Source organism: Prosopis cineraria, unplaced genomic scaffold (assembly GCF_029017545.1).
Source record: "Prosopis cineraria cultivar Desert tree isolate PC_DT_omini unplaced genomic scaffold, ASM2901754v1 PC4, whole genome shotgun sequence".
In the NCBI taxonomy this organism is placed as follows: domain Eukaryota; kingdom Viridiplantae; phylum Streptophyta; class Magnoliopsida; order Fabales; family Fabaceae; genus Prosopis; species Prosopis cineraria.
In genome coordinates this window covers 10,908,820-10,964,204 of record NW_026555335.1, presented here as the reverse complement: position 1 = coordinate 10,964,204, position 55,385 = coordinate 10,908,820, and the positions used below count along the sequence as shown (strand labels likewise).

General features: G+C 30.8%; 4 protein-coding genes and 1 long non-coding RNA gene across 8 annotated transcripts; 2 read left to right on the top strand and 3 right to left on the bottom strand.

The window, feature by feature from the left end:
- Positions 1–17,944: 17,944 nt before the first annotated feature.
- Positions 17,945–19,105, bottom strand: LOC129307992 (uncharacterized). The gene is made up of 2 exons (XM_054948946.1): positions 18,672–19,105; positions 17,945–18,289 (listed from the first exon to the last, which is right to left on the bottom strand). Exons 1-2 carry the CDS (start codon positions 18,859–18,861, stop codon positions 18,168–18,170), a joined length of 312 nt encoding a protein of 103 aa, XP_054804921.1. The 5' UTR covers positions 18,862–19,105; the 3' UTR covers positions 17,945–18,167.
- Positions 19,106–25,345: 6,240 nt separating this feature from the next.
- On the top strand, positions 25,346–28,856 carry LOC129308416 (probable serine/threonine-protein kinase PIX13). 3 transcript variants are annotated; one of them, XM_054949524.1, is made up of 7 exons: positions 25,355–25,748; positions 26,264–26,709; positions 26,792–26,927; positions 26,997–27,139; positions 27,318–27,441; positions 27,588–27,980; positions 28,455–28,856. In XM_054949524.1, the coding sequence occupies exons 1-6, from the start codon at positions 25,667–25,669 to the stop codon at positions 27,974–27,976; spliced, it is 1,320 nt and encodes a 439-aa protein (XP_054805499.1). In that variant the 5' UTR covers positions 25,355–25,666; the 3' UTR covers positions 27,977–27,980; positions 28,455–28,856. The 3 variants fall into 3 exon arrangements, with proteins under 3 accessions (XP_054805500.1, XP_054805499.1, XP_054805498.1); XM_054949523.1 differs by having other exon boundaries at positions 26,792–27,139; XM_054949525.1 differs by lacking the exon at positions 28,455–28,856 and having other exon boundaries at positions 25,346–25,748; positions 26,792–27,139; positions 27,318–27,427; positions 27,588–27,804.
- Positions 28,857–36,982: 8,126 nt separating this feature from the next.
- Positions 36,983–44,693, bottom strand: LOC129308419 (uncharacterized). 2 transcript variants are annotated; one of them, XR_008592613.1, is made up of 3 exons: positions 44,519–44,693; positions 43,904–44,007; positions 36,983–37,153 (listed from the first exon to the last, which is right to left on the bottom strand). It is a non-coding gene; the product is annotated as an uncharacterized LOC129308419 (long non-coding RNA). The 2 variants fall into 2 exon arrangements; XR_008592612.1 differs by lacking the exon at positions 36,983–37,153 and adding an exon at positions 42,597–43,206.
- Positions 38,038–42,291, top strand: LOC129308415 (putative disease resistance protein At1g50180). Its single transcript, XM_054949522.1, has 2 exons — positions 38,038–39,355; positions 40,238–42,291. Exons 1-2 carry the CDS (start codon positions 38,314–38,316, stop codon positions 41,971–41,973), a joined length of 2,778 nt encoding a protein of 925 aa, XP_054805497.1. The 5' UTR covers positions 38,038–38,313; the 3' UTR covers positions 41,974–42,291.
- A 1,675-nt stretch (positions 44,694–46,368) lies between the features above and the next one.
- On the bottom strand, positions 46,369–47,458 carry LOC129308418 (cyclin-dependent protein kinase inhibitor SMR10-like). Its single transcript, XM_054949526.1, has one exon. It carries the CDS (start codon positions 47,249–47,251, stop codon positions 46,928–46,930), a length of 324 nt encoding a protein of 107 aa, XP_054805501.1. The 5' UTR covers positions 47,252–47,458; the 3' UTR covers positions 46,369–46,927.
- Between the last annotated feature and the right edge of the window lie 7,927 nt (positions 47,459–55,385).

Below are 55,385 nucleotides of genomic sequence, written 5' to 3'. Positions count from 1 at the left end.
CTACATATCCATTTCCAATCTTTCAAGCTAATTAATTAATTAGTAATCACCTAATTTGCAGTTTAATTTCTTTTTCATTTTCTCTGTGGATATCATTCTCTTAGTTAACCAGCTCTCCATAGTCCTGCGCAAGCAAGTTGGATTTGATCTGAAGTGCCTCTGCAACTTCATAAAAAAGCATATCGATATATGTTTTACAAATTAAAGTTAGGTTGATTAATCCTTCAAATTCATGCAAAATTCCTTCAAAGCTATTAATTACTTCATACAATGATCCTTTGGCTGCGATTGTCTCATTTACGTACCCAAGCTTATTGGATAATTTGTTCAACTCAACATACTTCAATGACAAGGCTATCCTTGCACCAACTCTCGAGTGTGTTAACCAGATAAATAATTTCATATGTGGTATCGTACCTGGGGAAGTTAGTAGAATATCTCAATAGTGACTCTGTTTACAAATCATTACAAGACAGTGACTCATTTGAGCATCTTTACACAACTGAGTTTCTATACGTGATAAATAGTTCTTGTTTACCTCTTCATAAATTCACTACAACAGAATAAGCTAAATATGACGGCTTATATTTGACGGTTATAAGTGAAAAATGATAAATAAAAAAAGTGCTAAATACTTGACGGTTGTTTCAAAACAACTGTCAAGTATTTAGTATATATTTGACGGTTATATTGGCATAACCGTCAAATATATATGCATCCCATATTTAATTTTTTTGTAAATATATTTGATGCTTGTTTTACAATAACCGTCAAGTATATTTCGGAGGACTTGACGGTTATTTGTAAAAAAGCGTCAAATATATGGTTCAAAAGGAAAAATAAAAAAAGTTAATTACTTGACGCTTGTTTACTAATAACCGTCAAGTATGTCTGTATTTTATTTGACGGTTGTTTAATAACAAGCGTCAAGTAATATATACTTGACGGTTATTATGAAATAACCGTCAAGTATTGTCTTTTTGACGGTTATTTGTAAAAAAATATCAAATATATAGTTTAAAAGGAAAAATAAAAAAAATTAATTACTTGATGCTTGTTTATTGATAACCACCAAGTATGTTTGAGTTTTATTTGACGGTTATTTAATAACAAGCGTAAAAAATGAATACTTGATGGTTATTATGAAATAACTGTCAAGTATTGCCTTTTAAATTTACGCTCCAAAACCTTTCATTTTCACATTTCTACAACTCAAACGTTTTTAAAAGTACACCTAAAGTGCTCAAAAATCATTTTCCGTCACTAAAACTGCCCAAAAACACAGATTTAGACTCGATTCTTCTTGGATTTTGCTCGTGGGTTCCATTTTTTAGGGTTTGTGGGTTGTTTGTTCATCCAAGTCTTCATTTTGGGCATTTTGGGTTCGTTCTCCGTCTTCCATATGTAAGTTTAATTTCTTCTTCATCTGTTTAATTCATTTTTGGGTTTAGTGTTTCGGGTTAATCTGACTTCAAATTCCCCTACTTGCTTCTCAACAGTGCAAAACGCGAGTTGTCTTTTTTTCCCCTTCCCCTGCTCTTCTTCATCGTCCTCGTGCTCTGCCTCTCTTAAGTAAGTTGGCCTATCCTTCTTCCTTGTGATATTATTGTCAATTGATTGTAATTAGGGAGTTGATTGGAATTAGCAATTGGAATATGAATTTTTTGTTCATTAAAACTACGATTTGTGATTGAATGTATATAGGCTTTTGTTTTCAGTTCTTTGTTAGTTCTGAAATTAAATTTAAGATTATATGAAAATTAATTTACTGTTGGGTATTTTATGAATTTGTTGAAAATTTGCTTCCCTTATTGTGATGATGGTGATTAATTTTATTGTTGGATAACTTGATTAGATATGATTGAGTTATATTGAATTTATAGGACAAAATAGATTGTTGGGATAAAATTTTTATATCGATTATTGTTGGGTAACTTGATTGAGTATAATTAAGTTATATGAGAACTTAAATGATAAAACTTTTTGTTTAAGTTGATTAATTGTGTTCTTTTTATTTAAGTTAATTAATATTTGAATTAATTGTGTGCATTTTGTTTAAGTTAATTAATTGTGTTCTTTTTATTTAAGTTGATTAATGTTTGAATTAATTATGTGAATTTTGTTTAAGTTATTTAATGTTTGATTTAATTGTCTTCCTTTACAGATAAATAGCTTCTAATAGTGAGTCTGTTGATACCCCTCTATCAATTCTAGCTACAAATTCGACTAAGGTTCCGAGTACACAAAAAAAGCTAGAGCAGGAGTACAATAACATTCAACGAGGCCTAACAATAATGGAAGAGGTGACAAAAACAAGAGCTACAGGAAAAAAATTGATGTGCAATGGAACAAGAAAGGGCAAGCAATTAAATCCTCAAAATTCATAAGTTATATTGAGGTGGTGGCAAAGACTACTGTGCCTATCACAGTAAAATCATGGCACAAAGTAGATGAGGCCATGAAGGCTCTTATTTGGGATACTGTAGCAGTAAGTTACATTTTACTAAGTATATTTTGGTATAAACTATTTTTAAAATTAATACATCTGATATGTTGTTTATTTTATTTTGCAGTCAAGATTTGACATTGATGAGAGTAGGCAAGATTTTGTCCTACAAAAGGCTGGGAGGGCACTACGGTCTTTCAGATATTTTATCACACATAAATATTTGAAAGATCCTGATGCTGAATTTGTAGCTCGAGTTCCTCCTTTATTACAGCCTTTGGTAAAACAAGAGGATTAGGATGCTTTTGTTGCCTCACAGCGTGAGAAGGAATTCAAGTTATTAATGTTTCTTAAATTTCAAGTTTGGTGTTATTTATTGATTATATGTGTATGTACTAACAAAAATTTTTGTTATTAACTCGTCAATGAATTAAGTACACAGAATTAGCTACTCGAGATTAAGAGAAAATTAGCTACACATGGCTTTAATGACAACAAAATCAGCAATATATATAGCAAAGTAAAGAGAAAAAAGAGAAGAAAAGCTTGGTTGGATCAATCTTGAACAAAACCTTTACTTTTCTACCAAACCCAAGTTTCTCCAACCCTTCTTTGGCTTCTTTTGCTCCTCCTAGATGTTCTACAACTGCTGGAGGTGAAAAATGCATGAAAATGAGGTGTCTAAGTCCTAAAAATTCATTGACAATCAAAACTGTATGTTTTACTAAAATTGTGCTTTGCTACCGTGAAACACATTTTTGCTGCAACGAACATGACGTGTTTAGATTTTCTCTTCAGATTTAATTCTTTTAATTTGAGCTTCAAAATTTTCTTTTTTGAACCCCTAAATTGGGCCTTACATGCATAAAAGTCAAAATTAATGCTAAAATTGATCCACTAACTTTTAAACACATTTTCAAGCCCATTTTCACTCACATTCATCCACTTAATTATATTTTTACTAAAAAATTCAAATAAATAACTTTTAGTTACATTAAAAACACCAATAAATTTAATAAAATATTAAAATTTATCATAAATATATGTATATATACACACACACATATATATGTGCGCGCTATAGAGATAGCAGTTACAATAAAAGTGACAGTTAAATGCGCTAATGTTCTTGTAATTTAACAGCAAATTAGTATATAAGTTTCTTGTTAGTGTCAAGTTGTAGATTTAATTCTGCCTATAATTTTTAGTCGTCAGTACTTGTTCCTTTAAATCAAAAAATAAAGCTAAATGCAAATAGCAATTTCATTTCGTGTGGCCTGCAGGTGGGTTTTTATTCTGCTCATTCTTTTAGTTTTTTTTTTCTTTTCATAACAATTCCACTGACGAGAGTTGGGTAAAAGGACAATCAGGCATTAAATACTTCTTCTTCTTCTTCTTCTTATTTTTGCTTTACGCATTTTTTTCTAACTAAAGACAAACTTATTTGAGGGATGATCGATCATTAAATATATGAGTATTTCTCCCAAGAATTCAAATTTTAGTTTATCATGTAATAAGAGATTAGCTCCTTCTATTAAACCTAATCCCATTGGTGGACTTTGTCGTTCTTGTTAAACTTGATAGGTCTCGAATTTGATGCAGCAATATTAAATTCAGTTAAATGTATAAAAAAATCATGTAACCCACGCCATCTAATAAGATAAAAATTTTTGTTGTTGTATAAAAAATTCCTACTAATAGAAAAATTCTTAGGGCGCGCTTAGTTGGAAGTTTTTGAAGGTGAGGGAAGTTACTCCCCTTCTCTTGTTTGGTTGTTATGTATACAATAAAAAGAGGGCAACCCTTTATTTGGTTAAAAAATTTAAGGGGAAAAGATTGGAGCAACTTCCCTCCCCTCCTCTCCTAGCCTTCCCTTTCATGGGAGAAAATAATTATATGCTAATTTATACATTTGTTATTTCAAAAATTCTAAACTATCCTTCATATTAGGAAGAATTATGCATTATCTTCCCCTGTCTTTTATAATAAAATAAATTTTATCATCTTACAAAATTAATAAATAATTTTTTAATGTCTAAAAGTTTAGGGCAAAAATGACCTAAAATTTTTCTTCCAGAATTATCTAGTATCCTAAATTTTTTTAAAGCAATTTCTTTTTAGAACTTCTAAAAAAATGCAATGATACCAACCATTAACCCAAACAAATATTTGGTAGTTAAATAAGATAACTTGACCAATAAATTACAAGTGTCAAGTCTAATTTGATGATCTCCTTCCTCGTTCGTCCTCCTCCTCTTGAGTCAAAGTTGAATTTAATGCTGCTACTATAAAAATCTAAATAAAAGATGGCAAAAAAAATGATGGCTAAAGAAAAATACGTCATATAAAGGTGAGATAGGTGATGGTTAAATAATAAATGACGGGTGTTTGCAACACCCATCATATATCATCAGCAAATAAATGATGGGTGTTTGTAACACGAATCATTTAACCTTTTAGTTCTTAAAATTTAAGAAGAAAAAAAATGTAACTTCCTCAAACACCTATCATTTATGTTTAGGCTTTTAAATGATGGGTATTTGAAACACTCATCATTTAACCTTTCAGATTCTAACTATTTTAAAATAACAAAAATTCAAACATTAAATTATTGGTGTTTGAAAAACCTTTTATTTAAAGGCCAAAACATAAATGATAGGTGTTCGAGACACCTATCATTTATATGGGAAAAAATAACAAGCATTTAAGAACCTGTCATTTATTCTATTGCAAAGCTTTGTTCCAAATCCATTTTGTATGTGCCCGTTCATCTTTCTCTTTTCTTCTCTTCTTTACTTGAACATGAGATTGAAAAAAATTTCACAAAACTTCCTCCATTGCTATTGTTGATTGCCGAGCATACGTAGTCCAATGTGAAGTTGCTGCCTCTTATACCATCATTCTCCTTCTTGGGTTCATTCTCTTTGGGTTTCAATCCTTTTCACTTCAAGACGTGTTTTCTTCCTTTTCTTTCAACACCATTGATTTCTTGGTTGTGGGAATGATTTATTCAATGTTGTGGATAGTTTTATTGGTTGGTTTATCTTGTTTAACTCTTTGCTCATTTTTTTGCTTATTGTGGAATTGTGAAATGTCGAAAATTGATAATGTTTGATGTGTTATTGATTTAAGAATTCTAATAGATGATATGGGTAGCCTTAGGATGATTATTAGGATGAAAATGAGTAATCAAGATGGATATACATGATGATTGTAATTTTTTTATGAATTTTGAATGAATTTTTTTGAATAATTTTTAATTTAAATTCTATGCCTTGATTGATTAGAGTAATTTCACCATTAAAAACTACATATTGAAATGTACTAGTGTGCCAAATTTCATTACAATTGAAGTTGATTTGGGTGATCAAAACTGACATGCGATTTCTCTGAATATCATAGCTGTTTTATTGAAATTTTGACATTTGTTAATGAGTAATGTTTTCTTCGCTTGAGATTGCTAATATAAGATTTGTGTAACCTTAGAATGATCAATGAGCTAAAAAACAATGAATGAAAATGATGTTTATGATGTTTTTCTTTTTTATGTGATTTTTTGATATAATTTTATAATTTGAATTTGGGTTAAGGTGAAAAAATACCTACTAAGCAGTTAGGAGTATCCAGTAGTCTAAAATGAGAAAAGAGGCAAAAATACTCAAAATGTTTCCAAAGTTAGTTCAAAAGTTACCAATCGATTAACTTTACTCTGACGCCATTAGTTTCTAGTGTTAAATGCTGACTGTGCTTGCCATGTGTCTGTTGACATAGACTAAAAAAAGGTAAAAGTACCCATAAAATCACCAGCCAAGAGCATCCAGTAGCTTAAAATGAGAGAAAGGTAAAAATACCTATAACATTATCAAAGTTGGTGCAAAAGTGACTAATCCATTAAATCCTTTAAATGTTAAATGTTTAGTTGACACCAAAGCAGAAGTTAATCATTTTTTTACTGATATAGACAAAAAATATTCTTAAATGAAATGTTATGGAGGTTGATTGGTTATCGTATGAATATTATGTAGGAAAATATTTTTTTTGACCAAACATTAAGTTAAATCACTCGTTTCTTTACAACAGTGGCAAAAACCATTTGAGAACTTTGAATCTATCATGAATGAAATTACTTAAAATTATTACTATATTCTTAAGATAGGTAGCGTAAAAGGTGTGCTTAGTCTCGATGTTTAATTATGTACAACTTATCTCACTGTACTGAGTCTTAAGTTTTGTAGATGAGAAAAATGAGTAGAAAGGAAGGGAGGAAGGGGGTGAGATACGTCATCAAAAAAAATAAAATTGATAGGATATGTCATTAATCAACCTCCATAGAAATTAACTTACGAATATTTTTTTGTCTACATCAACTAAAAAATAGTCAATTTATGCTTAAATGTCAGTTAAATGGTCAACATTTAAAAGATTTGATGGATTGATCACTTTTACACCAATTTCAGTAGTTATGAGTATTTTTTTATTTTTCTCATTTTAAACTCCTAGATGATCCAGGCCGATGACTTCGTCAATATTTTTGCCCCCATTTTAGTCTATATTAGCAAAAACTGATACGTTGCAAGCACAGTCAGCATTTAACATTAGAAACTAACATTGTTATGGCAAAGTTAATGAATTGGTTACTTTTGCACGAACTCTAGTAACGTTATGGGTATTTTTACCCTTTGCTCTTGACCTACCACTTGGTGGGTATTTTTACACTTGACTTTTTAAGTTTTATGTCTTATTTGACTTGGGTAATTGCATAGTTATTAAAATTTACTAGTGAGCTAAATTACATAATAATTAGAATTGATTTAAGTAACCGTAATTTACTCCCAATTACTGTAAAAATACTATTTTGTAAGGATTTTATTGCTGTTTGGATTGTATATGGTTGAAATTGATTTGTTGAGATAAGATGCTATGTTTAAAAAGAATGTTTGAGTTTAGAAAATACTTTTTCTATGCCATTATGCTGCCAATTTTTTTTATGGTTGAAAAAATATGTGAATGCTCATGCATGTGACTCATGATTCATTGATTACTCTATATTATATGTAGAGTAATCAATTTCTTTTTTCATCATTGTATCATTCCTTTCCTCTCCATATTCATGAGTCACTGATCACATTTTCTTGTATGAAATTTTTTCTGGATTAAAGTTATAGATAAGGAATGGATATTTGTCAATCAATTAACTAAAGAATATTTGAATGGTGTGAAAGAGTTTATAAGATTTTCTCTTGAATATGTAAAAGACCCTAGAAGAATAGTGTGCTTTTGTGTAAAATGTGATCTTTTAAAGCATATTAGTGCATTTGAGTTGGAAGACCATTTAATGTGTCATGGAATTGATAAAAATTACAAGTGTCGGCCTAAGCATGGGGAGACTAGAGATGATAAGTGTACTAGTAGTTAGGATTATAAAGGAAGCTTTGAATTAAATGATTATGACACAAATACTTCTAATGCTAATTATCTTGAAGAGATGGCCAATGCTATTGAAAGAGAGCTCGAGCGTTGTCCTAAAATGTTAAAGAGATATTGAAAAGTGACACATAGAAGCCCTTGTATGCTGGTTGCACCAAATTCACAAAATTATCGATGGTGTTGAAATTATACAACTTGAAAATAAACAATGGATGAAGTGATAAGAGCTTTACAAAAACTCTTACACTTATAAAATAATTTCTACCTATGAATAATGAGCTTTTAAGGACTATGTATGAGGTAAAATAAATGTTATGCTCAATTGGCATGAGTTATGAGAAAATACATATTTTTCTTAATGATTGTATATTATTTAAAAATGAATATACATAATTAATAGAGTGTTCTAAATGTAATGCCTCACGCTACAAAGAGAATGGGAAGAGTTTAGAGAAGGTGTTATGGTACTTTCTTATTGTACCTAGATTTAGATGTCTATACAGTAGTGCAGAAGATGTAAAAAATTTGACATGGCATGCATATGAACGAATTAAAGATTGGAAGCTTTGACATCCAGCTTACTCTTCCTAACGTAAAAATATTTATCTCAATTACCTTGACTTTAGAGCAGAAGATAGAAACTTTTACCTCATATTATCTACTAATAGAATGAATCCACATGGGCTTGAAAGTAGTACTCACAATACATAGCTAGTTACAACTTATCTCCATGGTTATGCATGAAGTGAGAATATATTGTTATCCATGTTAATTTCGGGGCTAAAATAGCTGAGAAATGATATAGACATATATTTACCTCTATTAATTGAGGATTTGAAATTGTTATGAGAGAATGATGTTGAATATGATAGATATAGAGAAAAAATATTCAATTTGAGAGCATTGTTGTTTGGTACAATCAATGATTTTCCAGCATATGATAATTTGTTAGGGTACAATATCAAAGAAAAACTCGGATGTCCTATTTATGAAGAGGATACATATTCAATGAGATTAAAACATGACATGAAGAATGTCTACCTCAAACATTGCATATTTGCATCCTGATCTTTATTATCAGAGCTTAAAAAATGATTTCAATGGGAATTCAGAAGAAAGTAAAGCACATTTGCCACTGACAGGTGTGAGCAACATTTTGATCAGGTAAAGAATTTCAATATTGAGTCTGACAAGCCTTTTGCAAAGTATCTTAAGACATATGGGTGGAAAAAATGTCTATTTTCTTTTACCTACCATATAGATAATCTTTATATGTGATACATTTTCTTGATGTCATGTATATTAAGAAAAATGTGTATGATAGTTTAATTAATACATTACTCCATATTCTAGGAAAGACCAAAGATGACATCAAGGTAAGGCTTGATATGATTTCCATAGGGATAAGGGAAGACTTATTATCACAAGAGAAGGGAAGTTGCATATTTCTTCATGTAACGGCTCATATACTGTCTAAAAAAGAAAAGAAGATTTTTTATGAGTCACTTGCTATTATTAAAATTTTAGAGGAGTACTTTTCAAACATTAGGAACCTTGTGTCATTGAAGGATGAGTTGAAGGGTATAAAATTGCATGATTGCCATGTGTTGATGAAAAATTTTATTCTAGTGGCTATACATTCTATTTTACTTGATATGGTTTGGTCACAAAATTCTATTTCTTCTTCAAGTCTATATGTAATAAAGTAATTAACCTAAAAAAATTGTTAAGATTGTAAAGCCAAATTGTGTGAAGTTGAGATGTATTTTTCACCTGCATTCTTTGACATAATGGTGCACTTAACTATTCACTTGATTGGAGAGATACAAATGTGTGATTCATTTTTCTTGATATGATTTAGTTATGTATCCATTTTCTCATTTGAGCGATACATGAAGATACTAAAAGGGTATGTGAAAAATCAGAGTCAATCTAAAGGTTTCATTGTTAAATGATACATTTGTGAGGAGGTAGCTAAATTCTGGATTGATTACTTATCAAATGTCAATCGTATTAGGCTTCTGACTTCTTAGCATGATTGTAGAATTGATGGGGAAGGAATGATAGGTAATAAAGTAGTTACAATCTTTAACTTATAATGGGAACAAACACATCTATATGTATAATACAATTCTGTGAACTGTAAAGGTTAAGGAGTATGTAAAGATACATATGGCCAAGCTTAACAGGAATAACCCTAGATTAGATATTTGGTATGTAAACAAGCACAATAAGGGTTTTATAGTTTGGCTAAAGCAGTACATTCTTGAAAAGTTGACTACCGATCCTAATTTAATTTCTAAAAATTAAAATGGTTGACAAGAAATTCAAATAAACAAGTTCTTTCATTCACTGGTTATCTAATCAATGGGTACACATTCTATACCAAAGAGTAAAATGATTGGAGTACAATGTAAAATAATAGTGTAACTCTTACAGCCCAAGCAATGCATATATCTAGTATTAAAGACAAAAATCATTTATATGGAAAAATGTTATACTTTAGTGTAATTGAACATATGTAAGAGTTAGATTACATAAAGTTTCAAGTTAGAATTTTTAGTTGTAAGTGGGTTGAATGTAAAATGGCTTTAAATTTGATGACTTAGGATTTTTAATGGTCGATCTTAATAGAAAAAGTTATAAAGGAGAGCCTTTTGTTTTGGCTTTACAAGTTTAACAAATGTTCTTTGTTCTTAATTTGGCTAAAGTAAATCAATCCATTATTTTATTGAGCAGTAAAATAAATAAAGATATGAATGATTTTATAGTTGAAGATGATCCATTTATGGGGACATCCTTTGAAACTTACTTCATTGAAGATGGAGCCTTTTATATTAGAAATGATCACAATAAAGATATTTGAATTATAAAGAAAAAAGGTAAAGGAATTTGAGCAAAGAAGGAGAGAAAAGATAAATAATGTACAATGAAAAGAAAAGGAACAACTTAAACCCGTAGGTTACTTATTTTGTGTGATTTAATTTTTTAGATTACCATTACTTATTACGTGCTTTAGTTTTCTAGATTATTGTTACTTATTACTTAAAAAGAACAAATTAAATCTATAGGTTACTTATTTTTTGTGATTTAATTTTTTAGATTGAGGTTACTTATTATAAGCTTTACTTTTCTATATTGTTACTTATTATTTATTTTATTTTTCTATTTTTGTAGGTAAATAGCTTCTCAAAAGAATGCCGGTCCTAGTGAACTTAGAGTATTAATACTAGTATTGACATGAATGACCAACAAATTTAACAAAAAGTAAGTCAAATAATGAGAGAATTGACATTGATGGCTGGAGCGCATAAAAGAAGGGTTGCTAGATAAAAATATGAAGTCAAATAGAATTACAAAGATCAACCTATTAAAATCAACAAAAACAAATTCACCGGATACATAGGGGTTATGGCAAAAGCAGATGTGCCCATTACAATTAGGCAGTGGAACGATATTTGTCCACAACAAAAAATTATATTTGGGAACAAGTAGAGGTAAAATACTTTACTCACAATCATTGTAATTAATTGCAATTACTTGACCAAAAATCTAATTAATTGCCTTGGTTTATAGCCAGCGTTTGCAATTGATGCTAATCAAATGAAATTTGTCATCTAACAAGCCGAGAAGACAATGCAGATATTTCGATATTTCATAGAACGAAATACATTGAGAAATTGGGCAGAAATATTATTGCTATGGTCTTGAATTAATAAAAGGCATTAGTTTCACAAGAATAATTGGATGAATTTATTGCTCAATGTCTCAAAAGACAATTTCAAGTAAGAATAATGGAATGAATTAATTTTTTGTTATCAATATATTTATATTTATTGATATGATTTTATATTTTTGCACAATAATTGAGCAATAAAAAGAAAGAGTTGCATGAGAAAGATCCATGCCTTTATAAGAAAGGGCAAATAGGATATGCAGGAATTGAGAAACAAATGGTATGCTAACATTTATGCTATATAATTTTTGTTTATTTCATGAATATGCATAATACTAATGTTTAGCTTTATTTATACGCGTAGATCAAGCAAGAAGGTTTAGGATCAAGTTTCGTTTCACGTCACAAAATCTTTATATAAGGCTAAACCAATAAAGAAGGAAACATTATTGATGAATATGTTTAGAAACTTGCTGACAAATCTGTAAGCACAATACTTTTGATATTGTGATTTTTTTTTGAACTTGAATCAATTAACTTAACTTTCTTGATATATATTGCACCAGCTAAGATCAAGAAAAGTGGGACATCTGATGATGATGTCTTAGGCAAGGCATCAGGTAATCCTGAAAACCTTAGTCGGGTTAGGGGTTCCAGCTTTAATATTATGAAAAAACAAATATTTGGAACACAAAAGAAGACAAAGTCAATAGAGGATGTAAGTGTAAGGGCTGAGATTGCCATACTTAAAGAAGAGTTATCTAAGCAATGAGACATGATTGAAGCATTGCTAAAGAATAAAGAGAGGCAAGAGGGAGAGTTTCATATTAGCCCCAGTAGGAAAGATAGTTACAGTGTAATGTAGCCTATTAAAAATCTCCTCGAGATAAAATATTATTAATTTATTTTACTTATGTTTCACTACTTCTATTTTCCATGACTTTAATATAGTATATTATTTATTAATATAGGGTGAAAATATATGTGAGCTATTGGCAAATAGACCAAATTGTCATATGGTTGCTATCAACTGAGTGTTCAATTTGCTAAAAGACATGCTGCATAATATGCCACTTCCTGTGTCCTATGTACAGGTTATTATTGATATGTCAAAAGATCTCAATTATCCGCTACCCATTCCCACTGAGGACGTAGCAATTGTAGGAGAGGTGATGAATAATTTTGTTAGATGGCAAATTAGTTAAGTTAAGATTCCAAATCTAAAAAGAAAACTGGTAAAGATGCACATTCCAAGAAAAAGATAATACTCTGATCTAGGCTCTTCTCAAAAAATTTATAGCTAGGATTAATGTTTATAGTTTTACTAGCTATTTTACTTTAGAAATTAGTTTACTTTTAAAAATTATATTTCTTTACTTCATATATTAGAATAAGAGATGTTTGATTTATTTTGCAATTTTCAACAAGTGAATATTCTCCACACACACACTCACTGACATTGAATGAGAAAGCAGAGGAAGAACGGTGGGAAGGAGGATGAATGAAGATGAGAGGGTTGAGGGAAGAGGAGAGAGAAGGAGAAGGAGAAGACAACTTCCATTTGAAGGCATTTGGCTTCGATGCTCAACATTTGATGAAGATCTGCACAGTCTAAATTTTAAAATTTTAGTTTTATATTATTATTTTATATTTATTATAAAAAATTATAAAATTTTTATAAATCTATGTTATCATTAATTTGGATGATCCAATTTAATACCAAAATATTTTTATAATTTTCATAAATTGATTATTCAAATGTAATTCAATATTAAAATTTTTTAAAATTTTTATAGATGTTTATTTTAGTAAATATAATACTAAAAAATAAAAATAAGGATAATCTTCAAATTGGCATTTTACAAAAATAAAAAAGGTTGCAACTTAAAAATTTTAAATTTAAAATATTCAAAATACATCTAGATAGTCAATTTATAAAAATTATAAAAATATTTAATATTAAATTAAATTATTTAAATTAAATTTGTATAGTCTAAATTGATGATAGAGTATATTTATTATTATTTATAATTTTTATTTTAATAAATATAAAATAAAATATAAAAATAAAACTTGTAAACTAAATTTGGACTATCCAAGTTTTTTATTGCTCATCACATAGTGAGGACGGAAACCAAACGTGCATGTGGAGAGATGTTGAGTTTGAGAGAGTAGAAAAAGTGGAGTGCCACATGTCTAATAAAGTTAAAAGTTACGGTCAACAAATGATGACACTAATGACAAGGCAAAATTGTTTTCCTTTTAAGACATTACAAAGGAAAAAAAAAAATTAATACACCAATCATTCTTAAAAAAAAAGTTTTAAAATAATTTTACCTTTTTGTTCAAAATTTTAATTTTTTTCATTAGATACGCTGATAAAATATAATATTAATGTATTTAATTCTTAAAAATATTAATATAATTTCATATTCTTAAAATAAAAAATTAAAAAATTATAACATAAACATATTTTTTAATAATACGTCAAAGTGACAAATAAAAATTAACTTAAATTTAATAGAATAAAATTGTTTACTTATTAGTAGTTTCCCTCTTCTCCCTTTCATTAAATTTCTTCCCCTCCTCCTCCCATCCAAGCAATTCAAACAAGAATCATTAAACCCTTCGCCTCCCCTCCCTTTTATAGGTTTATCCCATCTACCCCTCGCCTTCATTATAATGGTTCACTTACTTTCTTTCCCCTTCAACTAAATACACCTAAGATTTGAATCCCTTGAAATAAAAAGTTAAAATAATATACACACACCTGCGTTCTAATTTTATATTGATAAATGCTGTTTCCCACCTTTGTTTTTAGGCTTTTCAATTTATCCCCTCTCCCTTCATGGGATCTACTCATAGAAACTTCAATTCTAAACACCCCATAATTTTGACAAGCACGAGATGTCACAAGAGAGAGGATCCTCTAAAAATATTTTATAATAAAATTTAAAAAAATAAAGACGCGAAGGACTTTAAATTGATATCCCTCCCTCTCTTATTTTTCTAAAGCACTTAAGAATATTTGTCTTTTCAAGTCAATAACGGTTTCTATATTGACGCCGAGGCTGCTCACATTTATCATTAATCATAGCAGTGGGGGTTTCTTTTTTATTTAATGTGAAGTAAAAAGAATATTACTTTCAACAGTATATCAAACTCGTAAAAGCGGCTCTTCAACCAACAACACTAGACGCTTTTGTTCTTTCCGACCACTAACTTTCTTCCCATGTCTGTCAAACTATGTGCTTATAGTAGCTGATACTTTGATATCCCCACTCCATTCGCTTTTATATTTCTTTATATAAAAATGCTCACTAGTGGGAAAAGAACAAGAAACAAAAATATACTCGGATCATGACCATGACATTACTGTTCTCCAACGAACAAGTTACTTGGCAGCTTGAGAGGGTTTCAAGAAATTGCAGAATTTTTTGATTGTGTGAGTACTGATGGACGATAATTCCATGACCAACCTAGCCTATGTTATCATTTGCTTCGGCATGTGAACTGAACTGAGGCAGATCCAATATTTTACATACAAGCTACAGATACAAGGCAGAACAAAGATGAAAGTCCAGGGTTGGACTTTTGGTAACTCTGATAATGAGTTTTTTTTTTTTAAAAAAAAACATAACTTGAGTTCGCTGCACTTTATCGAATTTTTGCTATAAGCTCCTATATTTTTTTTTCAATATTATAATTCCCTACACTTTTATTTTTTTATGTTAAAACACCAAAAAAAATAAAAATGCAAAACTTTATAACAAAATTTGGATAAAGTACAGAGACTTAAAGTTATGTTTTCTGTATTTTTTTATTACTTGAAAATCTTCTTATTAGAGATACTCCTATATGAGACGTGATGGGATACTACATGTAAGCACCCCTTACCATATGTTCACAGATTTGTCGCAAGGTTAGAAAATCCCTATTATGCTTGCTTCAAGCTCAAAAGCCCACCAGATGACAAAGACACCAAACCTGCTTCTTGAAGCACAACTCCGTGATTTGCTCGTGCGGGGTAGCAGAAAAAAGAGAGGCATTACCAGATGAATAGATAATGTTGATCCAGTCTTTCTCGTAAGATGAAGATAGAAGGCAACACACTACAGACTCCAGAATTGGATTTCGAAAACAGAGGAACCACGTGATTCTGGTGGTGTCTTAGATACATGTCCACAGAGGAGCATCAAGAAGCAGGACTGGCGTCTTCAACATCATCAAGAGGCACGCTGCAGTCAGCCAAGAATTGATCGAACTAATCATAGCAAGGATTACTAAACTTGTCTGAAAATGTATGGCAGAAGACCTGAAATTGGGGATACATCCAAAAATTCTAGGCATATGAGGCAGAAGCTTTGAAGAGCTCTATGTCACGAATGATATCTTCATGAGCGTGTAAAGACCAATGTAATGAACGATCCGCTGGTTAGCCTCGCACAATATGAATAAAAAGGGTGACATTGACATTAAGTGCGTTCTCCTTAGTCTTCGGGCTAAATGCACAACTGATCGGGGGCTAGTGCCGCCTCCCTGATGAGCCCATGACAAGGCGAAACCAGTGTGATTCATATGTAGTAAAGCTTGTCTCGGAGATTATGGGGTCCTCGGGACACCGCACGGGCGCCGTGTGCTGCGCCAGACTCTCAGCCCGTGACATCTAGCTCTCATGAATGAAGAGAACGCCTAAAAAGAAATATATTTGCTATTTGATGATACCTCAAAAAAATAAGATCCTTTATATGTATCTAAATATTACTCTATTCGCCCCATAAAAGATATTTTTCTAATAAAATTTTGAATACCAATGAAATCAATTAAATACAGTTTAGAATCTTAATTTCTCCAAAAAGAAATGTAAACTCCCAAAAATTCCTTTCATTTATTAAGAGAAAGAGACAGATAGACAGTTAAAACGTGAAATAATGAAAGAGTAATTTTGGAATAAATTTCATCGATAAATCATTATTTTCTCAAAACATCTTACATTATGAAACATCAAATTACTCCAAAATAAACATATTATAAAATGTAACACGGGGCAGAGGATATATTTGAAGGAAGTTGAGTTTTCAAGTCATACTCACCAACCATGACCTGATGATTTTTAAAATACCATAATTGCAGATTTGCTATGCATGAAATGAAAATGACCACTCTATGAAACTTATACATGATGCAGTCTCTTAGTAATTTCATCATCCGTATATCCTGCCACCATTTGCGTATAGAACATAAAAGCAAAACGATGTAAAATTACTGGAGCAAATGGTCAAGACACACAAAACCATGCATACTCAACTGCTTTACACAGATTCTGCTTGTAACCTTGTCCACTAAGCTTTCCTAAGTATTTGTCTTAAATCACTATCGCATAGGCACACATATGTTCCATTCAACAAGGCAAGAATCATTTACGTCATGATCTGTTTGAAAAGATCAAATGAGCCGCAACTATCACACTAAAAATCTTGTGATAAAGTCCTAAACAACCTATTCAGCCAAGCAATAGCTAAAAGAGTGAAGTTCACTCCTTATAATTTCAATGCTGAGTATTTCAAATCATACTTGCCCCGAAAAACTAGAATGAGGACCTCAGTAATACACCCTAGCCCTAATAAACTTCCATGGTTATCTAAACTTTGGAGCAATTATGCACATGCTTTCAACAGGACATCACAAAACTTTCACCATTACTTAACATGATTGGAGATTGATATAGAACATAGTCTTTGAAATCTCAGACAGGTTATAAACCTAGCCCATGACATCTCCTCAATCAAAATAAATGCATCGCTTAAGGTGAAGAGGGTCACTTTCGGTGAAGAAAAAATTTCTCTGATTTTCTGCATATCACAACATGTATACATCCAGAAAACCATAAAAACAAGAATACAGGGAACCGGAATGCCCCACCGAGAAAAGAAAAGAGACAAGGGGGGAAAGGAAAAAGAATGTTCCAAAAAATTTGAATAACACTGATATTGATTATTGCCAGCTTACATTACACAAGCAAAACAAACAAATTTTGTATGAATTCAAGCAAGATCAGATTTTACCTCCAAATGCTAGGTGGCAAACATATTGTTAAAGGATAAAAATGCAAACGTGCTTAGCCAGACAATGGCATATCTAAGACCCATCCTGTGACTACCTGCCACTAACACTAAATCGAGGATGCAAAAATAGCAACAATATTTCATATTAGGATTCCAAACTTCCCAGTCTGCAAGTCACCTAGAAATAATGTACATTTCTAATGAACAGATATTGCAAAACTAGAAGACGGGGGAAGAGGGAAGAATTTTCGAGAAAGAACAATGAAAAAAGGATGATTCTAGTATTCAGTAATCATTGCAGATTTTGATTGAGTAAAAACACACCAGCTATTTAGAGTAGAAACAGCAAAATATATAGAAGATAATTTTGACCATCGTTGTATATATTGTTCCAGGATGTAATCTTTTTTCTTTTTTGGTCTGAGTTTTGAGCACCAGTAATCTAAATACATTATTTTCCGGCAAAACTAAAGAACAAAAAAGATATAAAAAAAACATACAACCCTTGACGATCTGTACAGAATGATATTTGAACTTGACATATAAGACCCAGCTACACAGGAGGTATATTAGAGAAAGAAAATCCTTTATATCCCTTGTAGGCAAAATAAGCAATCCGCGTATAGTAGAAACCCGGAATGAACAAGATGGTTCCCAGTATAGCAAAGAAAAGCCCTGAATACGAACTCAACCGGTTAGAAAGCCCATAGTAGTTAATAATACTGTAATAGATGCTGAATTCGATAATATCAGCTAAGACTTTCAAATTCCCCTAGTTGGACAATTACTTCCAATATATTTCCACGGATTCACACATCAAAGAAGGCGAGAAAAAAATATACAATAAAAAGGGGGAATCAACTCCAGAGTAAGAATTAATTCTCCACAACTTTCAAGAAAGAGGGGGTGTAAGAAAGTTCATTAGAAACGTCAGCTCTTTTCGTTAAAAAAGAATAATCCAGCCTTTTCTTTTATCAATCGGGCGAAGAATAATCAGCATGGAAACTTAAAATCCATGAAAATTATGAAAAGGGTAAGGAAGAACAACAGATAATACCGTGAGCCGTGTCACCGCCGACATGATTATAGGCCATGATGGAACCGATGATGATGCCGAGGGTTCCAAAGAAGAGGAGAGCAACGGCGAGGCCGATCTCCTTGATGGGAGGTTTGTTGTTGACAACGTATGATGGCTCCATCATGATATCCTCGTCAGAAATCGAGAATGCGTGATCTACGTACGCCATTGTTGAATCAGTACAAGATTTGCCTAATACAAGATCAGAGTGTTTTTTTCTCTCTGGGGGTCTCTCAGTGTGTCCTGATCCTCAAAAATTAGCTCAGGTTTTCGTAATGAATGATCAAAATTGAAAAGAAATACAGGGAGATGGCTGAAACGCGTGAGAGGGAAGTGGGGCGGGCTGAATGCAGCTTTCGCGGTTTGAACAAAAACTTGGCCAGGTTCGATAGATCAAGACTCTGCGATTTGGACCATTACGCCATTAGAAATTATTTATAGTCTTTTTTATTTTATTTTTTTCACCAACTTATAAGTACTCACCCGTAACTCGCAGGAGTATTTATAATTTATAATTATAATTATTTTAAATTGATGTCTATTAAGCTCATGTAATGGTTGTTAAACCAAATTTTGAAGAAGTCGCTATTTTTGGGGGTAAAAGGATGGGAATCAGCTGTCCCTGACAATAACAAGATAATTAACAAATTTATTTCTGATTTAAAAAAATTGAGATGCCTTACTGTTTAAAGAGTATGTTAGGGTGTGTTTGATTTAAGGGAGGGAAGGAGAGGGTTTTTATATTATTTTGTTTGGTTTTATTGGGAGATAGGGGAGGAGAGAAGTTTTTAATAATCCTTTATTTGGTTTGGAATAAGAGAGGATAAGAGATAATAACTAATTTACTATTATATTCTTATATATTAGTTTAAAATTTTTTTAATTATTCATTGTAGAAAATAATTTTACACCTCAATTTAAATTGTATGATTTTTTAAAAATTCACTCTCATTCTATCATATTATCAATATGTGAATAAAAAATTAAATCAATAATTACAATGATAACAAATTTTTATAAAAAATAAATAACTTCCTTAAATATATAATAAAATATGATGAACAGTAATTTTTTTAAAAAATCCAATGATGTTAGTTAAGGTCGGAAGTAAAGCATAATTTGATATGAAAAAGAGTTTTTTTTTTTTACTATGGACATACTCAAAATATTAAAAAATAGATAAGGGTAAAATAGTTAAAAACAATTAGCTTCACTTCAAAAAAAATCTTAATTTAAAGAGGAGCAATGAGAGGAGGGGAAGGGAGTAGAGGGGTTATTTTAGTTTCCATCCTTTACAAAATTTTTTAATCAAGTAAGAGGAGGGAAGCATTTTTTTTTTTTTAAAACTTCTAATCAAGCATACCTAAAAGATAGATGATGTAAAGGTAATATTGAGAAGGATGGTTTTTTAACGCTCAAGAGACTTTCAACAGAGATGATGAGTTGGGTTAAAAAAGCAAGATGCTTTTCTCTTTTTGAAAATATAAGCAGTAAACAGGGAAAGATTGATTATTATTAGATTAGCCGCCCCGCTTTGAAGTTGCAACTATATGTAATATAATACCGAAAGTAAAATAAAGTATCTCAATCCAAAGTCAATGATAAGCAACAGGAAAATGACAATTAAAAACTTCACAAGAATATTAATTATAATTCTAAATTTTAAATGATTAAAATCTTAATAATATACCATATTCCTTGTTAGTAATAAAATATTTTTTGTTGATTGGTTTCAAATAACTTTTGTCAATTTCTAACTAACAGTACACAAATTTTTAAGTATTTTTTATTAATTTCTCAAGCGATTTATCTTTATATTGAAAGTAAAAAATTACAAGTGATTAATTCATAATTTATAATTAACTCTCATGAATTCTTAACTAATATTACAAATGATTACAAATGTAACTTATAAATTTTTTAAATGATTTATCTATATATTAATAGTAAAAAATTATAAATGATTAACTTGCAATTTATAACTGACTCTAATAAATTTTCAACTAACATTACAAGCAACTTCAAATGTATTTCATTAATTTTGAATATGGTTTATTTATATATTAACAGTAAAAAAATTAAAATTCACAATTAACTTTTATAAATTTTTAATTAACTTTATAAATAATTTTAAATATATTTTGTTAATATTCTGAATAATTATTCATATTTTTTTAATTGTAAATAAAAATCATGATATATTATTAAAATTTTAATAATTCAAAGTTTATAATTGTAATTAACATAGTTATGGGTTCCTAATTGTTACCTTCCCTAAGCAACACGTACTTAAATTTCGTACTGATGTGCTGACCTACATGAATTATTTATTGATTATAAAAAGTAAAAGTCATCCGTTAACTTTTGACCACGTAGTCCGTATGTCTCACTGTTTTTATTTTTATTTTTCCACTTAAAAAAATTACACTGAAATCTGATATAAAAAAATTAATTATTATAAAATTTAATCATAACTAAATTAAAGAAGTTGATAATTTCTTTATTCAATTATTAATACACTTTATTATAATTAATTTTTTTATGTGGAATTTGAATATAATTTTTTTTATAGTCAATTTTTTTTTATTTAAAAATATCTTTGTACTAGTAAAGTTTGCTTTTAAAAAAAAAAAGTTTAAATTTGATTTCTAGAAGCCTTAGCACTAACCTCGAGAAGTTTTGGAATCGTTATAAAACACGCAAACACGTACGCACATAGCTATTATCATGGCCGTTTTGATTTTAATTGAATATAATTGATTATGAAAATAATTTATTAATATAATTAATTTTAATTATAATTTATTATATTATAATACAATCTATTTTGATACTGCTTTTTTAAATTAATTTTAATTATATAAATTATTATAAAAGATATTATTTTTTAAAATTAAATTATTGATAAAGTTATATTTAATATTATTAAATTTGTAAAATTTTATTTTTGAAATAAAATATATTATTTAACAGTGAAATTAAATCTATAAACAATCTTTCATAACTTATTTCAAAACATAATTCTAACTTAATAATTAATTATTGACTTTTTGGGTTGTTGGGGTAATATTATCAGTGTTTTTCTGTAAAATGTTCATGGCCAATACTAATTTTAAAACACGACTCATCTAATAAACAAGCTTAATGTGCCATATGATAGGGTCTTGGTATTATATTATCAACGTGTTTGGATAAGTTAATAATAAATTTTTTTTGGCTAAATAATTGATTTCACTAAAAATTACCCAAACAGCTAAATTTGCTCATAATCAATCATTTGACCTAAAATCAATTTTGGCTTAAGTTTGGGGTGAGTAACTTTTGAATGAGTTTGACCATCATAATATTATACCAAGACCCCATCACATGACACATTAAGCTTGCTTGTTAGATAAGCCGTGTTTAAAAATTAGTATTGCCCATGAACTTTTTGTAGAAAACACTAATAATATTACCCCAACGGTCAAAAAAGTTGATAATTAATTATTGAATCAGAATTACATTTTAAACTAAATTTTAAAAAATTTATTATAAATTTAATTTTATTATTAAATAATATATTTTACTTCTTAAATAAAGTTTAACAAATTTAATAATATTAAATATAACTTTATCAATAATGTAATTTAAAAAAATGTGTTTTATGTTAATTTATATAGCTAAAATTAATTTTTTTAAAAATAGCATTCAAACAGAATGCATTATAACATAATTAATTATAATTAAAATTAATCATATTAATTAATTATTTTTATAATTTATTATATTTAATTGAAATCTAAATAGGCCCTATAATATCAAACTCATTCAAAAGCTGCTCCCCCAACTTAAGCCAAAAATTGATTTTGGGTCAAATAATTAATTATGAACAAATTTGGCTGTTTGGTTAACTTTTAGTGAAATCAATTTGTTAACCCAAAAAAGTCGATTATTGGCTTATCCGAACGCGCAGCACGTCCCCTCCAACAGTGCGATTATGAGCTTAGGATTCAATAAAAAGGAACGATCACTAATGACATGGGATGAAATGAAATATTTGTTTCATATAGTATTATAAGATATTTTTAATTAAAATTATCATAAATTAATTAATAACATTTAAAATTACCCTTTTTTTATATTTATCTTAATTTAATAAGTTGTCCCAATTAAATTCTTTTATTAATTCCACACCTAATTAAGAGCATTTCTAGAAAACTGTATCAATGCATCATAAAAGACTCAAAAATGTCTTATATTTTTTAAACATGATATTTAAAAAAATTATCTTTTTATATTGAATGGAGTAGCAAGTGGCAAATTATAAGATATTTTTTTAGCTAATGAGATGGGGTGAAATGAAATATTTGATTCACCTAGGATTATAAGATATTTTTAATTAAATTATACATTATAATAAGTTATTTTTTTTGGACCATATAATAAGTTAGCTAATAATATTTAAAATTATACTACATTTTTTTATATTTACAAAAGATGTTGTATATTTTTTTAAATTATTATTTTTCTATCTTCCTCATTTTACATTATAAACTAGGAAGACCGTCTTTCAAAAATAATAACAATACCACGTTACATAAATTTTATTTTTCTTTACATTACCTTGTTTTTACCATGTATGTATTGTTTTTATTATTTAGCCAACTTATATAACCATTTTTAATAAAAAAATTTAATCTTTTTATCTCATTATCATACCTTAATAAAGGATCAATATATATGTGGGTGTGTATGTGTATTCAGTTAAAAAAAAAGTGATAATAAATAGTAAAGCTTTCTATCATATTAATAATTTTTTTTTTGAAAAAAAGGCTAATCAATATCTAATTTCTATAACTTTGATTTGATCATAATTCATTTTCTAAATTTTGACCTTTACAGCTTGGCCTCTATAATTTTAATTTGGTCAAAATTTAGGTTCTAAATTTTGACACAATGCAATTTAGTTATTATAATTTTAATAATTTAAAATATTAGTCCTCAAGCTTTAAGAAATAACTTATAATTTTATTTAAAAAATAAAATTAATATTTTAAATAGTTAAAACTATAAAAATTGAATTGTATTAAATTAAGATATAATAACAACATTTTAACCAAGTCAATTTGCAAGGGTTTTTCAAACCACTGGTGAGATGCATACAAAATACATGCAAATCTTATTGACCATCGATGAACTAATAGAATTAACTAACTAAAGTTAGCTTCAATCATGATGTATTGAACAGAAGCAAAAAGCCTAGTTTAATTGAATTGCATTAAATCAAAATTCAAAAACTAGTTTTGATTGAATCAAAACCATATGAATCTAATGATTACTTTTTTCTTAAAATATTATTATAATATGAAAGATGTGCAACAATTATTATAAAAATTATTTAAAATAATATTAATTACGTATCATTTCATCTTAAACTCGCTATTCACAAATTTGAAAGGATAGAAAAATTGAATTTAAGATGTATAAGGATAACTTGAGAAGCTAGTTTTCTAGCCTTCCACTCCCTTTGGGACAAAAAAACTTCCAAATGGGCAGCTACAATTTGTTGAAAATTCTAGTGTACAATTTGATTCAAGCGTTATGTCTGAGGATATTATTTTTAAGATTATTTTGCCGTACAAGTTGACAAAAGCAACTTCCTAAAATTAAACAAATCCTTCTTGCAAAAATACACACACGAAAAAGAATTACTTAATATGGAAGAGGGATACTTAAAAGTTCAAAAGCAATGTGCTTTGCATACTCTACAAGCATGTTTCATACAAGCAATATATATACATGAATGTCAGGCACCACTTAGTACCATAAAAACTTTTTGGAGATTATAAACATTGGAACAATGAACTTGTATACACAATTAAACACTACAAATTTCTAAAAGATCAGAGTATTGAATTTGGATCAAGAAATCTTTTAATAAATATGGTAGATTTCAAAAGGTTATAGTTTTGAACAAGTCGTCATTAATTATTATAAAATTCAAAAGATTTGCTCAATTAAAATATTTTTAATGTCTATAAAATATTTTTAATAAAAGAGGCCAACATCACATCTTTCTCACATATAATATATGTGCACATTCACTCCTCTTCTTAGTTTATCTCACCTACCCAAATTTCCATATTAATATTTATACACTCAAACTTCCTCAATCTTAAAAAATGTGATGTTCTTTTGACACACATACATAAAATTACACTCCATTCCATTTTATTTTTAAAAAAAAACACTAAAAAGGAAAAAGAAAATCCCAATCATATACAAAAACTACAACGAAGGCACTTGAAGTTAAGTCAAGTGGGGCAAACAGAATAAGATACTAATGAAAGTCGATAATTCAAACCAGTATGTAGAGAAAGAACAGCAATACAGAACAGAAATACCCCATGATCTCTCCGCCAATACTTCAGAAACAGGGGATGGTTACGGAAATTTCTGTTAAAAAGAGAGAGAGAGAGACAGATGAGTGAGATGATGATGATGTGAGGCTGAAGGTGCAATATTTTCTTGGTTCTACACGACGTGGCAGCAGGACTCAAACTGATACTGTACAGGGAACCTTGACGCACAAGATTTCCAACCAAAAGGGGGCCCTGCATCTTAATTTCATTACATATTCGAGGCCAATTCTTGGAAGCTTCCCTCCTCTACGTCACATTATCGCATAATATTTTTCTTCCTCATAACAGTAAACCAATTTTGCCGAGCCATCTTCTGAAGAAATAATACATATATATATATATATATATTTTGCTTAATCATTTTGATCGCTTCTACTGCAGTTCTAATCACCAATGCGAACGGGACTCGTTGCCAAATCGCAGAAACTTAAATTTCATTTTCTCTCGTTTCCATAGCATTCCTCTGCCTTTCCTGCTTGAAAAAACCAGCGAATTAAGACGGATTTATCCATCCATTCGTTCTCAAATTTGTTTCAGCAGTGAGGATTAGGAAGAGCAAGTTGAAAGATCAATATGGGAAACTGTCTAGCTCGTCAATCAGATTCTCCAAATTCTCGTAGCAACTCCAACAATGGCGCCAACAACAACCAATTAGGTATGCCAAAACTGGCCTCGCTCCATTTCTCACTTCTCTTTATCTGTTCCTGCCCAGTGATTCTGCATTCTGCTTTTAAATTAACAGCTAGAGAGGGTTTTCCATTATTATTTACGCAGACAAATATGAGATCAAGCTGCTAAAAGCAATTATCAGTATAACCCAGTCAAACAAAAGTTGGGAACAACGGAAGCCAAAAAAACAGCAAACTATTTACTAATTTGGATCCTAGTTCCTGCAAACTGAACAAGAGTGCTGTTTTCACTTTTAGCTTAACCAGAATCGATTGTTTAATTCCAACTCAAAAAGAACTAACATTCCCATAATTTTATTTTTTTCCAAATTCTGGGATACCACAGTATTCTGAAAAAACCCCGCTCTTGTCCCATAGAGAAAAGATTTCTGTTTCTCGTCCTTTGAAGCTTAAAACAAGTGAACTGCAAGAACTTATGAGACTATTATCCAAACATCATCTCTTAAATAACTAATCAAGGTTATCAATGATAATGTCTCAGGGAGCTGCCAATTATCGATCAGACACAATAATTCGAGACTCTTGCAGAGTACAAGCAGTTCCACTCTGCTTGGACGAAGCAGCATCTCTGCTGGAAATAGCAGGCTATTTGGACCAAGTAGCAGTAACACATACACAACCAGCAATACGAATACATCTCTTTTAGGCTCTGATATCAGCCAAACGTTTAAAGTAAGAGGTGAAGAGGAGTTTCCTAATGGGCAGATCTTGGATGTGGCAAACTTGATAGATTTCACTTTTGAGGAACTGAAGGCAGCAACTAGAAATTTCAGACCCGACTCTGTACTAGGAGAGGGAGGCTTTGGCAGGGTGTACAAGGGTTGGCTTAAAGATAGAGCATCATCAAGTAATAACAGATATGAGGGATTGGTTGTTGCCGTCAAGAGATTGAATTCCGATAGCACACAAGGAATTACGGAATGGCAGGTGCTGGCACTAAGACTCTGAAAAAAGAATTGTGAACCTTCCTTTGCTTTGTGATTATATATTTGATGCTTACTTTGTGCAGTCAGAGGTGAATTTCTTAGGAAGGCTTTCTCACCCCAACCTTGTAAAGTTGTATGGATATGGAAGGGAAAATGGAGAGCTATTTCTGGTGTATGAATACATGCACCGAGGCAGCTTGGCTAACCATATATTCGGAAGTAAGAGCTTATCACATTACTTAATTGCTGGACAACTTTCAAGCATGTTTTTTGATTTTGTTTGTGCAGGAGGATCAAATGTACGGCCACTGCCATGGGACACAAGGTTAAAGATTATGATTGGAGCAGCTAGGGGCCTAAATTTCTTGCACTCGTTAGAGAATAGAATCATATACAGAGATTTTAAGCCATCCAATATCTTACTTGACAAGGTAATTGGGTACCCTCAATGCTTTTTCTCTGCGAACGTTGCAGAGTCATCTTTATTTATCATGCCATAGTGCCACAGAATAGTCTTACAAAGGACAAAGAGAAAAGCCATTTGTGCATTTAGCTATTCAAGAAATCAGAGAATGTTGGGTTCAGTCTAACTTACAGCTTTTATCGCAGAGCTACATAGCCAAGTTAGCAGACTTCGGTTTGGCCAAAACTGTTCCTTCTGGCGGCAGGACTCATGTGACGACAAGGGTGATGGGAACTTACGGTTATGCAGCCCCTGAGTACGTGGTCACAGGTTTCCCTCTTCAACTTCATCACTCCTCCTAATTTTGGCATAAATTAAACACAAAAAATCAGTCGTCAAAAGTTACAATTAAAAAACTGTTTCGAAATTGTGTTATTACTGATGAAAATACCAATGCTCCCTTGCGAATGTACTAGGTCACCTGACTATGAAAAGCGACGTGTATGGATTTGGGATTGTTTTGGTGGAGATATTGACAGGCAAAGCGATATCTGATATACTTAAGCATATGGGTAAGGACCAATCATTAGTTGATTGGATCAAGGCAAATCTATTGAGTAGATGGAAGATGAGGGAGACGATGGACAGAAGATTGGAGGGGAAATATCCACCCAAGTTAGCATTACAAGTAGCTCAACTTGCTCTAAAATGTGTGGGAACGGAGTATAAACTCAGGCCACCAATGAAAGAAGTTGTCGAGGCATTAGAACAGGTTGAGGCAGCAAATGATAAAACTACTGACATCAGAAAACGTGCCATTCATTCTGGAGCAGCTCAACTTCATGGTCGCCCAGATGGAGGTTAAATTGGTGAGTTGAATTTGATACAAAACTAATTGCCCCAAAAGAAAAAAAAAAAAATCTCTCAGGAAGATAATGTTGAATAATGGAGGAAAATCACAGGCTCGAGTCCTCACTAATATCATTATCCTTAAAGACTTTAAGATATTTCGCCTACAAGAGGCGTATTCCTCAGGAGTCAGGATTCAACAAAGCCCTCTATTTATCGATAGGTAGCAATCATAAGCGAAGTATAAATATGCTATGTAAGTAACCTAGAAAATAATGAAAATTAACAGAAAAATGATAGAAGGTTGCTCTTCCTATAATTTGGGATATCATGTTAGACCAGGTCAATTAATAAATTAACAAAATAAAATAAACAAATGAAATTAATAGATCGAGTCGCTTGTATCTGTGTGTTAGGACTCACTTCTAAGGTCTAACACTTACATTTATCGTTTATTTATGATAGATTTTTCTTTTTTTTTTTTGTAAACTCAGGAAGAGAAGAGTCTCTCCCAAGAAGTCCCTGCTCTATTGGCATATGATTGAGCTTTGAAATGGGCATATATAAGTAAGAACCTGATGAGATCAATCAAAGGACATGTTTGGAAAGGCCACGCTTTCTTTGAGTGAATATATGACATATAGGGTACACGCACTCCCTCGAGATCATAAAAAACACATGGCTCTAACGTTGACAATTGACAAACAACCAAGTGCGGGTCCTTTGGTTCTGCTTTCCTTGAAATTCTCAAGCTTTTCTAGGGGCCTCCATTATGATGCAATTGTGAAATCACACACCAAAGGCAGTCCATCAATTTCAGCAATCTACGTTGTCCATTGACTTATGATTGTAAAATTTATTTATAGGAGATGAGTGTATAGTAACTATTAGACGTCCTGTGAAATTTTGTGAAGGGGAATGACATCTACATCTGAAAAGTTCAATTTAATTATAGTTAGATTCCAAAAATTTTTGATAAAAAATAAGCTATAAATACTAATTCTGACACTAAGAAATAAAGAAATTTCAATTATAAATCATTGAAAGTGACTTGCATAAAATTTAAATCTACAATTGAAACTCCTATATTGGCAATTGTTGTTACCTATATATGTAACTCATCTTCGATAGAATTTTGTGAGACCTAGTTATAATTAAATTAATTTTTTGGGTTCAAAGCATCGTTCCCCACATTCTGTAATTGAAACACTGGTGCGTTGGCTGATGAACTTTACATTCTTATTGCATGTGTGCGATCCATCCATAGATTAAAAATTAACCAAATCATTTGCATAGCTTTGAGGCTTATAATAGGAAGTATGATATGATGCAAACAAAAAAAATGATTTTATTTTAACCTTAAAATTGTTGATTTGATTTCTCAATCTTCGAAAACCAGTTAGGCAAGATAATAATTTGGAAGTGCACAAGTGAGTAATCGGTTTATATTAAAAATAATCTGTATAATTCAAATAAAAAAATGACAATAAAATCTCTTTGAATTATATAAATGATATTTTGGTCCCTCGAAATGCCATAATTTTTCTGAAGTCTTTAAAGACTTTTTTAGCACTAAAAAATTAATATAAATGATCAAATTATCTTTAGTTTAAGATTTCAAATGCAAAGTTACGAATTATTATTACATTCTTTCTATTTTAAGAAAAAAAAGTTCACATCTTAAAACAAAATTTATTAATAGCAATTGATATTTGCAATACCTGAAAAATATCATGATTTTAAATGCGAACTTACAAATTGTTGTTGATTCTTGCGATTTTCAGGGAAAAAAAATTGTAAATCTTAAAATAAAACTTGTGAATGACAATTAATATTTGAATTAAGGGCAATTTGATCATTTATACCAATTCTTTAATGAAAGAAAAGTTCTCTAAGACTTAAGAGAAATTATAGCATTTTGAAGGATTAAAACATTTACATAATTTAAAGGGGTTTTATTGTCATTTTTTCATTCAAATATATGATTTTTTTTATTTTTTTTTATTTTGGAAGAAACAAAGTATACAATAAAGAAAGCATTTCATTTTCAAATTTCTGACTTACAAGAAAAAAAACATTTCATTTTCACCAAAATGTATTTTATGAAAGATAAAAGATTATGTTGATCATATGTTTCATGTCTTTTAAAAAAATCAAATAAAAATAAATTATAAGAAGAAAATATTTAAAACATAAACCGGTAAAGAATGATGATTTAAATAATTCTGCCAATAAGCTTTTATTCATAAAATTCTAATCTTAAAAAAAACATTTCATTTTCACCAAAATGTATTTTATAAAAGATAAAAGATTATGTTGATCATATGTTTCATGTCTTTTAAAACAATCAAATAAAAAAATTATAAGAAGAAAATATTTAAAACATAAACCGGTAAAGAATGATGATTTAAATAATTCTGCCAATAAGATTTTATTCATAAAATTCAATCTAGCAATCTTTAAAAAATATAATCACGAGAAGGATTGCAATTCTAATTCTAACTCCTACTACCTCCAGTCCTATTTATAGAATACATTCTAGAAGTTTCATTTTATTCTATTTATAGGTTATGATCTGAATTTTTAGGTGATATTTGAAAAATATTTTTAAAATGATCCTTCATAAAAAAAATAACATAACATCACTTTTTAAATTTTTATAAAGGAATATACTTAAAATTTTATACACTTTTATTTTTTTTATATTGATAAAATTAATAAAAATGACTTATAAAAAATATAAGAGAGAACAACATAGAGCATTGTCCTCAAACGAAAGAGACGGTGCATTTTTCTTTCCTCGCCAACTAGCCACAATTCCATGCGTTGCATGGATTATTTAGTTATACTTGTCAACAAAATACATTTTACATAATGTTGATTAAAAATAAGGTAAAGGGGCAAATATTCATACAAAGTGATCAACTAGGGGCACCTAGTATTCTAAAGTGAGAAAAATGACAAAAATACTTATAACATTACATGAGCAAGTGCAAAAGTGATCAAACCATTAACCTTAATGTCGTTAATTTTGATTGTTAATTGCTGACTGTGTATGCCACTTGTTAACCTTTATTGACGTTGACTAATAAAGGAACAAAAATACCCACAAAGTCATCGGTCAAGAGCAAAAATACTTATAACGTTATTAGAGTTGGTGCAAAAATGATCAATCTATCAAATCTCTTAAATATTAACCGTTTAGCTGACATCTAAGTGAAAGTTGACTATTTTTCATTGATGTAGACCAAAAATATTTCTAGATGAATTTTTACGGATGTTGATCAATCATCATATGAGCACTTATAATTAGTGACCAATTTGTCAAAATTTATGCCACTTGGTTTTTTTCCATCTTCACATATTTCACCCCTTCCTTCCTTCCTTCCTTTCCACTCATTTTTTTGCCTACAAAACCTGATATTCAACATAGTGAGATAAGTTGTACACATTTAAAGATCGAGACTAAGCACACTTCCTACATCGCGCTACCTTAAGTACATTGTTACAACTTTAAGCAATTTCATTCATGATAGGTTTAAAATTTTTAAATGATTTTTGTCACTATTGCAAAGAAACAAGCGATTTAATTTGATATTGGGTCAAACCGACATTTTTTCACATGATATTTATATAATAATCAATTAACCTCTAAATAATTTCATTTGAGAATATTTTTTGTCAATGTCAGTAAAAAAATGGTCAACTTTTAGTTAGGTATTAGCTAAACCGTCAACATTTAAGAGATTTGATAGATTAATTACTTTTACATCAATTCTGATAGCATTATAGATTTTTTACTCCTAGCCGACAACTTCATAAATATTTTTACCCTTTTATTAGTCCACGTCAACAAAGGTTGACATGTGATATGCACAATCATCATTTAACCGTCAAAGTTAACGGCATTAGATCAAAGTTAACGGTTTGATCCCGTTTGCACCCACTCATATAACGTTATAAGTATTTTTATTCTTTTCCTCATTTTAAAATATTGGGTGTCCTTGACTGATCATTTCGTGAGTACTTTTGCCCCTTTATCCTTAAAAATATATAAAATGTCACAAAGTAATATACAAAATTAATGATTGTGAAGCAATGTTTCATGATTCAAAATGTTAATGATAAAATATATTAATTTTGTTATGTCAAGAAAATCAAAAAATTGGAAGGTTAGATGTTTTGAAAGGTGTATTTGTGCATTATATTAATAATACCTGACAATCTCTACGCAGAAAAATTTGCAATCCCACACTAAATTAGAAAAATGTATACTTACTTTCTTGTTAAAATTACACTTTCCTTCTTTAAAATTGTAATTAATTCCATAAAAAATTTTTGCCTTCTTTAAAATTGTAATTAATTCCATAAAAAATTAAGGGGCTTTTATAGATATAACTTATGTTATAGGACCAAATCAAACAAACAACTCAACATTTATTATTTTTTGCATTATAGCTGGTTTATTATATTTGTTAATGATACACTATTGTATATCAATGATAAACTTTTTATAAATTTTTTAAACATTTAATAATAAACTTCTTCTATATCATTGATAAATTTCTTGTATATTAATGTGAACTGGCCATACTCTCAAATTTTTAAACATTTGGTTCATATTTTTTGGTCACAAAATTTTTTTTGGCTAGTGTGTAATATCCAAAAAAAATTAAACATGATTAATTAGCTTAATGAAAATCATTAGTGTATTGATGAGTGTGATTAGTGAGTTACAGAGGTGTATGGCTAGAGGGGTCTAATTAGTGTAATTTCAACCCTAGATACAGGTCTGGAGTGAAGTTTGGTCATTTGAGCAATGAAAGAGGAAGAAAAAATAAGAAGAAGCTCTCTGTGCCACATGTTGCAATGCGTGAGCAATCCGTTGTGGCTCACAAAGGCAATCAGGCATGTTTTAGGCTTCTCTGTGCCAAGCATTACGATGAAGGGCAATGTGCGCAGTGGCGCACGGTTAAAAATATGCTTAAATCAATGCGTGTCTATGCAAGAAAACAGAGATGAGTAAAGGGAGAAAACAAAAGAACACGATTGGGCTATACTAGGGCACATACATTAGAACCCTTGAGAATAGTTTAAAGCTTCCCAACACCTAAGGTAAGTATAATGAGCAACCTTTTCCTTCTACTCCCATGTTTATGAAGATTTAAGTTAGAAGATTGATTTTCGATCCCTATGAGTTATGGGTCCGATCCTATTAATTAAGATGGTAATAATAGGAGTGGTTTAGAATATTTAAATCCTACATTAATGATTTTGTGTATGGTTAGTTGGGTAGAGCCATTAATATACAAAAATTATAATAAATGAGGTTGTCAGAGGGGTTTATGGCTCATTAATGGTGATTTATTGATTCCTTGAAGTCAATGTAAGTCTATAAAACTAGTGAACCCATTGGACATGAATAGGTAATGAATTTATGTGAATGATAGAATAGAGAATTTAGAAATTAGTGTTAATAAGTTCCTTAAAGTGGAATAATGATGTTATCCTTGGGAAATTGATTCTAGATCATTATTATTGACACCTTTGAGCTCGTGTGAAGCTTTAAAAGTTAGTATTTAAAAGGATAAACATTTAATTTCTCAAAAGTTTAAGGTAATCGGGAGAAACTTAATTTATATAGTTGAATATTAATTGTTTATTTACTTAGAATTGGTTGATATTTTTAACTATTATGTTTGGCAAAATGATGAACTTATGAATTGTGGCATGAATTTGAAAATAGAAACCTTTGGCAAGCCATCTCTTTGAAATTTATGATTTGAAAAATGGCTAATCATTGTGATAATGCTATGTGTTCTTATATACATGTGAATAATGACGATGATTGAGAATATGTGAGCATGTATTAAGGGATATGTGGATTATAATGGTGAAAAAGATTTTTATGTGCTTGATGCGATAAGAAGATTATATCAATGACATTAATTGTCATAAGTGCATAATATGTGTCAAATATGCATGGCATGATCATTGATGAGAGTTCGTCTAAGAAGAAGAGTAGTTGATTAAACCCATATGATATTGGCAATGATCGTTAGAATCAAAAACTCACCTTGGCACCGATTGTTGGAATCGAGAGGTAGACTTGTCCCATGGTTGATTCGAGACTGTCTCACTTGTTCTATAAGGAACTCAAACCTAATTAGACTCCAACGATTCATGAGGAGGATAGATTAAGAGTATGACACCCCATAATTATTAGTATTAGGAGAAACCAAATTATACAAATGAGTGAGTTAACCTTGGCCTGATAGCTCTTCATAAGTAGAAGACTGGGTTAGTCCGTGAAGGATGTAGCCACCGAATAGCCACTAGTTTTATGTCGAAAGTAATAGGAGGATATAAGATTGACATTTAATCATGCATTTAAATTCAACTACTTGGCTATTATTATTGTGGTCTAATATGTGTTAATGGCGCATGGTTGGAATTATTATGACCCTATGATGTGCATTGTGATTTATGTGATGATATGTGGGTTAGGCTCGGTCACATGATTGTTAGTATTGTAGATCGTGGCCAAGTTCATCACGTCTTATAATTTTGTGTTTTTGTTTAATCGCATCTGTTTTCAATTAATATGCAACTGTATAGATTAACTGAAACTTGGTTACTAAGTAGTTATACTCATCTCTCAATTCCCAATATTTTTATAGCCTAGTTTATCAGATCAAGATCAGGGAAAACACATAGAGGCATAAGATTTGTAAAGTAATCCTTTTGCATGCCTCTCATTGTTCTTTTATGTGTATAAATGTTGATATAATTGCCAACTAGGAATCACATGATCTTTTTGTACTACTTGCATTACTATATTGTACAACTTATGTATTTTGTACCTTGGATTAGTGAGCTTTGATTGTAAACCCTTAAATAGGGCTAAAATATTTATGTAAGTAGGAATATGTATAATTTAACTGATTTAAAATGAAAATGAATATTTTGTGTAAGAAATTCCTCCCATTTATGTTTTGAGAAATTTGGGGTTGAGTGGTGAAATTAAGGTTTATATGTTTTTGCTTGAGTATGGTGTGTTGAATGAGTCCACTAGAGTTCTTTGAGTGTGGTCGAATGATCAGTGTAGTTTTTTGGCACTTGTGTTTGAGTTAGAACATCATTATTGTGAGTTTTATGTGAAAAAGTGACAAAATAGGTTTGATATCCAAATCTTTATAGAAAATGAATTTGAGTGTAAAACTTGTGCTATTAGTTAGAGTTAGGAGAAAATAGATACTGAAACCACCTCAATCGAATGTTGAATAGAGATTTGAAATGTGTCGAAAATTCACTATCGCTGCTATCAAATAACAGTAGCTGTTTGCTATCAAATTTCGTGCAATGTGCCGTGGCACAAGGTGCATCATGCCATAGCACATGGCATAAAGATGAGAGCCACAGTGCACAAACCTTTAGCCATGATGTATGTCACATTTTTTTGCACAATTTCACTATTTTGAGTTTTGGAACTCAATAGTTTAGGTCCCATATGTTTTTCGGATTTTTGCATTTCTTTAAAACTTTGATTTGATCAATGTGTGAGTTTATGGGACAGATTTAATTATTGAAAGGGGGGATCCCATTTTACATGTTTAGTGAATCGTTCTTTTCACTGAAATTTTGAAAAACTTGTTTCTTTCAATTGTGAATTATGAAAACTTGATAATTTTTAGTGGGTTTAGTTTCTTAATTACCTCGATTATAGAGTTATTTGTGGTTTAGTAAGAAAAACCTTACACATTTGGCCTCACTAACTTTAAAATGATATTGCATGCATATTTGAAAATATTGTTTACTTTTATATTTATTATAAAAATAAATTTAAGATACAAATGAAATTAATAAATACTCTAAAACTTCTCATATAATTTATTTTTATATTACTTTAATTAATATTTAAAATTATAATTTTTAAAAAATATCAATATTTTTTTATGTAATTTTACTGAAAAAATTATACTCCTTTTGTTAAAAAATATAAAGCATTTTTAAACGAACCCCACCTCCAATAAAGTAGTTACATACCTTCAAATTAACCTTATCTTTTCATATTTATTTCTATTAAATATCTTACAATAAATATAAAATTATTATTAATAGAAGCACTTTTCGAAAAAGACAATGATTATATCTTAAAAGATTAAAAATATTTTAAATTTTTTAACAAAAAAAGTATAATATAAGTTCTCGAGAACTTTAAAGTAATGATTATATTTTGTGATACTTATTTGTCACTAACTAATTTCAATGAGGGTTATTTACAATTCTCCCTTTATTTTTGTTCCCACGATATCAATCATTTAAAAGTATAGAGGTATATTTCCTCAAGGTCAACATAATTGTTTTGATAATTAAAATCATTGTAATTTACTAAAAAATATATTAAAAATAATCCTTAAGCTATAGATTCGAAATTAAATAACTAATTATTATTTTATATTTTAATGGGAAATAGTTTTATTCCCATTTAAACTTCCAATATGAATAATCTTTTTTTAAATTTAAATTAAGTGAGATGGCAAGTTTAAATATTTGTCTATAAACATGTAAAGTAAATTATCTACTTATTATGAATCGTTCTACTGACTCCCGTTATAATATATATTTATTCATGAATATATAATGTAACATATATAATGTTTATTATACAATGTTATATTATATAATATATTATATTGGAGATTTTTATTTATTTAGATTTTTTTACTTAGATTGATGACTAATTCAATATAATGGACGTTAGTTTACCAAGAATAGTGTTAACTTACTTTTTTCCCCAGATGTTACCTTACTAATTCTATAAGTTCATATTATATAAATATTAATAAATATTTCTTTCAATTTAAAATATAAGTAGTTTTTCGTAAAAATTCATATACCAATAAATTCTTGTTCTCAAAAAAATTAATTTGTTTCCCTTTTTACCCATATTTATAATCTATAATTAGTGATAAGAAGATCATAAATTTACAAATATGAAAATGATCTAAATTAATAAATATAAGAGGTAAAATAAGAATTTTATTTATAAATATTAAGTTTGTATTTTAGATTTCACATTAACAGAAGAAAATGCTTTTATATTGATGATGCATACATGAGAATTCTTTGGTAGACATCAGCAGAGACGTTGAGCTCAAGGTTTCTATTGACAAAACACCGACCTCGCACACTGCCATGGAAATCAGAAGTCAAAGGAGCAGCTGTCAATTTTGAATCTTCATGATAAGGGGTGGTTAAGAACAAATGGCAAAAGGCTTTGTCCATCTTTTTCTATCCAATAGGTTTTCTCCATCTACTTCAAAATTATTCTTTAGGAGGTGCGCGCAAGTTGCAGTTCTAGAGACATCCAACCGACAGTGTTTTTTTTTTTTTTAATTTTTATTTTTTAACTATGTGCACTGCAATACGCAAACCCTAACTTAATGGTGTGTGAAACTTAATTTTCTCTTATTATACACTGATTTTTTTTTTTTTTGGGTTGTTGCCATAAAAACAAATCTAGCTAATCTGGATTTGATTTAGACAATTTAAATTTTACACAAACACATTTTGAAATGTTAAAATTTCAATTTTAGAAGTAAAATGTATAATAAAAAAAAATCTTATAACTGTACTTCAAAAAAAAATGATTAAGAAGTAAAGGGACCTCTATAATCTTGACTGTCCAAAATTCGATCTATATGGCCTAAATTTGCAACATAATAACAGTACCATTGTGTTGTTTTACACGATAGCCGATCATTGGTTTACTCCCCCACGCCCTATGTATATATTGTAAAGGTAAATTTTATACATTTAAGATGTTTATTTTTAATTAAATCAAGACATGCGCATATTTTATCACACTCAATTTGTTTATCAAACTAAAATAAGTCTCACACTTACATAGAGCTTCAAATAAGTCTTACCACACTTTCTATATTTTATTCTGATATTAATAAGTTCTCTCTTTTTAGCAGGCCGTTGTTTACTAATGAGCATCCAAAATCTAACTTAATTACTTTTCCATATTTTCAGAGCAATCGTGGTGGCTTCCGAATTATTTCCTAGAGGTAGCTTGCCCATAGATTTTCTCGTGCTTTTTCTTTATTGCTGCTGAACAAAGGGCACGATGACTATATCTGATGGGTCTAGATTGGCGTGCCAAAGCCATGGCTTATTCTTCTAGTTGATTATTTTCCATTACAATAGTATAGCAGTAAGAGAAAGCAAGTCATCGCGAAAGTCAACACCAACGTGACTTGGGCCTATCCTGTATCATTTGGAAGCAGAACTTCATGCAGCCAAATCCTTCTTAGATTTGAGCCAGGGGGGAAAAGCAAGCAGGACATGGCAGAGTACGTGGTATCATATGTTGTGGAAGAGCTTGGTGAATTGCTCATTAAAGAAGCCGTTTTCTTATATCGGGTGACAGAGAAAGTGAGGCAACTGAGATCCGAATTGAGGCTGATCCAGTCTTACCTGCAAGATGCAGATAGAAGGCAAGATGAAGATGAAAGACTGCGGAATTGGATTTCAGAAATCAGAGAAGCTGCATATGATTCTGATGATGTCATTGAGACATATGCTCTTAGAGAAGAATCAAGAAGACGCAGGGTCGGTATCCTGGACATCATCAAGAGGTATGCTGGTAAAGAATGCTTTGAGATTTACCAGGTGGGATCTAAGGTTGATGAAATCATTCTAAGGATTTCTAACCTCACTAGATATTTGAAAACATATGGCATAAGACCTGAAACAGGAGAGTCCTCAAGTTCTACGCAGGGGAGGCAGAAGGCTTTGAGGAGGTCTTACTCTCATATAATTGAAGAGGACATAATTGGGGTGGAAGAAGATGTAAAAATTTTGAAATCACATCTGGTGAGTCCTGAAAAAAGTTGCAGAGTAGTTGCCATATGTGGAATGGGGGGTTTAGGGAAGACAACATTGGCCAAGAAGATATATCACAATACTGATGTTAGACATCATTTTGAGAGTTTTGCCTGGGCCTATGTATCTCAGCAATGCCAACCTAAGGATGTGTGGGAAGGGATTCTCTTTAAACTGGTCCCTCTTTCTAAAGAGCAGAGAGAGGAAATTATCAGCATGAGGCTTGAGGAGCTTGCAAAGATGCTTTACCAAGTTCAAATGGAGAAGAGATGCTTGGTGATCCTTGATGATATTTGGAGTGTGGAGACTTGGAACATTCTGAGTCCTGCCTTCCCAAATGGAAGAGGAGAATCTGGCAGCAAAATATTGCTTACTTCTCGAAATACAGATGTTGCACTGCATGTAGACCCCACGTGTTTCCTTCATCAACCAAGGTGCTTAAATGAAGATGACAGTTGGGACTTGTTCCAAAAGAAGGCATTCCCCATAAAAGATGATCCGGGTTTGTGAATTCTTCTTCATCACCTACAATTGATGTTTTAACTTTTATCTATACTTGCTATACAGTTAGTATTGATTAGCTTTCCAGTTTTACAATTCCGAAGCTTCAGACTCTTTATTCTGTTTTACACCTTTCTGTATCATGTCCGGAAGGCGAGTAAAATTGAGGGAAACAATGTATTTGTTTGGAGCCTACCAACTTAACTTAGTAATCTTAGGCATTAAACGTTCCGCACAAGTTTATTTTTTGACCAAGAAAGACACCAGAAATCACTAGAAATTCCTGGCTTCCTGCTCTTGTTCTCAATAACAAAGAATCAGAAGTTCATAAGACCAGGCCTTACACTTACAGCTAGAGATCTTCATCTTCATATTACAGAGAAGAAAATCATAACCTAAAATTTCATATCAAATCTCATATGGTTAAATGAAATCACAACTGTATTAAACATTAAACATTTTAATTAAATTACTTTATCAAAATAACTCCGAAAGAGCATGCATATAGAGTGAATTATGATCTGAAATGTCCTCTATTAGCATAGATACCCTAAAAGGGTATGTATCTTTTCTAGTTAGACAGCCTCTCTGAGCAGAGTGATCATGGTTTTTTCATAGCTTTGCCGCAAATATGGCGTGACAAAGTTTAGACAGTCTTAATTGGCCAATATAGTGACAGAAGTCCTCCAATGTATCATGTCCCCAAAGGAATAAAAACTGCCTAAGTGCATAAAGAAATGAAGATCATACCCTCTTCAATTTGGCGAGCAGTTTCTCTTCCATTTGAGTCAATAATTATAGATTCAATTTTATGGGGTTAAAATTTGACCATGAGTGAAACTCTGGTAGCCTAACAGACTAATCGTTATTTTGCTTTCCACAGACTTCACCATTAACATAGAGAAAGAGAAGCTGGGAAGAGAAATGGTAGGAAGGTGTGCAGGTTTACCATTGGCCATTATTGTGCTTGGAGGACTCTTAGCAACAAAGCCTACACTCGAGTACTGGGACACAGTGCGTCAAAACATTAATTCCTACTTGAGGAGAGAAAAAGGGCGGGAGCAGCTCTTAGGAGTGTCTAAGGTGCTTGCTCTAAGCTATTATGAATTGCCATATCAACTGAAACCATGTTTCCTACATTTAGCCCATTTCCCAGAAAATATTGAGATACCCACCAAGAAACTAATCAGAATATGGGTGGCAGAGGGGTTGGTTCAGAATGAAGTAGGAGGAGAGGAAAACATGGAGGATATGGCACAACGGTGCTTGAATGAGCTGGTTGAGAGGTGCATGATTCAGGTGGTGCAAAAGAGTTCAACAGGAAGAATGAGAACTTGTCAAATGCACAACCTTATGAGGGACCTGTGTGTATCAAAGGCAAAAGAAGAAAATTTTCTTGAGATGGTTAATTCCGGGCATATAAATGAACCAACAGATTGTTTTCATTTACCCGTAATCCACAGAGCAAAGTCTATGGGTAAAGTTCGTCGGATTGCTCTTTTTCTGGATCATAATATTGATAGGCTCTTCCCTTCACAATTGAAAAGCCATCTCCATCTTAGGTCTCTTATCTGCTTTCATGAAAAGGCAGCTCAGCTTTGTGAATGGAGGATAATGAAATCTGTTTTCAAAAATTTCAAGTTACTCAGAGTCTTGGACTTGGAAGGATTACATGGTCAGGGAGGGAAGTTACCAAAAGAAATTGGCTACTTGATCCACCTGAGATTTCTTAGTCTAAGAAATACAGATATTGATGAGTTGCCACCAACAATAGGCAATCTGAGGTGCTTGCAAACTCTTGATCTTCTGACATGGAATTCAACTGTACAAATACCCAATGTAATATCGAAGATGCAAAGATTAAGACACTTGTATCTACCAGAGTCGTGTGGTGATGGCACTGAAAAGTGGCTATTGACCAATCTGAGAAATTTGCAGGCCTTAGTTAACTTCCCTTCAGATAAGTGTGATGTAAGAGATCTTACTAAACTAACCCATTTGAGAAAACTGGCAATAGTTGATCCCACATTTGGGGACATATTTGAATCTCCAGCTGTGAAATTTGGCCGCCTTGAATCTTTATTTTTTGTCTGCACTGAGGATACTAACGTTCCTCAAGTTGCAGCAGGATGTCCTAATCTATATAAGCTTCATATAGAAGGGCCTATAATAAAGTTACCAGAACATCACCAACTTTCCTCCAAGCTTGCCAAGCTGAAATTGCAGGGATCCAGACTTAATGCAGATCCAATGGAAACACTAGGGAAGCTTCCCAGTTTGAGGTTCCTTGAATTACAAATGGATTCCTTCATGGGAAAGGAATTAGTTTGTGCTAAGAAAAGTTTCCCTCAGCTTCAGTCTCTGGTTTTTGGTGACTTGACCAATTTTGAAGAGTGGAAATTGGATAAAGAAGCCATGCCTAGTCTTTGCAGACTACAGATTTCAAGCTGCACTAAGCTTAAGATGGTTCCAGATGGGCTAAGGTTGGTGACCACTCTTCAGGAGTTGGAGATTAGATCAATGTTTCAAGTATTCAGATCCAAACTTGAAAAGGGAGGAGAAGATCATTATAAAGTCCAACATGTACCAAGCCTGGTCTTTCATTATTGTGACTACTAATTTGAGATGGCAATTTCAATAGCAAGCCAGTCTGGCTAGAACCCACTCTAAATGAGCCAAGAACAACTGGGTCTTCTGCAAATATAAATAATATGTGGATGCAGTCCTACAAATCACAGGTACTTTTAAGAAGGACCTGTGTTCATCCAAAACAGGTCGGATCCTCTCAGACACCTTGTAAATTACAAGTTACTCCTTGGATTTTACCATATGGCCATGCTAATGTCATTGTTGTGTCTTGTATTTGTGCCAATGTCCGTACTTTCTAGATGTAATATTTGTCATTTTTTGTTGCTTGTTCAGAATAAGTGTTTGATATGTTTTCATCTCTATATAGTATAATAATTCTAACAAATCATACTATTCAAAAATCATGAATAATGCAGTTTATTTATTAAATTCCCTGCAACGCATAGGACTCACTAATTTAGAAAAGCCAAGTTATATATTTGCATTAATAAAGTTCACTTTATTCAATATATATCAGAACAATCATTTCTTACACAATCATTTATACATAAATTCTCTTTTTTAATCGCCCAAAACTTAATTTCTGCATGCTAGTCAACGGCTTTTTGTAGAGTGATAGTAAGAGTCATTACAATTAATTAGCATATTGAAAATATGTTAATATCCTGGAATCAATACACAACTGGTTGTCCAGAAAAACACATAAAAGGAATGCATGAACTTGGTATAGTTCATCCATTTAATAGTGCTCTTCAATCTCTCAACTCATCCGTGTCATTGAACTTAGCTATGCCCTGACTCCTGGATGAGTCTATGCAATCTCTTGGATTTACAAAACCATATTAACTTACTCCACAAAATGCATGCGTGCTCCTTTAGTATTTTATTTAGTAAGGAATAAACGTCTAACACCATTGCCCATTCTCCAGTTATGACTTTTTTTCACTTTGCACTGGATGAGTTATTCAAGTTTGTTTAGAAGTTTTTAACATGGGATTTACAAAGGAAATTTTTCCTTCAAAGATTTTTTTTTTTTTTTGGGTATGGATTCCGGTCATTTTGGTTGGCTAGGTATACAGTTGTTTAAGCATTGCAGAGGGTTTCGGTAATGTATATAGAATTTGTTCAAATTAGTTAAAGGGAAACCAAAGACAGGGAGCGAGTGGTTTTATTGAGATCTTCTGGTCTTGAAGGGAATCGCACAGACGCATTGGTGATGGAAAGTTCCTCGTGAACATTGGATGAAATTGAACCTAGAAGGTCCTGCATACATAAGAGTATCGATGAGTAGGATTAGTAACTAGTAAGAATCAGTTAGTTGTCTAGTTTGCTGGAGAGGCCAGCTCTATTTGTTAAAGAGAAGGATGTTCAATTGGAACGGTGTGAATGAATTGAATAGTGTTGTGTTTGTTCACACTTTTAATGTATCAGGTACTCAAAAAGGACATCATTGAGTCTGTTGTGATAGCTCTAGTGCTTGGATTGTACGTTGTATAAGGTTAGGTCCCGGGAGTGTTTTTGAAGTACAATTTTGTGGCGTTAACTAATATGGACTCTGGAGCTGGCTTGGAGGTTATGTTAAGAAGGTTTGAATTGAGATTGATACACAATGTTTAACTTGTAGTTTGGTATCTTTGTTCTTTGGCACAAATCAGATTCTGGTTCGCTAACTAACCTAATTTAAGTCGATCTAGCATTATACCAATTGATTAGCTAAATTAGCCGCAACTAGAATTTTGTTAAAGTTAGAGAAAATATGTGTGCGTGTGCGTGTGTGTGTGTGTGTGATTTATATTGGAAGCTCAACGCAGTGGTCTTCAAGCAATGAAAACAGAAACAATCTCAACAGATATTTTGCATCTTAAATTCAACTACGAACCCCTAAATAACTCGAGCATTATAACTCAAAGGAAAAGGTATAAAATAACTGAAAAGGAATTACAATTATATATAATATTACCTCGATGACGCTCCGACAGATACGAAAGGCAAGACAAACACCTCGAGGAGAGACTAGAGAGACGCAGCAGTAGGTTCCAGGAACTCAGCTTGAATGACAGAGAACTGCAACCGAATAAAGCGTTAAACATCAAAGAAAAAATACATAACTTAGTTCTCTAAAACGTATATACTTCTTCACAATTTCTATAATAACTAGCACTAAATGATCAGCTCAACAATCTGTATTTGCTAGCCTCATATTGTATCTTTTTTAAGATAATTAATTTAATTGCGATCCAAAACTAAACAGCTCAATAGCATAATCAAGGTGACACGTTAACCATACAACAGCACAAATCAAGCAAGAAGCAGGGTGTGTGCGAAGAAAACAACTAGTATCTAAAACATGGTGACAAACGACATGCTCGACGACAAAGTAAGCAGAAAAATAAGAGAATTGCGAAGAAAACAAAAATGTGCAGCCATAAGATTCGATTATTATAGCATATGCATTCTACAAATATATACATATCATAAGAAATTGTAGAATACTGCGCTGGTTTTTTGGCGGAGATTATGAAAGCTCCAGATGCCTCTTTAGCCGTAATAAAAAAAGTTATAAAATAAGACATACGCGAGAACCAAATCGAAGCCGTGATCTGAACTACCATACAGCTCTAATCAATGTCAACAAGAGTGAAGACGAGAAGCGCGCAGCGGTGATCGAGCGGTTACGTTCAAGTTTCAACTGTTCAAGAATGAGAGCAAGATGACGAAACTTGGGAAGATAGTGACAGCCTGAAAATGGGCTTTGCAGAAAGCCGGAAGCGATAGATTCCCGACATATCAACCTCTATGTTTATGCTTTTTTCGTTAAAAAAATATAAAATATTTTTTTTAAAATTAAATGTTTAAAAATAAAATATTTTTAAATTTTTTAAAATATAAATTTTTTTAAAATATTCCTATTAATAATAACTTTACATTTATTAGAAAGTGTTTAATATGAATAAATATAAAAAGACACGATTAATTAAAAAATAAGTAACTACTTTATTAGGAGATAAAATTCAGTTAAAAATGTCTCGCATTTTTAACGAAGGATGTATCTCACCCCTAAAATATACTTATATTTAAATTAATATTAAAAAATAATTTTTCATATTTATTTTTTAATAAAGTATTTCACTTTAAAATAAATATAAAATAATTTTTATATTATGAGTACTTTTAGAAAAACACATGAATTACACTTTAAAATATTAAAAATATCTTACATTTTTAAAATCTAACCCTTAAAAAATATCTCATATTTTTAAATGAAGGAAGTATTTTTATTTAAAACTTATTTGTAGTTCTTTTATTATTTAAAATCTAATTGTTCATTGTTTATTATTCTCTCCATTGCTAAATACAAATAAATTTTAACTCACACACAATTAAAAAAATATTCATTTTAATAATTATATCTGAAGTTAAAAAATTTAAATTAAAATGTTCTTGTAATTAATCATTTATTTTTTCTAATTTAATGATACTATTATGAAGAGTAATTAAAGAAATACTCCCTACCTATCATTTTTTTATATAAATAAAATATCTTATTTCAATACACATTTATTACATATTTTTTAAATTATCTCTCATAATTTACATTTATGAGAAATAATTAATGTATGCTTATATTAATTAATATAAGGTATTTTAGTTTTTTTATTCTTAGACCTAATTATTATAATTAACTAATTTTTTTAAATTATGTGATATAATTTTTTATATATAGAAATGGAGGAAATATGTTGTGAATGTTTCTTGAAATTTTTTTTATTAAAAAAAATAATATAAAATTTTTTATTTATATTTAAAAACGGAATAGGAATTTGATACTAATAAATTTTTCCTTACCCAAAAATCGGTGGAAACATACATGGGGCAGCTCGAATTTAATCCCAATCCGATGTTTGACCCCATTCACGTTGGGCTTAGACCCAAGGGCCAACGTAGCCCAAAGTGTATTGAAAGGAAGTGAGAAGGGGGTGGGGGATCGGCACTGAAAGGAAGGAAGAGACTTTTTGGTTTTGGGCACACAGAAAGGAAAAGATATTGACTCGAGAGAGACAGAGAGAGAACACCATGTTTTACTCCCAGCATGATCTATTTTTATATTACGACACATCCAATAACTGATCATCATACCCATTTGTATTACACTTCTCTGCCATTGAAGTCTCACCCAAATGAAGATTTTTCTCTCTCTTTTCCTTATTAGATCTCAGTGTAAACAAAGCAAGCTCCTCCCCACTGGGGTTCCTTGCTTCCACAGATTAATTATACAAAAACGCATCCCACTTTCTGATTTTTATTTTTTTCTCAACAAGGAAACACAACCACCTTGGATAAGGGTTCAAACTTCAAAGATTGCTCTATCCCAAGACGAAGGAAAGGTAGAGAGAGAGAGAGAGAGAGAGCGAGCTAAAAGGACAGTTAATAATTAAGGATATATATATATATATATATGTATATATGAAAAACAGATATATACAACCAGCCAAATCATCAGGTTCTTCACAATTGATAGTTGGGAGGGCAATTCAATGCGATATATAGTACCTTCACCAAAGTGGAGACTCTGGATCCCTTTCTCTCTCCCTGGACCCCCCTCTTCTTCAACTCCATAATTGGCATAACCTTTCTCATTTTTCGTCATATACATTCCTTTTTCTCTTTAGGGCTCAATTTAATTGTTTTTTGCACAGTTTTCTCTGAAAATATATCCAGTAAACATGAATGTTGGATTGAATCCATCACCCACCCACCAACCGCTCTTACAGAAAAATGTGAACGAACAACTTTGGACCCTGTATAACTTCAACTCAGAAATACATTCATAAACAAATATAAAGGATCAAATCATCCACTATTTAATTACCTACACAAACATTGAGAAGCAGACTAATAATTATACTACCAACCGAGAAAAACAATTGATATAGAGATATACATATATACTGATCCTCATCAGCTGTCAATTACTGGTGTCAGGTTAAGAGCTTGCTTTGATCTTCTTAGAAGAAGCTGGCAAGAAGACAGAAGCCAGATCGTGAGGTACTTGGAAGAACATCTGAGAAGGCGAGGCTACGACGACGTTTCTGGGAGCCACTGCTACTGCAGCAGCAACTCGCCTTGGCTTCTTGGGAGCAGGTGGACACACCAATGGGGTCCTCAATGTTCGAGAAGGTGAAGTGGGTGTGTGGCAATCGTCTTCCTCCTCATTCTGCTGCGAAGACAGCCCCTTTCTCGCAATTGCATGGGTCCGTACGGGCGTGATTGGCCAGAATTCTTCTAACACTTCCAGTTCAACGCCCATGGATCTGCTAGCTGCTATACCTAGATCTCCACTCACAGTATCAGACTTCACTGATTTGGTGGGTTATATATCATAAAAAGAGAGAATTGAACTGATGAACTGTGTGAGCGGGTTTTGCCGCGAAGGATGAGGAGGTGAGGGAGAGAGAGAGAAGAGAGGCGTGCAGAGAGAAATGAGAGGGTGATGATGATGAGGGGTGCGGAAAGAGAGACAGATATAGGAGAGAGAGAGAGAGTGTGGAGGAGAAGGTGGGGGTGGTGTGGGGTACAGGTGGGAATGATGAATAAGGAAAAATGTCCCAACAAATTGATGTTCACAAGCAGACAAACCAAAATTTTCGGCTATTATTCACTCATTAAAAAAAACAGTAAACCACGAAAATGTTTTCTTTCTGCTCTACTGTAATCTTAGTCCTTAGCTCTTAACATTCTAGATGGCTATAGTGTAGGTTATATATATAAATATAAAGAATAGTGGTTAATTAACTTGAGGGAGGGTGTGAGAGAGGGAGGAGGAGGTTGGGGGGAACGGAATATTGAAATGATAGGTGTTGGGTTGGTATGGGAGTGAGTGTAACAAAGTTGAAAAGGCATGCAGAAGCAGAGGCAACGAAACCTTATCTGACACAAAGACAGATTGATAGCTTCTCTTCATGTGGACGTCCCACCCTGCACCACTCTCTCCTTGTGTCCCTCCGATCCTTTTGTCTTCCTCTTCCTCATTTGCTTTCTTCTTTCCTGTCCCTTCCTCCACATTTCATCAAACCTACGTTATATTCACACACACACACAAGTAGTCAGCCTATTAATTAATTGCCTTTCATTTGTTGTCTGTGATCTTTGTTCTCTTAAAATAGCATGATATATATATATCAACAAGCTTGATGAGACTTTTAAGGCATTGGATAGGCTTTCAAGGCTTAAATAGTGAAATAATAATTAAAAAAAAAAGTAGAGACTGAACATTGAAGCAGCATCCTTTAAAGTGTAAAATCTCGTGGAGTTAAATTAAGTAGATAGACACTTTCCCTTTTAGCAAACATATACTCTCTCTGTTCCTCACCAAAATTAAGGTAAGTTAGATAGAAAAATAAAATTATCTTAAAATAATTCATTTTTTCAATTTTGCTCCTAAATTTAAAAGTGTGATTTGATATATAAGAAAATTTTGTTTGAGAATTAAAATATTACACTTCTTTTAAAATTTTGGTGGAATGTATTTTTGAATTGTGCATAAAAAATTGCGAAAAACAAATAAAAGTGATTTATATAAAGGATCAAGAAAACCTTTAGAATGTAACTAATATAAAAGACGGGAAAGAATATATACATGCAATGATTATATTGACATATTTTAAGTTTATATATCAGATACGATACTGTAATTTTCGTTCAGACAAAAGATAAATCTGAACGAATCCATAATGATTACTACACTTGGTAGACATGTTTCTGATTAACCGAACCCCGGGACAATACATGTTAGAGAAAAGAAGATTCAGATCAGGCTAAAATTGTAATTTGCTATATGGTAAAATTAAACCACGACCATAGGGCTGTCATGCGTTGAATCAATCTTGTGTGGAGAAGATCGGGATCGGTGTTAGCAGACAAAATGGGATTAGGTTGGAGCCATGTGTGTCTGATGGTTTATATTAATAATTAATATAGGAACCCCCTATGGATATATGTTCTAGCTAGGTTTCACAGGGATAGACAATTAATTAACACACTAGAATACTCCATAAAACGTGGAAGTCACCACTTGTTTGAGCTGTATATTAGTGTCTTCTTCAAGAGCAACACGCTTCCTCTCAGCTGGAATTTACCAGAGCTATGTATGTTCATCAAAAATTGATCATCAGATCAAGTTAATACCTCCCCATTATCATGCATGATACTATCATCGGGGAAAATGTATATAATAATTATATCTAAGAGATCGACACGAAAGGCAACATATGCATAAGGAAATATCCAAGAATGTTTCATATAGCATTCCAATCAAGCAGACCATAAATTATATTTCAAATAGTACAGAAGCTTTTGCATGTCTTAGATCCAAATCAAATTATCGTGAGTTGTGTTTACACGGAAAAGCTGCGCAAGGCACATGTTTTTGTCTATGAAGGAACATGTTTTGAAGGGTAGTAAACTGAAAAGTCTTGAATGAAAAGGCATAAGAAAAATGGGAGTAATGGAAAAAGCAGATAGCCAAGACATGTGAACGAGTATTAAACTAGCCTTTGTGAGGACATAAAGTTGTTTGCTTTGAAGGAAAATAATACGTACAGATATAGAAAATATTGGATCCGGCTTTAAAGAGTTCAAGAAAAAGTCGTCAACGGAGAGACAGGCACATGATGTTGGCGGTGCAGCTGATCATGTCAGCTGGTTAAGTGTAATTTGATCACTCTAGATAGGATATATATTTAATAATTGATTATATTCCTAATTAATTATTCCAGAAGAGTTCCCATTATTCTTAACAGAGTTTTCTTTAAAAAATATTTTATTTTCAGACATGGAAAATAAATTAATTTTCTTTAATAAATTAAACTTGGAAAATTTTATGTTTTTCTATATTGTCTAATTCCGGAAATCAATCCAAGAATTCAATTAAAATAAAAAATCCTTTCTTGTAAATATTTTCAATTGAATAAATAAATAAATAAATTCAGAAATGGAAACTGAAAGTAAAGCAGACTTTGATTGACGATAGATGTTTTCCTGGTCAGTAGAAACTCTAAATTGATGATTAACTGCGTTTCATCTGTAGATATATATTGCCACTATACATATAATACTCCAAATATCCCAAACTATAAGACAATATTGAAAAAATTTATCATTTTATAATATAAGATAATTTGACAAAAATAAAATTTTATTAATAATATTTTTTAATATTACCCTTTAAGTGAAAAGATAATTAAAATGATTACAAATTCAAAATTATTTTAGGTGAAATGTATTTTTAAAATTTTATGTTTTTATTTTAAAAAAAGCATGTAATAGCATTGATGGATGGCTACTTCATGATTTTTGTTTTGGAGAATGATAATAAAATATTTAAAAGATGAATTAATGACAGTTAAATTCATGCAAAAAATTTTATAAAATAAATTATAAATATCAACTCAAACAATTATAAACAAGAATTCAAATTATAAAATAATTGTTATATTTTGATTTAAATATCATATTTTCAATTATAAATTTTAAATTTATAACTATTTGATTAATATTTACAACTGATTTTTAAAAAAAATTATTAAGAATCTAACTATCATTAATTTTGTCATTTGCCTGTTAACTTCCATTCTCCCCTTTTGTTTCAAAGCCGGCCGTAGAAAGTACTCAAGAAATCCGTCTCGATTTGGACTGCGTATGTTTAATTCTTCGTTGACATTCTCACTTTTAAGCAGGGTAAAAATAAAATTGGCTTGACTATGCTGTAGCTAAATTAATCAAAACGAGTTAGCATGTATTAAAGGTCTACTAAAGTCAGAGTGTGACTTGTCAATCCATTTTTTTTTTTTTACCCTTTGGTACTTATGTTTAAGACTGGCCTAACATAAAAGTTTATGAACTAAAATTTAAAAGCCTACTAAGAAAATACTATCTCCTTCTCAAATTATAATATAATTTTAAAGAAAATTTGGCATTATAAAATATAAGACATTTTTAAAAAAATAAGATTTCATGCTGTTCTAATATTACCATCTCTAATATATTCTCTCTCTTTAATTTCTTTTATAAATAAAGTATTAAATAAAAGGTATTTTTAAATGTTTATATTTTTACTTTGAAAAAATAAAATTATAAAATATATCTAATGAGATTTATTGACATGTGTAATTTTATCTAAAAGTGTCTTAGTTAATAAATTAGAATGTATGGAGTATTTTAAAAAAAAAAAAGTAAGGCTATGGATTAAACTATTCAAGATAGCACATTTAGCTCCGTAAAATCGTCAGCGTTATTTTAACAAAATTCTGCACCCAGCAAAGTGAGAATCATATAAAAAGAAAACGTCATATTCCTCTAGATGGTGATCATGAACAAGCTAACTAGTTGATGCAAGAATTGACCTCTTGATGAATTAATTCATGCTCATGGAAAACAAAGCAGTGACATTTAATGATGTTTCTTATCTCCTTCATGATATTCTTTAGAACACATTGCATCATCATTAGTTACATAAAACACCATGATATATGTATTAGATCTATATATCTCAATTCATATAAATAAGTAAACTAATGTATGCGTACCTGAAGAATTCATGAGCGCCTGAGAAAGCTTGATTACCTCGAGTGTAAGCAGGTACACAATACACTAGTCTCCAAAACCTTCAGAAAGTTCAGTGATAATGAAAGTAGAGGAATGAGTCGTGTGTTTGCAATTATGAACTGATCGACTTATATATTGATCAGATCTGTAACCGTCTTATTAAATAAAATAATTAATTTTATTATCTCTGATTCAGTCAGTTAAGAGATAGAAAATAACTGACAGTCATTGGGTTATGGGTTGGGCCTCTATCCATTGGGCTCACTTGTGTGGTCCACCTATCACGATCCACACAAGATTATAAAGATCAATCTGTTTGGGCTCATTGATTAATATTAATCCATAATAAAATTCCAACAATATGTGGTTAAGTTAATTCAAAATTATGAATTAATTCTCAACATGATAGTTTCTAAGAAGTGTGAATTATTATATGAGATTATCTAAACAAAAAACATTGTTGATTTTATATAATTACAGCATGAAGAATCAAAAGACTAATAACTACGGTTTATTTATTATACTACAAAATGTTAAAGAGCATTTTTTTCAAAAATATTCACATGAGATCAATTGACTCCTTAAAATTCAACAATGTGTAGGGCGATTGGCACCCTGGCTTTTGGTTATACCGAATCATGTTGCATCATAGTTACAGTGTCACATAGCTTACAATTTCAATTAAATACATCTGTCAGTATAAAGAAAACCTAACCTCATATTTTCAAGTAATTAATAGGTAGTTAATGATATATATAAGAATGTAATTGATTAAATATTTAAACAAGACCAATTAAAATGAATTATGTGCGAGAAATATAGCTTACATACATATTCAAGGAATCTAAACATAAATTTCTTCTTCCCTTTAGATTCCAAACCATACCAGAAATTCGGTTCCTTCACAAACGTTTTTGCTAATTTTATGGATAAAGTCAACATGAAAAGCGGGACATGTGGCTGGTTTCAAGTTCAAATAAGATTCATATATATATATATATATATATTAGTGCTGCATGCATGGATGAGCATCCTATGTTAGAGAAACGTGAATAGAACAATATAAGAGGTACTTGGTCGCTATTCATTAGTGGTAGGCCACTGGTGGTTATATATATAACTGTAATAACTCCACGTCTCAGATATTGTTAGCATCTAATGAATGAATGACAAATATGAGGACTTCCTGTTTTTTTGAAAAATTGATGCTTTCTTTTTTTTAATCCCCTTTGCCACGAGAGGAAGGAAAGATAAGACTTCTAAGGTATCCTATGAAGTTTGTCTCTTGCGTGTCATTACTATTAAGAAGCTTCGCTTTCATGTATGTGTTGCGTTTGTTGGCTTTCAAACTCGCGTCACATGCATTAGTATTCCCACTCGCAAGTTGGGGCATCTTCTATACGGTTCTTCTACCTCAAGACAAAGCAAGAGATAAATTAAAGAGAACGTTTTCAGAATTGGTAGGTGATCTAAATCCATTTACTGAATGAGTATTTTAATTATAACTTTTTAAAAATTATCAAAATACATTTTCTTTTAAAAATTCAAAATAACCTTCATGATCTCTCACACACACATTGTTAAAATAATGCGCGCGCATATTGTTAAAATAACGCTAGCAAAATATCTGATAGTTATTTGATTAAATTAAAAAGTTATTATCACACCACATGGAACACTCATTGAATACCACATGGAACACACATTGAATAAGTAAATTTATGCTACTCACTAGATCTAATTCCACAAAAGAAGGGGGGATTTATGGCTAGTAGGTGCCTTGGTGGCCCTTTGCTTAATTACTTATGCAAGAAGATTCATGTAAGAAAATGTAATGTAGTGATAACTTTTTTTTTTTTTGCAATAACTATTACTTGATGTTGTTTGATAGACCATGTAAATAATTTATTTATGAATTTTTAAATTAAATAAAAATTAATAAGATTAAAAACAACTAAAATGCCTCTTAAATCGCGGCATTAATAAAAAGAGGTTGGTGACCAATGGAGAAGGACACTATAAATAGAAGATGGTGGTGGATATGGAGAAGGATGATGGTTGGTAGTGAAGGAGAGGACAACGACCAATAGCATGGTACTACAGTTGATGGATGAATATCAATCACTACTAGAAAAAATTAATTTAATGAGAAAATTTAGTGAATAATGATCTTTCGTTCCAAATCTCACTGGAAGGCTTTATTAGTGAAGAAATTAATAAGAAATAATAATTTTTTGGCTTAAGCTAAATTTGGCAAGGAAATTAGCAAGGTGTTTTTATTTCTCTCTAACTAGTGACAATGCTGATTTATTCATCTTTAATTAACAAGAAAATAAGTATGGATGATTTATTCCTTTTTAATTAGTGAGGAAATTAAGATAGTATGTTTTATTCTTTTTTAATTAGTGAAGAAATTAGAGAGTGAATTGGCAAAGAATATTTTATTCATCACTAAAATAATTAATTAATATTCCAAAATTTCCACTCAATTAAATATAATAAAATATGTTTAAAATATAAGCAAAAAAAAAGAGGCAAGATGGGCATATAATTAAAAAATGTATGTGTGTATACACATTTAATTTTTCATTAAAAATCACAACTTTATTGTAGTTCAACTAGCTAAAAGGTAGACACAAAAAATAGCATCAAGTCATGAATTATAGCCATATGACTATAAATCAAGAGTAATCTTGGTGGGAGGTAGTAATATTCAATTTTTTCAAAAATAGCTGGCGATGGAATAAAATAAAGAAGAAGAAACAGGAGATTTATTTTGAAAAAATAACCAACAATACGTTCCTTCATGCCGAAAAGGGGAACTGTGGATGATGGGGAAGATTTGATGTAATCATTTTTTATCACAATTTTCGGTATAAAGAGGGTATTAAAAATTAAAAAAATTAATCATTTGATCCTTAGAGTTTTAACTTAATTATAACTCAGTCCTTAAAATTTTGACTTAATTATAATTCAGTTTCTAAACTTTATTTCTTATAATTTAATCTCAAAATTTCAACCTGTTGCAATAAATATAGGAACAAATATTTAATAAGTTGATCCTTATAGTTTTAACTTAGTTTTAATTCAGTCCTTAAATTTTGATTTGTTATAACTTAGTCCTTGAAATTTTAATTTGGTTATAATTCAATCTCTGAACTTTATTTCTTGCAATTTAGTCCCTAAAATTTTAACCTCTTACAATAAATATTGAAAAAAATATTTAATAAGTTGAAACTTTAAAGATTAAATTGAAAAAAGCAAAGTTTAGGGATTTATTTATAACTGAATTAGAACTTCAAAAACTAAGTTATAATGAATCAAAATTGAGGAATTGAATTATAATTAGGTCAAAATTATAAGAATCAAATGATTAATTTTTTTAAAAAAAATTGATGTAATCAAACTCTATATCTATATCATAAATTATTACCACACAAAAGATGGAATCAGAACATGATTTAGCTAGTGTCACAAACTAAATGTTTTTACATAGCATTAATCACTTCACAACCAATTGGGCTTTTATCTTAAAATTTCCAATACTAACAAGTTTGGTTAACAGATTTTTAAAATTATAAATTTACTAAATGTTCTGCGATGGGATAATGTACTAATTTTTTGGTATAAGTTTAATATACTTTTGGATGCTTCTTTGAGGCAGATGTTTGAGGGCCAAGTAGATTATGGGCTTGCCGTCCAATGTCATAGTTGGGCTTAGCAAATTGCCAGGGTTTCTTCAAACTTTAAGGATCCAATTGGAATTTCTCTTTTTATCTCTTTACGCAAAAGGAAAAAAAACAGTAATTTGAAGATTTTTTTTCACGCAGCTCCAATAA

Coding starts and splice junctions, on each gene's coding strand:
- LOC129307992 (XM_054948946.1), bottom strand. CDS start 18,861: ATGGCGTACGTAGATCACGCATTCTCGATTTCTGACGAGGATATCATG. Junction 18,290..18,671: donor CGGCGGTGACACGGCTCACG/GTATTATCTGTT, acceptor GTTCGTATTCAG/GGCTTTTCTTTGCTATACTG.
- LOC129308416 (XM_054949523.1), top strand. CDS start 25,667: ATGGGAAACTGTCTAGCTCGTCAATCAGATTCTCCAAATTCTCGTAGC. Junction 27,140..27,317: donor CCAATATCTTACTTGACAAG/GTAATTGGGTAC, acceptor CTTTTATCGCAG/AGCTACATAGCCAAGTTAGC. Junction 27,442..27,587: donor CCCTGAGTACGTGGTCACAG/GTTTCCCTCTTC, acceptor CGAATGTACTAG/GTCACCTGACTATGAAAAGC.
- LOC129308415 (XM_054949522.1), top strand. CDS start 38,314: ATGGCAGAGTACGTGGTATCATATGTTGTGGAAGAGCTTGGTGAATTG. Junction 39,356..40,237: donor CCCCATAAAAGATGATCCGG/GTTTGTGAATTC, acceptor TGCTTTCCACAG/ACTTCACCATTAACATAGAG.
- LOC129308418 (XM_054949526.1), bottom strand. CDS start 47,251: ATGGGCGTTGAACTGGAAGTGTTAGAAGAATTCTGGCCAATCACGCCC.